The sequence below is a fragment of the Mesoplodon densirostris genome, chromosome 17 (genome assembly GCF_025265405.1).
Source record: "Mesoplodon densirostris isolate mMesDen1 chromosome 17, mMesDen1 primary haplotype, whole genome shotgun sequence".
Taxonomy (NCBI): Eukaryota; Metazoa; Chordata; class Mammalia; order Artiodactyla; family Ziphiidae; genus Mesoplodon; species Mesoplodon densirostris.
Window position 1 is genome coordinate 19,497,091 of NC_082677.1, and position 72,089 is coordinate 19,569,179.

Consider the following 72,089-nt stretch of genomic DNA (forward strand, 5'->3'; position numbering starts at 1 on the left):
GCCCTTTAAATAACTGGCCTTGGACTCAGACGGTTGGTGGTACTTGGTAGCTCAACTACTGTGTCTACTGTCAATTAAAAAGAGCTGGCTTGAAAATAAGTATAAGCTCTATGCGTATCTGATGGGATAGCTGTTCCTAACAGAAACCAGTAGGTCTCAATGCTGGGTTTTGGGACATTATCCAGATTTTATTTGATTGGTTAGATTGGGCAGTAGAAAGGTGGAGCAAGAGACATCTGAACTGCTAATGTCTGTTTCCCCTCTTCCTGTTTCTAACTGCACAAAATATCAATTAGTGATGAAAGGAGACTTGAGGTCAGTCCCCGCATGAGTGTCAATGAAACAATAAAGTCTTTAAGAAAGTCCTACCTTTAAGAACTTAAGAGATTTGGGTGGGGGGGAAGGGGGGATGCAAAAAGCTCCTTTCCATTCCCTAATTCAATAGGCTGCTTGTTTTAGATTCACTTTTTCTTTGCACAGTGCTGTTCTGTGGATCGGGTCACTGTGCATCAGAGGTAGGTGCCAGAGCCTGGCTACTGTCTGTCAGCAACGCCCACTTACTCTTAGGTTAAGATCTTGCCCACAGAAATTGCTTTGACACATTTTAAAGCTCGCTGTTCAGAGCCGAATGGGCACCCAGTCATTTGTCCAGTGGTCAACTCTTTGGTGGGGCACATGTCATCTCAGGGTTTTCCATGCACAATGTGTGCATGTGATTCACCTGCAGAACTCTTACAGATGCCCTGACTCCACTCCTTAGATGGGTTCTGGTGAAAGTATTTTTTTAAAAAGCTTCCCAGGTGATTCTGATACTCCTCTGGGTTGGTAATCTGGATAGCGAATGTTGCCCCCCATTCCACTTACCCAAGGATCAAGCCATCATCAGCCACCGGAGCCCCAGACACATACACCTCCTCTCCTGGGTGTGCCCCGAGGGGAATTCAGGATGGAGAAAAACAGGAAGCATTCTGTGCTCTGGATACTGGTCCTAGTTAGTTAAGATGCATTTCTGAGGAATAATTTCAATGAACCCAGATCCTTGCATCTTCCCATACCTAGAAAGGCACTAAAATCATTAACTTGAGATGTCTGCTCTTTGTGATTAGCAGTGATCCTTCTATGTTCGACTACATGTTTTTTTTTCCCCACCAAAAAACTCCTGTACAACCTGGCTCCTCCCTTACCTTTTTGGAGCAGTTCCTCAGAGCTGAGAGGCTGTCTCCCGGCAACAGTTCTCAGTAACCAGTGGCTGAGCATCTTCTCTTAGAGGGCAGAACCGCTCTGTTTTACTCACTGCTGTATCCCAAAGCTCAACTGCAGTGTTTGGCACAAAACAGACATGCAGTTCTTATTTTCTGAATGAACCCCATCTTAAAGAGATGAGGCACCTGAGGCTCAGAGAACTTAAGATCATACAGGTGGTGGCGCTGGTCGTCTCTCTATTACATTTAGCTAGGAAAACTACAGGTTGCTGAGCGATGGCAGAAGGTCGTATAATGAGGCTGCAGTGAACAGTTACAAAGGTCAAAGTTTGCTCTACGCCCGCCAAGCCCAGCTTCTCAGGAGCAATTCCTGCTTTGCCTGCCCGGGGCGAGCAGCCTCAGCAGAGTTAACCCGAGACTCCGCCCCATGGGCGGGGCCAGGGGCGGTCCGCGTGTCGGGAGCCCCTGCGTCGTCCGCAGCCTAGAGCTTCTGCGCCTGCGCCTGGCGCCCAGGAGCCTGGGTCGGACTCAGAAATGGCGGCCTCCATGTTCTACAGCCGGCTGTTGGCTGCCGCCACCCTTAGGAGCCACGGGCCCCGGACGGCGCTGCGGGCCGCTGCCCAGGTATTGCGGCCCAGCCTGCCCTCGCTTTGAGGGTCGGCAGGAGAAAGGGCGAGGTGGGGGACTGGCTCCTGTGGGCGAGGTGTGAGGGGATCCGGGGCCCGGCTCGGGGTCACTCCGCAGTCGGTGACATTGGGTAACAGGGGGTGCCCCGCCGGGCCGGCGGGCGGCTTGCCCGGGAGTGCTGCCCGCCAGGACTGCGAGCGGACTCTTGTTTGCGCTTTTCTGCTCCAGGCTTAAGTCTGCGAGGAGCTCCAGCATTCTGGCGAGGGCTGGTCACCTAGTCACTGAGGGGGGCGGCGGGGAGCCAGGGTGGGCTCCGTGTGGAGAGGTGGCGGCCGGACGCTTTCTCCTGCTGCTCCAGCGTCCGGCGCGGTGGGCCGAGGTTTCCGCGGCCCCTCTTTGGGGAGGGGGAAAATGCCCTTCAGATGTACTCTTGTGTCTCTTGGAAGCTGTCACACGTAGGAGTGGCTTCACAGAACCAGCCGTGCTTGCTGACTGGCCTTTTCTGGGACGAGGCCGGGAAGTGTCCCATCTCCCCCAAGTAGTGGTGTACTGTTCTGTTTAATAGCGGTAGTGACATGATGTTTACCAGCTTACCAACTGGGGAAATAAGATAGTCTTTTTTCATTTTTGCATGGAATATAGTATGATAGACGCAGGGTGTGTGTGTGTGTGTGTGTGTGTGTGTGTGTAAGGGAGCAAGGGCTTGTGTGCCCGTAGGGTGTGTGTGTGTGTGTGTGTGTGTGTGTGTGTAAGGGAGCAAGGGCTTGTGTGCCCGTGGCACAGAAAGCCAAACTGTCAGGGGTTGTTTGCAGCAAAGTAAGCGTTTATTTGCAGCGCGCCAAGCAAGGGAGTGTGAGACAAGTCACAAATCCACTACAACTTGGTCTTTTGAGTTAGGAGTTGTTTTTAAAGGGGAAGAACAAAGAAGCTGGGATTAATCATTGGCTTGTGTAATTTCTGTGACATTTCTTAATTCTAGTTACAGAGGGTCAGGTTGTCTCCTGTTTATGGTTCTCTGGCCAAATGGTCCATGGCTTGGGGGCCTATTAACTCATCTTGCCCTGGAGAAACAACCTGAGTTTGTACTTTAATGATGGTATCTGCAATAGCAATTTTAGTGCATTAATGATGTTATCAACACAGCAATTTTAGTCATCTGACTCTGGTTGATTGGTGTTCAGTTAACACAGGATTGAAGTTGGAGGGGACAAGAAAGGGAATAAGCTTTTGGGTAGAGAGATTAATCATAAGTTCAGTAAGGGAACTTGGTTGTAGGAGGGCTCAGTTGGAGCATTTATTGTAGGCCAGGAACTGTGCCAAGCATTTTACATGTAATCTCTCAGTAGGCTTTTCAGCGACACTGTAAGTCAGTTATTAATTTCCGCATCATTGATGGAGAAACCTTGGCTAAGAGAACGAGTAATTTGGTCTAGGTCACCAAGCAGGTGAGGTCATAGCTGAGGCTTAATTCCAGAAGTGTCTGGCTCTAAAACCTGTGTGCTTGAATCTGCTTTACGTTTTTTCCTAGAGCATAAGAATTAAACAATTCTTTCCAACATTGGCACTGATAAATTTGTGCAAGGGCATGATTAGCTTCCTAAGTCAATTCCAGAATTTTAGGTTGTGTTCTGAAGTAACCTCAGACATGCCATAAATGAATTGATTTAGACTTTTTTTTTCTTTTTAGAACTATTCATACTTTCAACCTAGTGAATTCTGTGAGTTTGCTTCCTAATAGGAGAAGTGATTCTTTTTTGGCCTTGAACTTCCCTCTTATGGGTCTTAAAGGGGGCTGTCTAGTTTTTAGAAAATGAGACTTTGGTGAACAAATATGTTTCCATTCTTAACATTGTCTTTATACTTTTGGAAATTCCTTTAAAAGTCTTTATCTCTCCATATAGAGATGCTTATTATATTGTCTTAAACACCTTCTCTTCCACCCTCACATTAAGTAATATAGCTTTAGAGTTTGGAATCACCTTAGTCTAACCCCTTGCTTTTTTTTTAAATTTAATTTTTGTTTTATATTGGAGTATAGTTAATTTACAGTGTTGTGTTAGTTTCAGGTGTACAGCTAAGTGATTCAGTTATACACATATCCATTCTTATTCAAACTGTCTTCCCATACAAGTTATTACGGAATATTGAGTAGAGTTCCGTGTACTATACAGTAGGTCCTTATTGATTATCTATTTTATATATAGTAGTGTGTATATGTCAATCCCAGTCTCCTAATTTATCACTCCACCTCCCCCCCACCAACGTTTCCCCTTTGGTAACCATAAGTTTGTTTTCTGTGTCTGTGAGTCTGTTTCTGTTTTGTAAATAAGTTAATTTGTATCAATTTTTTTTAATTCCGCATTTAAGTGATATGATATGGTATTTGTCTCTCTCTCTGACTGAGTTCACTTAGTATGATAATCTTTAGGTTCATCCATGTTGCTGCAAATGGCATTATTTCATTCTTTTTTATGGCTGAGTAGTATTTCATTGTATATGTGTACCACATCTTCTTAATCCATTCGTCTTTCGATGGACATTTAGGTTGCTTCCACGTCTTGGCTATTGTAAATTGTGCTGCAGTGAAAATTGGGTCTAACCTCTTGCTTTTGTACATGGGGACGTAGAGGTGTAGGGCCTAAGGAATCTTGTTCAAGGTCACCCACTGAGTTTAGCAAATTCTCTTAAACATTTTGTTTAGTTCTCTGACCCTTTTCTAGTTTCTCTGTCTTTCGTCCAGTGTATATTTGGTAAAAATAGTTCAAGTTAAATAATTTAAGGTATCTTCTTGTTTGTTGTGAATCATACTCCCCAGTAACTACATTTTCCCACTTTTGACTAAGTATTATTTAAACTAGGTATGTGATTGGATAGGTGGTGGGGTAGGAATTTGGCCAGGAATTTGTGGCCTTTTGGCAGTAGGAATCTTCTAAGTGATAATATCAGGAAAGAAAAATACTTAAATGTGGGAATCTTTGTGATTATGCAGTGATTTGTATTACCACCATAATTCACAGCTGATGATATTTCAAGTTACAACTTGTAGTGGTGCAAGGAAAGGATTATCAAAATATTTCAGATATTTAAAAAAAACTTTAAAGTGGTATAAAAAACTATCAGCAATACCTTATGAGTACTACTAATTATTTGTAAATAAAGATATTTGAAAATAGATGTAGATATTTGAAAGAAACCATAAAAATATACTTAGAGTTTTGCATCATGGATTTATCCCCAGCCTTTTTTGGAAAAATTTCAAACTGATAGGTATGTTCCAGCCAGTACATTGAACACCCATATTGCCTTCACCTACATTAAATTTATGCCACATTTGCTTTATCTTTAAAAAAATTATATGCTATGCAGTCATATAATTTGTATACATATGTATGTATGTATAAATTATATTCATTTATTTTTGCTGAACCATTTGAGAGTAAGTTGCAGGTATCATGGCACTTCTTCACCCTTAGATGTTTCAGTGTATGTCTCTTAAGAATAAGGACATTCTCCTAAATAACCACAATATAGTTATCATACTTAGGAAATTTAAAATTGCTGAAATACTTATGTCTAGCATATAAATCAGATTCATATTTCCCCAGTTGTCCCCAAAGTGTCCTCTATAAATGTTAGATTTTTTTTTTTTAAACTAGGATCAGGCCTCTATGGTATTTTTTTCTGGTCTGTCCAGCTAATTAGGTGCCACCTAGTGATTGTGATTGCTCTTATATGTGTTGCAGCTGTTTATTTATACATCTGTGAACTCTGTGGTTGGCCTCATTCTTTATGTGTCCCTGGTACAGTGTCTGGTATATAGTCATTCAAAAATGTTTCAGTGTATGACTATTTTCGCCAAGCTTATGCTAGGTACTCCCCCTTCCCCCCTTATTTTTATTATTTTGAGGTATAGCTTATGTACAGCAAAGTGCATAATTTATGTACAACTTCAGTGGATAGCTAGATTAATTTTTATGTATGTGTCCATCTGTGTAGCCACCATTCAGATCAAGATATACATACAGTGTTTTTAGCCCTCAGAAGGCACTCTCTTTACCAATACTTACTAATAGAAGGTAACCACTTATTCTGATTTCCATCACTGTATGTTAATTCTGACTGGGTCCGAACTATATAAAAAGAAATCATATAAGTATGTATTCTTGTGTCTGTCTTCTTTCCCTTAAAATTATATTTGTGAGATTAATCCATTGTTTTGTGAGCAGTAGGTTTTTTCTTTTTTGCTCTGTATTATTCTATTATATTAATATACTACAATTTACCCATTCTTCTATTGATGGGCAATTCATTTTTTTGTCTATTATGAATAAGCCTGCTATGAGCATTCTTATATATGCCTTTTGGTAGACTAAGCACTCATTTCTGTTGAGTGTATACCCAGGAATGGGATTTCACAAGGTAGATGTATACTGAAGTTTGAGAAGTTGTTGGTTTTTAATATTAAAGTGAAACTAAATCAGGGAATTGAGCTACCCAAGAGAGATGTTATCCAGGATTTTAGCTTACCAGATGAATCAGAAATAGCTTGCTATTCTGTGTGATTGATTTGTTAGACTAGTGGTTCTCGTGCTGTAGCGTGCTTAAGAATCAGCTGAATAACTTTTTACAAGTGCAGATTTCTTGTGGCCCAATCCAGAGGCTCTGATTTTGTAGATGAAAGGGGGACCCTGGAATCTGCATTTTTAGAGGCATTCCCAGGTAATTTTGATGCAGACTTTTCTCTTTAAGAATCAGACTGTTTTGTATAAGATTTCTTTCAATTCAGTTCTTACGATACTGTTTGGTATGTACGATGTTTCAGTATTCTGTATTCTGTGTGGAGATAATGGGAATGTATGGGTGGATAACACTTAAATGTGTGATTCCAGTGCAGTTTTCCAAGGCTTTCATAGCACTTAATTTGTTCTACATATTGCCATATAAAGTTGATAGGATTGAGGAGTTTGAAAAAAGGGAGGGAGGTGTTTCTGTGTGTTGTTAATGATAGGCTAAGACTAGGCTCTAACTTAGTGGAGCTTTGGGACCATAGATGCTAGAGATCTTTCTGATTGCATCCTTCCTTCAATAGTTCTCATTGTTGTGGCCTTGCCACTGGTGGCTGACAGCTCTCATACTCCTTTGTCTTTCAGCAGTGACTTATTCAGCTGGTAGAGGGACATCTTATTTCTGTTTCCTACTTATTTCTTTTTGAAAAAATAATTCTTACTCAGCTCTACTGAGGGATATTTTAGTGGAGAAAACTCCTCCAGCTGTATAAAATAGCACTTCTTATTTTTTTATTTTCTGTCTCCTTACTCTTATTACTACTGTTTGATGTATTTTGTTTATTGTCTGTGCCTCCCCCTACCCCCGACACACAAATACACAGTAGATTGTCAGCTTTAGGTGCAAGGGTTTTGTTGGGTTCACCTCACTATTTCCAGTGTCTAGGTGCTCAGTAAGTTTTTGAATGAATGAACGTTCTATGTAGATTGAAAAAGAGAAGTTTGTAGGGCATTTCTTTCTTGGAAATTTTCGCAGTCCAGTTGTGAAGGACATACACCTGAACTGGGTTTGTAAAGGAGACACCAGTTAAAGGAATCATTTAGAAGGAATGCATTAAAGATGATGTTGCAGATTGGTTCTCTGAGCTGTAATTTGCAGACTCTTAGATGGAGAGTGTCATGGAGGAAGTTTACTAGAAAGTGATCTCTGGATCAACACCTGCGGGAGAGTGAAGGAAGGAGGACTGAATAGAGGGAGTCATAGAACTGTGGTGCAGTGCATTGGGGACCTCTGCTCTTCCTATGGAAGGTCTGCAGCTAGGATGGTCCTGAATTGTCCCAAGTTGGGGTGAGGTGCCAGGTCTTTACATCCTTCCCTTAACCCTCATTGGCCAGTCATTGGCTGCAGGCTGACAGTGGGAAAGGAGGTATGACTTAAGGCAGGGAGGCTCCAGTGAGGGGACTCAGCTGAGACCTGTCAGCTGCCAACACTCCCAGCAGCTGGGCTATGAATGCCTTGGTCCCAAGGGAGGATCTGGGCAGCACACCACAATGTGCACTACAGATGAAGTAGGGGTTTTAGCTTTGAATGCACAAAAGCTTAATGGTACCAAATCATTCAGTTATATCTAGTGTCAGGCAATTTGTTAGGTTCTGGAGGAATGGTGGAGAGAAGAAAGATGGGAAGGATTTTTGATTTGGTGGAAATAGGAGATTGGTTTTAGATCTGCGAAATTTGGCATGAGGTAGAAATGCTCTGTAGATCATTAGAGATATGGTACTAAAGCTCAAATAAAAGATAAGGACTAGAGGTGATGAGGAAATAGTTAAAAGTGCAAGGGTAACATTTGATATTAGCTAGTAGATTAGCTCTTAGTTTTGTGTTGTAATTTACTCTGAATATTATATTATATTATATTATATGATATAATATATATAATAATATATATAATAATATAATATAATATAATATATATTATATGATGCCTTAATATAACAATTCTGTTATAGTTTTGAAGAACGGAGTACTCTAAATAAATTATTTTCAGAAGGTGTTTTTAACAAGAATTACTGCCAAATCACTCTCTGTATAAATGTGTCCCCAATTTCTCTAGGTTCTGGGAAGTTCTGGATTATTTAACAACCATGGACTCCAAATACAGCAGCAACAGCAAAGGAATCTCTCACTACATGAATACATGAGTATGGAATTGTTGCAAGAAGCTGGCGTCTCCATTCCCAAAGGACACGTGGCTAAGTCACCAGATGAGGCTTACGCAATTGCCAAAAAATTAGGTACTAAATTAACAAAAACTTATGCCATCTCGACATGGGATCTTTGATAAGATACGAACTTTACTTTTGGTTTAATAACAACTTTTGGCTTTTATTTTATATTTAAAAAATAAGTTTTATTAACATAAAAGAGAAGGTGGAACTTATGATTGTTGGCATCCTAAAATTATTATGAGATTATTCTGCGCTCCCGTAGTGCTGATAACGTAAGAATCAAAGCTTCGGGAAGCTGAAGTCCTGTTTTTATATGCTATAATTATGGGGAAGAAAATTCTGGCTGTGATGATTCTTCAGGGAAATGGTGACAGAAAATCTTACCTGTTTATGTGATTGTAAAGGGAGGTCCAGTATTTCTCCTGTCCTTTTTTTGGACGTGAAAAATAGAGAGCCAGAAGGGGGAAAAAAGAAGTTGAGCATTAGAATATAAGCTCTATAAGAGCAGGGTTTCTTTGTCTTATTTTGTTCACTGATAATATCCCAATCTCTTAGAAGAGGGCCTGACACTTAGGTAATCAATAAATATTAATATCGTTAAATGAATTAAATAGTTGCCTATGTTTATTAGTAGATTATTTTATTGATAACAAAAACCTTAATAGGTTTTGTTAATTTATATTAATCTTTTAATTATAAAATAAATTTTGAGTTTGGAAAGTGTGCTTCACTTTATCTTTTTAAGGATTTAATAAGAACATGATAATGAGTAATGTAATAGCTATACACTGCATTTTCTTAGTAGTAATATTTAAAATCCCAACAATTTTATGTAGATTACCATAATTAATCTCTTTTTTATGTACATTTGATTAATATGGCTTTAAATGTGCTTTGGTGGAGATTTTGCTTTTATTAGTTTTTCAAGAAAGATGTGGAACATTTTAAACTTTAAAATTGTAAAAGTCTTCATCTCTATTTGTACTTATTTGTTTCTAGAATGGGTTTTTCTTTCAAAAGTGAGAGCATGTAGAAGATAAGAAAGTTGTCATATATTATATGATATGTTTTTGAATGAGGTAGGCTTGATTTCCTTGACATGGAAGCATGATTTGTTTTTAAAACATCTTTATTGGAGTATAATTGCTTTACAATGTTGTGTTAGTTTCTGCTGTATAACAAAGTGAATCAGCTGTATATATACATATACCCCCATATCCCCTCCCTCTTGCGTCTCCCTCCCACCCTCCCTATCCCACCGCTCTAGGTGGTCACAAAGCACCGAGCTGTTCTCCCTGTGTGATGCAGCTGCTTCCCACTAGCTATCTGTTTTACATTTGGTAGTGTATATATGTCAAGGAAGCATGATTTTTTTTTTTTTTTTTTTTTTGCAGTACGTGGGCCTCTCACTGCTGTGGCCTCGCTGCCACGGAGCACAGGCTCCAGACGCTCAGGCTCAGTGGCCATGGCTCACGGGTCCAGCCGCTCCAAGGTGTGTGGGATCCTCCCGGACCGGGGCACAAACCCGTGTCCCCTGCACCGGCAGGCGGACTCCCAACCACTGTGCCAGCAGGGAAGCCCCGGAAGCATGATTTTTTTTTTTTTTTTTTTGCGGTATGCGGGCCTCTCACTGTTGTGGCCTCCCCCGTTGCGGAGCACAGGCTCCGGACGCGCAGGCTCAGCGGCCATGGCTCACGGGCCCAGCCGCTCCGCGGCATATGGGATCCTCCCAGACCGGGGCACGAACCCGTATCCCCTGCATCGGCAGGCGGACTCTCAACCACTTGCGCCACCAGGGAGGCCCTGGAAGCATGATTTTTAATTTACAGTTTTGTTTATTGTTAATCAGAGAAACAGGTTTTTTTTTTTTTTTTTTTTTCTTTTTTTCTTTAAGGACTGATGGTTTTATTTATTTAGTACAGAATCCCAGGAGTGAAACTGCTGGCTTGAAGGGCTTATACATACTTACTTACTTACTTAATTTATTTATTTAACATCTTTATTGGAGTATAATTGCTTTACAATGGTATGTTAGTTTCTGCTTTATAACAAAGTGAATCAGCTATACATATATCCCCATATCTCCTCCCTCTTGTGTCTCCCTCCATTCTCCCTATCCCACCCCTGTAGGTGGTCACAAAGCATCGAGCTGATCCCCCTGTGCTGTGCAGCTGCTTCCCACTAGCTATCTGTTTTACATTTGGTAGTGTATATATGTCCATGCCACTCTCTCACTTCGTCCCAGCTTACCCTTCCCCCTCCCTGTGTCCTCAAGTCCATTCTCTATGTCTGGGACTTTATTCCTGTCCTGCCCCTAGGTTCTTCAGAACCTTTTTTGTTTTTGTTTTTTTTTTTTAGATTCCATATATATGTGTTAGCATACGGGATTTGTTTTTCTCTTTCTGACTTAATTCACTCTGTATGACAGTCTCTAGGTCCATCCACCTCACTACAAATAACTCAATTTAGTTTCTTTTTATGGCTAAGTAGTATTCCATTGTATATATGTGCTACATCTTCTTTATCCATTCATCTGTCGATGGACACTTAGGTTGCTTCCATGTCCTGGCTATTTAAGTGGTGCTGCAGTGAACATTGTGGTACATGACTCTTTCTGAATTATGGTTTTCTCAGGGTTTATGCCCAGTAGTGGGATTGCTGGGTCGTATGGTAGTTCTGTTTTTACTTTTCTAAGGAACCTCCATACTGCTCTCCATAGTGGCTGTATCAATTTACATTCCCACCAACAGTGCAAGAGGGTTCCCTTTTCTCCACACCCTCGCCAGCATTTGTTGTTTGTAGATTTTTTGATGATGCCCATTCTGACTGGTGTGAGGTGTTACCTCATTGTAGTTTTGACTTGCATTTCTCTAATGATTAGTGATGTTGAGCTTCCTTTTATGTGTTTGTTGGCAATCTGTATATCTTCTTTGGAGAAATGTCTATTTAGGTCTTCTGCCCATTTTTGGATTGGATTGTTTGATTTTTTGTTATTGAGCTGCATGAGCTGCTTGTAAATTTTGGAGATTAATCCTTTGTCAGTTGCTTCATGTGCAAATATTTTCTCCCATTCTGAGGGTTGTCTTTTGGTCTTGTTTATGGTTTCCTTTGCTGTGCAAAAGCTTTTAAGTTTCATTAGGTCCCATGTGTTTATTTTTGTCTTTATTTCCATTTCTCTAGGAGGTGGGTCAAAAAGGATCTTGCTGTGATTTATGTCATAGAGTGTTCTGCCTATGTTTTCCTCTAAGAGTTTTGTAGTATCTGGCCTTCCATTTAGGTCTTTCATCCATTTTGAGTTTATTTTTGTCTGTGGTGTTAGGGAGTGTTCTAATTTCATTCTTTTACATGTAGCTGTCCAGTTTTCCCAGCCGCAGTTAATGAAGAGGCTGTCTTTTCTCCATTGTATATTCTTGCCTCCTTTATCAAAAATAAGGTGACTCTGTGTGTGTGGGTTTATCTCTGGGCTTTCTATCCTGTTCCATTGATCGATATTTCTGTTTTTGTGCCAGTACCATACTGCCTTGATTACTGTAGCTTTGTAGTATAGTCTGAAGTCCGGGAGCCTGATTCCTCCAGCTCTGTTTTTCTTTCTCAAGATTGCTTTGGATATTGGGGTCTTTTGTGTTTCCATACAAATTGTGAAATTTTTTGTTCTAGTTCTGTGGAAAATGCCATTGGTAGTTTGATAGGGACTGCATTGAATCTTTAGATTGCTTGGGTAGTATAGTCATTTTCACAATGTTGATTCTTCCAGTCCAAGAACATGGTATATCTCTCCATCTATTTATATCATCTTTAATTTCTTTCATCAGTGTCTTATCGTTTTCTGCATACAGGTCTTTTGTCTCCTTAGGTAGGTTTATTCCTTGGTATTTTATTCTTTTTGTTGCAGTGATAAATGGGAGTGTTTCCTTACTTTCTCTTTCAGATTTTTCGTCATTAGTGTATAGGAATGCAAGAGATTTCTGGGCATTAGTTTTTTATCCTGCTACTTTACCAAATTCATTGATTAGCTGTAATAGTCTTCTGGTAGCATTTTTAGGATTCTCTCTATATAGTATCATGTCATCTGCAAACAGTGACAACTTTACTTCTTCTTTTCCAATTTGGATTCCTTTTATTTCTTTTTCTTCTCTTAACTGCTGTGGCTAAAACTTCCAAAACTGTGTTGAACAATAGTGGTGTGAGTGGACAACCTTGTCTTGTTCCTGATCTTAGAGGAAATGGTTTCAGTTTTTCACCATTGAGAATGATATTGGCTGTGGGTTTGTTATATATGGCCTTTACCATGTTGAGGTAAGTTCCCTCTATGCCTACTTTCTGGAGGGTTTTTATCATAAATGGGTGTTGAATTTTGTCAAAAGCTTAGAAAAACAATCCTTTTTATTCAGATTACAAGTAAGCTTCTTTGTATTCAGCAAAAGCCTTATGTAAATTCATACTACTTTTGCTGAAATTTTTGTTAATTTATGGTGACTTGTAGTTTGAACTTGTCCATGGTAAAAGATGTACGTCATTTTAACCTTTAAAACGCTAAGTATGTTAGAGGCTCTTAAGGATCAAGGCTAAAGAAAACTCATGATTGTATTTCTGTAGTATTTCTTGCAAAGACACTTTATTAACTACCTTCTTGAGATTCAATCTTATATATATGACCTAAATGTTAATTTCTAAAGAAGACCCAGCTAAGTAAGAAGGAAAATTTGGAAATGTAATTGAGAAAGTATAAGGTTTTCTTATCCTACCCTTCTATCCTTAAGGATGAATTTCAGACCCTTGACTTTGTTCTTTTAATTTTGTTAGTTTAATCTCTTGAGTGATGCATATTTTGTTTACCAGTTCTTTCCTTCTTAATAATGCTGAAGGCATAAAGTGTTTTTCATACCACTGATTAAAGGGCCTGATGTAATGAAGTCAGTCAGTGAAAGCCAGTATTTCTTTCTCTATTTCCAAATTATTATAATTGGTTTTCTTAATTTTCCATATGTTTTCTCATTTAGTCAAATTTCACTATTTTGTCAGAAAAAATAATTTGTATACAAACTTTTTCATAAAACGAGTAGGATTTATTCAGATGCCAGTCTCTTGATTTCTTTACTCATTGTAAAAATCTTTAATGATTTTTAGCTGTAGAAAAAGGAATAGTTAATATGTATAGGATATACTGTAACTGTGAGTATTTCTGGCAAGTTCTCTGGAACCAGGACTTACAGGTAGTAAGCAGCAGGTAGGCAGTTCTGATTTTCAGCTCCTTGAAACAGAAGGCATCTTGTTTATCTAGAAAGTGTGTCTTTGTCAAAGAAGGCTGCAAATGATGATTGTAGTATGGGAGTGGGATTAGTGACTAATAAGGACCTTTAAATCTAGAGGAGCAGAAATACTACTTTTTAAAAGATGTATTTCCTAGCTACTTTGAGGATGTTGAGACAGTTTTTTTTTTGTGGTGAGTCATTAATATCAGAAGATATTGATTATGAGATATAATTGCACAGGGTGTGATATGAGGTGCCCTAGAAATACACCTGGTTCTTTCCATCTAGCTAGCAATTCCCAGTGCTGACTTTGGCTAATTTTTGCTTCTCAGTTAGTGAAAAATTCATAAAATGTTAATTCCCATTTATTTAAAAAGTCTTACCTCATCAAGCAATATACTAGGGCATAAATGCATTACAGGTGTGGCAAACTATTGCTTGTCTTTGTGGGTAGCAAGAGAAGCTGAGTTAACATGGGGACTGGGGCCCCTGAGCCCTATAGCTGGTACCTCCTCCCAAAATAGTTCTGACCTCTTTCCCCAGTATTCCCTACAAATTCTGTCGTTTTCTGTGTGTGTCATGATGTGATAAAAGTTGGAAAACACTGTCCTGGAGGCAAGTTCTACCTGTTGTGAATAACTGAAGTTAGGGGTGGAAAAATGGTTAGAAAGAAATCTAATTCCAATATTTTAAAAGACTGTATGAGTCCACAAATGAAGGTTGATGAGCTGGAAGATCATGGAGAAGTTTCTGGAATGGATTATCAAAGGGATGGTTGTTAAGCACAGAGAAATGAAGTAGTTATAATTTGGGGTCAGTTCTAAGAGCAGATTCCCACCTCCTTCTTGTAGTTACAAGAAAATATGATTTCAGTAAGGCATTTAGCAGAGTTCTTATGATTTCCCTATGGACTGTGGAAATATAGTTTGGATTCTAGTATAGTTAACGTAGAATTTTTCTCTGGGTGAATAAACATGCAGAGGGTGTCAATTAATGAATGTCAGCCCAGAGGGAGATTTCTCATGGCATACAGTAGGACTTTGCCTTTTTTTTCCTTTTTCCATTGTTTTATTAGATGACTGTAAATGAGGAATGCTTACAACATTTGTGAATGACTAAAGCTAGGAGGGATGGTGAATATATTTTAAAGACAATCTTGAGATCCATAAACTATCTTGTCTGGCTAGAGCAAAGGGCCAAATCTAGCAAGACTGATTTGCTCATTGTTGTATCTACAAGTCCAGCACAGTATCTGGTATGTAGATGTAACTGTTGACTGAATTAATGGAATTGAATAAAATCTTTGTTTCAGTCAGTTGTCCTCAGATTTATCTTCTAATTCTTCTCCCTGTCTTGATAGTTGATGAGATTGTATGTCATTACTTTTTTTTGTTTGTTTTTCTTTTTATTTTTTTTAAAAAAATTATTTATTTATTTAGGCTGTGTCAGGTCTTAGTTGTAGCACATGGACTTCTTAGTTATGGCATGTGAACTCTTAGTTGTGGCATGCATGCGGGATCTGGTTCTCTGGCCAGGGTGGACCACCAGGGAAGTCCCTGTGAAGGGCTTTTTTTTTTTTTTTTTTTTTTTTTTTTGCGGTACGCGGGCCTCTCACTGTTGTGGCCTCTCCTGCTGAGGAGCACAGGCTCTGGACGCGCAGGCTCAGCGGCCATGGCTCACGGGCCCAGACGCTCCGCAGCATGTGGGATCCTCCCGGACCGGGGCACGAACCTGTGTTCCCTGCATTGGCAGGCGGACTCTCAACCACTGCGCCACCAGGGAAGCCCAGGGCTTTTTTAGAAGGAATTTTTGAAGAATCATCTGTGCCCTAAAGGAGTTTATTTTCTTAAAAAAAGAAAATTGACACTTTAGGGAAGAGCCTTCTGTCTTATAAAATGTTTTTGAAAAAATAGAGCTTCATTACTCTTACGTAATAGCTCAGTATGTTAAGTTCCCAGCTTAATTAATAGGAATGTTTGAATTTAGCCCAGCAAAGCACCAGTTTAACTGTTGTCCATTTTTACATTACATTTACACTGTTTGGATTATAGGTATCCTTTTTGGAGATAAATGAATATTGCTGAAGTACTAGAAAACTGACTTGACAGGTAACCAGAAACAGGTAGAATGACTAGTGGCTGCTCCTTTTAGTTCGGGCATGAACTCTCTAATTTGCCATAGTCCCTGAGGCTACCTGTTGTCTTCTCAGTAAGAAAATTATTGTTACTTTTAAGGAAATTTCTAAACTTTCTCTAATCTTCATCTGATATTAGTTGTGGCACTTGGGAATGGTGGGGACTGTGGCAAATTAAAATGATGTCTTGTGTAAACAAGGCACTTGTGGTCAGTTCTAGTTGCAGGGCCCAGGATTTCCAGTTCTGTGTTTCTCAAGAGCAGTGGAAGATCTAGATTCATAAGAATTCTCTTGATTTCTAAATGTTCTTTTATTTATCATTCAGAAAATATTACGTGCTAGGAACCCTCCCAGGACCTTGCAAACATCAACAAACATAACAAAGATTCTGCCCTCCTGGAGTCTATATTTTAGGGGGGGAGCAAAACAAAAATGATAAACATGGGAAGATTATATGTTATGTTCAAAGGTGATTTCTATGAAAAAAAATGAGCGGGCTAAGGGGGATTGGTCATGGGTGGGCAGTTGGCAGTGTTAAGTAGGGTGATCAGGGTAAGTCTCATGGACAATTTAGACTTAAAGAAAAACTGGAAGGGAATGAGGACCTTTCCCAAACGGATACCTGGATGAAGAGTATTGAGGGAGAGAGGGAGCATCAGTGCCAAGTCCTAAAAGAAGGGAGGAACATGCCCAGGAACAGGAAGATTAGAGTTGCTGGTGTGGAGTGAACAATGGAGAGGGTGTGATGCAAAGGGCAAGGGTGCTGGGGGATTACACAGGGCCTTGAGGCCATTGTAGGGACTCTGGCTTTAACTCTGAGTGAAGTGGGCATTGAGTGCAAGGTTTTAAGTAGAGGAAGTTATATGCGTACTTTGGCTGCTGCTTTGAGAATATTCTTTTGGGGACAAGGGTAATCTAGATGAGATGTAATGGTGGCTGGGACCAGGGCCTAAAATGGAGGTGATGAAGAGTGGTCAAGATTCTAGATACATTTTGAAGGTGGAACCACTATGATTTCCTGACTGAATGGATGTGGAGTATGAGAAAGAGGATTTTTTTTAAAAAACACTGCCTGGACTGATTCATAGGGCTGTCTTCTGACTTAAGTGTACATCTCCAATGTGGACACATTTATATCATTAATTTTCTAAACATTTTGTAGTAATTGTTTAAGTGTTAACTTTTGGTCATTTCTTATTTGTTTGATCACAAACTATTTGTTACCTCCTTGATCAGATGGGAGAGCCCTCTTGTTCAGCTTGGTATATGCGCATTAGGGAGTGGCCTTTCCCCAGTAGTAGAATTCCCATCTTTAGCCTATTCAGATACACATTTATGGAGTGGTGGTTATATCCCAGGAACTGCTTTGTGCTAGGGATACAACGAATAAGACAATGTCCTTAACCCTGACCTTAAAGGTTAATTGTTTTTCATAATGTAATATTGGTGTTACACTGCTAGTATTGGGCAAAATACAATGAGAAGCGACATGAGGAGGCTTTGAAATTCTGCCTGTCTCGGGGGACAGAATGCCCCTCTAAGATGTATTGCTCTGGGTCATGAAGAGTAGTACCTAGGCTTAAACAGCTAGTTGGGTAATTTTCTTCAGCATGTTAGAAAGGGGAAGAAAAGAGAGAGACCAGTTTACCTGTTAAAGAAGAAAAATTCAGAGTATTTCTTAAAAAATGTTTTAAAGACTTAGAAGTGTAACATTCTAGAATCTTTTGATAAACATACCTTAACTCCTAATAGTCCTTCTCACAACAGTACAGCTCAAGAATGTGTATTAACAGGACTTTCTGTCAGTGGGACAGTGTGAATTGGTATCAATAGTGGCACTTTCCCTGAAAGTCATTGTACATTTCTACTCAAAGCAGCATTTATAATTCAAATTGTCATAGTGTAGTAAGTTTACATATCAATAGAGGGAAGAAATTGTTAGGAAGACATTTGACCCTCAATTTTGTACTTTTAGTACCTTGCAAAGTACTAGATATTTAAAGTATCAAGGAAAGGTAAAATTATTTTCAGTATGCTTTAAGAAATGGCTTAATATGAGTGGCTCATTTTTTTAAGTTTGTGGGTCTTTAGGTGGTGAATGTTTTAGTGTTCTAATCTAGAAAATCTGTACATGGAATGCCTCCTTTTTTGACTTTGTGGGTAAATGAGACTTTACTATGTTTAATAACACTGCTTAATATGTGTGTTTAATAACAAAATATTGTGTGTTGCTTGCTGCCCCATACTTTGTATCTAATAGAAGTGTTTTTCTTCTAGGTTCAAAAGATGTTGTGATAAAGGCACAAGTTTTAGCTGGTGGTAGAGGAAAAGGAACATTTGAAAGTGGCCTCAAAGGGGGAGTGAAGATAGTTTTCTCGTAAGTTACGTTTTACACATACAAACATCATTATTAAAGAAAACAATGTATATTTGTAAAAGATGCCCCTTATTATTGAATTGATTAAAAATACTGAGATTTAAGTATTAGATGAGGTAAGATTTTGGCTGTCATGTGCTTTTATTTTTCTCAGTTGGAGGAGAAAAGAGTTAGAGTTCTTTTTCTTATTTTAGTCCAGAAGAAGCAAAAGCTGTTTCCTCACAGATGATTGGGAAAAGGTTGTTTACCAAGCAAACAGGAGAAAAGGGCAGAATATGCAATCAAGTATTGGTTTGTGAGCGAAGATATCCCAGGAGAGAATACTACTTTGCTATTACAATGGAAAGGTCATTTCAAGTGAGTAATTGTAGACATGATACATTTAGGATGATCTTATTACATTCAATTTCAAAAGTTGATTATTATTTCTATTTGTATGGGAAGGGTTAAAAAGGTATGGTCCATAATCTATTTGTATATGTCATGGGAACAATATTTTTATGTCATTTTTAAAAACCAACATGATTAATGCCATCAAACTTAATACTATAATATTGTGGTAATAAAAACTGCAGGCAAAACCATGCTGAAATAAAATCCACAGAATTTCCAAATTGTTAATTTGCTAAGAGCAGCTTAAATCATTTCTGATTCACCTTTAGATTCCATAGACTGAGAAAATAACTTCTAGCATAGTAAGATATTCTAACCAAAGAGAAAGTCTCTAGAACCGCTAAGAGAATGTGTATCCCTGGCTTCATCTTTTTCTTTTTCAACCTCTTCGTATTTTTTATAGTTTGCAGTTTGTTTCACAAGAGGATTTGATACTTGGTAAGTTCAAGGATGGCATTCAGTAGCAAACAGTATGCTTCTAAGGAGCATAACCTTATTCTGCTCTGTTCTCTTTATGGAACTTAGAATGCTAGCAATGAACTTAAGGCATCACATGAAGAGAAAATTCCTTCATAGACCTAGGGCTTGGAAAGGGCATGGACAGTGATTTTATGGTGTAATTATCTGGCTTTTTGAGTGCATTGGTTAACTTTTATGAGCTGAATCTGTGTAGTAACTAGCTTGTCTTTTGAAGCAGGCTGGTACATATTTGGTAGCCCTAGTCAGGATTTAATGTAGAACATCACTAATTACATAATTAGTAATGTAACAAAAATTTTAAGGGGTCATGAAAATGTTTTCTTATATAAAACAGCTTTTTAAAAAATAGCTGTTTTCCATATTGTGATTTTTTTTACAGTTAATTAAGTTTTCTTTTAATGTTTGAGTGATATTATAAAATATCTTTTGTAACTTTGAATTTTTATAAGAAAGTATTTTTCAAGGTATAACACTAGATGGTAGTAAAAACCCACTAAGAATATAAGATTAAAGAACATTGTTTTGTTCCTAAGTGATGTCTTTACCTCTGTAGGTTTCTTTATGTGATAGAATTTAGTTTTGTAAGTTACTTTAGAAATCCCATGACAATAACCTTATATATTACAAATATTTGCAAAAATTATGTTTTTACAAATTCATTTATTTTCACTACATTTTCTTTTCCTTTTCATTGATGTTATATATCAACATCTATCATTTTGTTAGTTATTAATGTTTTTACTTTCTGTATAGCCAGGAACAAGGTATATTTGCCTGGACAGTTTAAGATATGAGTCCTGTAATATTGCACAGAGTCGCTCATCTTGATTAGAATAAATGTAGCAAACTGAATATGTGTTATTAAAGATATGTATATAACACAGTGAATATATTGTATTAAAGATATGTTAAAGCATTAGGAAAAATGATCAAATTTGAATTCATTTTAAGAACTTGAATTTTTGCAGAACTCTGAGTCTTATTAAGGAAAAATGTTTTTATTTCATTTGCACAAGTAATATATAGTTGTAATAATTCATGCTAAAAATTCAATAGTACTAGTTGAACCATCTGGCCAAAGACATTGTAATGTGCTTTGATGCTATCATACTAGTCCAATGTGGAGTTGGTTGGTGTTACTTTTTGGGGTAAAAAGAACTATTTTGGGAATCCCTCTGGACAGGTTCCTATTAAACAACAAAAAATAAGTCAGCTATTTAAAAAGAAAAGCCCATTTTTTTTTTTTTTTTTTTTTTTTTTTTTTTTTTTTTTGCTGTACGCGGGCCTCTCACTGCTGTGGCCTCTCCCGTTGCGGAGCACAGGCTCCGGACACACAGGCTCCGCGGCCATGGCTCGCGGGCCCAGCCGCTCCGCGGCATGTGGGATCTTCCGGGATCGGGGCACGAACCCGTGTCCCCTGCATCGGCAGGCGGACTCTCAACCACTGCGCCACCAGGGAAGCCCGAAAAGCCCATTTTGATTGAATTAAAGTCATATGCTTAGGACTTAACTGATTTTTTTTTTTTAAATATGCGGGCTTAAAAATTTATTTATTTATTTATTTATTTTTGGCTGCGTTGGGTCTTGGTTGCTGTGTGCAGGCTTCCTCTAGTTGCAGTGAGCATGGGCTACTTTTTGTTGCCATGTGTGGGCTTCTTATTGTGGTGGCTTCTCTTGTTGCAGAGCACGGGCTCTAGGTACGCAGGCTTCAGTAGTTATGTTACGCGGGCTCAGTAGTTGTGGCGCACGGGCTTAGTTGCTCTGCGGCATGTGGGATCTTCCCGGACCAGGGCTTGAACCCATGTCCCCTGAATTGGCAGGCGGATTCTTAACAACTCCACCACCAGGGAAGTCCAGGACTTAACTGATCTTTGAAAATTGCTTTTGTTGCTTATCTGTTTTCAGAAGATGAATCATAAACTCTATTGGTATTCTTTGTATGTATTTCATCAGGAAGCCTGGGCAGATATGTACCATGGGGTTGACATGCCAAAAAAAAATCAATTTAAATTCCTATTCTGTGTTTTGGTACTTTTTAAAAATCAGATTTCTTAACATTTGCCCAGTGCCTGTTGGGAACTTCTGGGCTGAGACAAATCTGATTTAACAAATCACATTTGCTGCTTTATTTTCCTAGTAAAACATTGCAGTCTGCTGTAAATGAATGGTACGTTTAACTGTGTCAGGTTTTTTTTTTTTTTTTTTTTTTTTTTTTTGCGGTATGCGGGCCTCTCACTGTTGTGGCCTCCCCCGTTGCGGAGCACAGGCTCCGGACGCGCAGGCTCTGGACGCGCAGGCTCAGCGGCCATGGCTCACGGGCCCAGCCGCTCCGCGGCATATGGGATCCTCCCAGACCGGGGCACGAACCCGTATCCCCTGCATCGGCAGGCGGACTCTCAACCACTTGCGCCACCAGGGAGGCCCAGTTTTTTACTTTGCTTGGATTAAATATAAAATGTGCTGCGAGAATTCCAAATTTTATTTTCCATACTTTTCTTAAAAAGAGATATTTATTTTAAGTGGCCTCTTTGTCATATGATTTTAAATTCAAATCCATTTTAAGGCAAAACCTTTTGCAAGACCAACAAGAAAAGAGGATTTAGGTTAAGAAGGTGAAAATAGCATTATTAATTTATTTGAAATTACAGTTCTTTGCTGGAACTTAAATTTTTCTGAAAGCTTATTACTAAAATTTAAAAGTTAAAACCAAATCATTTAAACAGAAGCACCAATTCATTCAGCAGTCATGATCATATGCAAAAATACAGTCATTGTTTTAACTGATCTCTATTTTATTTACCTATGTAAGCTTTCTTCTGACTAATCGGCTATAAATTTTGGGGTTTCTTTCTAGTTGGTCAGGGAATTAGTACAAAGAGAATTTGTTCACTTTCTTTTTTTTTTTTTTTTTTTTTTTTCTTTTTGCGGTATGCGGGCCTCTCACTGTTGTGGCCTCTCCCGTTGCGGAGCACAGGCTCTGGATGCGCAGGCCCAGCGGCCATGGCTCACGGGCCCAGCCGCTCCGCGGCATATGGGATCCTCCCAGATCGGGGCACGAACCCGTATCCCCTGCATCGGCAGGCGGACTCTCAACCACTGCGCCACCAGGGAGGCCCTTCACTTTCTTTTATATATTATTTCTTATGTATTTTTTTTTAGACTTTTCTCTAACTTATAGCGAACTCTTGGAGATCTAATCATTACTTTAGTGAGAAACTTTTTTCCCCCAGTAGTGCTGCCTTTTATGTGGCTTTTCACTTCTCTTATCAGTAGGTATGAAAAGAAAAGGACAGTAAAACTAGAATAAAATGTTCAAATACTTTAAAAGTTTGTTGATTCTACCTTTTCAGTTGAATAAAATTGTATTTGGGGGTTATCTGTAGATTAATTTACTTATATTATACTTCAATAGCATGACAGTAGATTCAATTATCTATATTTTACTTTAATAGCATGACAGTAGTTGATAGATTCTTCTTAAATCTGAGTTTTTTCCTCTCTCTTTAGATCTCTGTAAAAGCTTATAATTTTGAATTGCCTTTCTAGGGAGGAAATGAAGAATACCTTTTCATTTGAAATTTATAGAGAAAGTAAAAATTAGACTTTAATTTCAAACATTTCCCTTGACTTAAGCTTGCCATTGTTCTCTTCTTTAGTCTCAGAAACGCACAATGAATTCTTCTATTAAATTTTTTTTGTGTTTGTTGCAGTGAGTTCTGACACCAAGTAACCAGAATTGAGCCAGACTTCACAGGTTAAGGGCACAGTCCTCCACATGACTGCCCTCACTTCAGACATCAGCCTCAAGTTTAGGGGTCCCCAGGTCACCCTCACTTCTGATGAGCTGGCAACAAGTTTGGGAATTCCTAGTACCCCTCAGGTTCCATAATTTGCTAGAATGACTCACAGAACTTAGGAAAATACTACACTTGTGATTACAGTTTTACTATTGCCAAAGGATACAAATCAGAACCAGCAAAATGGACAGATGATGCATAGGGCAAGGTCTGGGAGAGTCCCAAGCATAAAGTTTCCATTTGCTTCAGGGATGTGTCACTCTCCTGACATATTGATATGTGACAATACACAGAATATTGGCAACCACAAAAGCTCACTGAGTTTCTAGTCGAGTGGTTTTTATTTTTTAAATTGTGGTCAAAACATAGAATATGAAATTTACTATCTTTAACAGCTTTTATGTGTACAGTACAATAATGTTAACTTTGTGCATATTGTACAACAGATCAAGGACATTTTCTTTTTTTTTTTTTTTTTTTTTTTTTTGCGGTATGCAGGCCTCTCACTGCTGTGGCCTCTCCCGTTGTGGAGCACAGGCTCCGGATGCGCAGGCCCAACGGCCATGGCTCACGGGCCCAGCCGCTCCGCGGCATCTTCCCGGACCGGGGCACGAACCCGTGTCCCCTGCGTCGGCAGGCGGACTCTCAACCACTGCGCCACCAGGGAAGCCCAAGGACATTTTCCATCTTGTGAAACTGAAACTGTATATCCATTGAAAAACACCTTCTCCTTTATCCCTTCCTCCAACTCCTGGCAACCACCATTCTTTCTATTTTTAAGATTTTGACTCTTTTAGATACCTCATATCAGTGGAATCATGCAGTATTTGTCTTTTTGCGATTGGTTTATTTTGCTTAACCTAATGTCCTCAAGGTTCATCTATGTTGTAGCATATGTCAAGATTTCCTTACTTTTAAAGGCTGAGTAATATTCCACTGTATTTATGCACATTATTTTCTTTATCTTTCATCTGTTGGCGGACATCCAGGTTTCTTCTGCCTCTTGGCTATTATCAATAATGTTGCAGTTAACATGGGCGTGGAAGTATCTATTTGAGGTTCTGTTTTCAGTTTTTTTGGATATATACCCAGAAGTGGGATTGCTGGATCATATATTGAAGTTTTTGAGGAACCTCCATACTGTTTTCTACAGTGAGTCCACTATTTTACATTTCTACCAACAGAGTACAAGAGTTCCATTTTCTCCACTTTCTCATAAACACTATTATTATTATTATTGACAGAAATTATCCTAATGGGTATGAGGTAATATTGTGGTTTTGATTTGCATTTCCCCAATGATTAATAATATATTGAGTACCCTTTCACATGCTTGTTGGCCATTTGTATGTTATTATGGACTGAATGTTTATGTCTTCCCCAAAATTCATATATTGAAGCCTTAACTGCCAATGTCATGGAACTGTGTAACTGCAAGAGTTTTGAGGTGCATGCTAGAAAAAGGTGAGATTGCCATGAAAAGACTTTTAAAGTTGATTCTGGTGAGGACTCAGAAAGAAAAGAGTAGAGATACAGAGAAAGCTTCCATCTTCTTAGAGATTATATAAATAATCATGAACAGAATGTTGGTAGAAGTACGGATGGTAAAGACCATTCTGGTGAGGTCTCAGAAATGAAGAACATGTCTTTGGATGGTGCAAAAAAGATGATCCTTGTTGTAAAGTGGCAAAGAATTTGACTGAATTGTATTCATGTTCCAGTGTTTTGTGGAAGGTAGAACTTGGGAGTGATGACATTAAATATTTTGCTGAGGAGATTTTTTTAAACAAATTTATTTATTAATTTAAAAAATTTTGGCTGCTTTCGGTCTTCGTTGCTGCGCATGGGCTTTCTCTGGTTGCGGGAGCGGGGGCTATTCTTCATTGCGGTGCACAGGCTTCTCATTGCGGTGGCTCCTCTTGTTGCAGAGCACCGGCTCTAGGTGCGCAGGCTTCAGTAGTTGTGGTGTGCAGGCTCAGTAGTTGTGGCTCGTGGGGTCTGGAGTACGGGCTTAGTTGCGCTGAGGCACATGGGATCTTCCCGGACCAGGGCTCAAACCCATATCCCCTACATTGGCAGGTGGATTCTTAACCACTGCGCCACAAGGGAAGTCCCAGCTGAGGAGATTTCTAAGCAAAGTATTGAAGGGGTGGCTTCATTTCTCCTTACTGCTTATAGTAAAATTTGAGAAGAGAGAAATGAATTGAAGAAGGAATTGTTAAGCAAAAAGGAATCAGAAGTTAAACGTTTGGAAAATTCTCAGCCTGCCTATATTGCAAAAAACTAGAAAGCTATTCGGAAGATAATTATGAAGGGTGTGGCTGAAGAACCATTTGATAAGGAGATTAATATGGGTGTGAACCATGAATTGTGAGAAATAAATGTCTGTTGTTTAAGCCACCCAGTCTGGTATTTTGTTATAGCATCCTAAGCTAAGATGTGTATTTCCTTTGGAGAAATGTCTATTCAAGTCTTTTGCCGATTTTTAAATTGGGTTGTTTGGTTTTCTGGTTGAGTTATAGTTCTTTGTGTATTCTGAATATTAATCTCTCACATACAGTTTGCATATATTTTCTCCCAGTCTCTAGGTTGCCTTTTTGTTGTTTCTTCTGCTGTGTAGAAGTTTTTAAGTTTGATATAGTCCCATTTGTGTATTTTGCTTTTGTTGCCTGTGATTTTCTCTTATTCAAGAAATTATTGCCAAATCCAATGTCATGAAGCTTTTTTTCCCCCTGTGTTTTCTAGGAATTTTACAGTTTCAGGTCTTACATTTAGGTCTTTCATCCATTTTGAGATAATTTTTGCATATGTATAAGGTAAGGGTCTAACTTCATTATTATGCATGTGGTATCTAGTTTCCCTAATACCATTTGTTGAAGAGCCTGTCCTTTCCCCATTGTGTAGCCTTGGTACCTTTGGAAGACCATTTGACCATATATATGAGGATTTATTTCTGGGTTCTCTATTCTGTTCCATTGAGGTCTGTCTTTATGTCAGAACCATACTGTTTTGATTACTATAGCTTTGTAATATGTTTTGAAATCAGGAAGTAAGAGGCCTCCAGCTTTGTTTTTCTTTCTCAAGATAGTTTGGTTATTCAGGGTCCTATGAGATTCCATGTGAATTTTAGGAATTTTTTTCCCTATTTTTGCAAAAAATGGACAGTGGAAAAAAGATTGTATTGGGGAAAAGATACCATTAGGATTTTAATAGGGATTGCATTGAATCTGTAGATTGCTTTGGGTAGTATTGGACATTCTAATAATATTAAGTCTTCCAATCCATGAACACAGGATGTTTACTTATCTGTGTCTTCTTCAATTTCATTCAGCATTGTTTTGTAGTTTTTAGTGTACAAGTCTTTTGTCTCCTTGGTTAAGTTTATTCCTAAGTATTTTATTCTTTTTGACTCTGTTATATCAATAAATGGGATCAATGTCTTAATTTCCTTTTTGGATTGTTCATTGTCAGTGTATAGAGATGCAAGACATATTTGTGTGTTGATTTTGTGCTATAACTTTGCTGAACTCATTTATTCTTAGCCAGTTTTTTGGGGGATTCTTGAGAGTTTTGTATATGCATGATGATATCTGTGAACAGAGGTAATTTTACTTCTTCCTTTCCTATTTGGGTGCTTTCTGTTTCTTTCTCTTGTCTGGTTGCTCTAGCGAGGACTTCCAATACTATATTGGATAAAATGGTGAGAATGGGCATCCTTGCCTTTTTCCTAATCTTAGAAGGCAAGCGTTTAGTTGTTCACCATTGAATATGATGTTCTTTGTAGGCTTTTCATCTGTGGCCTTTCTTATGTTGATGTAGTCCTTCTCTTCTTAGTTTGTTGAGTGTTTTTATGAAAGGGTGTTGAATTTTTTCAAATGCTTTTTCTGCAGCAATTGAGATGGTCATGTGGTTTTTGACCTTGATTCTACTAATGTGGTGTGGTACACTGATTGATTTTCCAATGTTGAACCATCCTTGCATTCCAGGAATAAACCCCCTTTGATCATGATATATAATCCTTTTAATGTGTCATTGAATTTGGTAGGCTAATATTTTGTTAAGAGTTTTTCCATCAATATTCATCAGGGATATTGGTCAGTAGTTTTCCTGTAGTATCTTTGTCTAATGTTGTAACAGGGTAATGCTAGCCTTATAGAATGAGTTTGGCAGTGTTCTCTCCTCTTCAGTTTTCTTTTTTTTTTTGGAATAGTTTGAGAAAGAATGGTGGAATTCTTCAGTGAAGCCATCTCGTCCTGGGTTTTCTTTGTCGGGAGGTTTTTGATTACTCATTCAATCTCCTTGTTATAGGTCTATTCAGATTTTTTATTTCTTCATGGCTCAGTCTTGGTAGATTGTATGTTTCTAGGAATTTATTTCTTCTAGGTTACCCAATTTGTTGGTGTTTGATTGTTCATAGTAGTCTTTTATGGTCCTTTTCACTTCTGTGGCATCAGTTGTAATGTCTTCTCTTTCACTACTGCTTTTTGTTATTTGAATCTTTTCTTTTTATCTTAGTCTAGCTAATGGTTAGTCAATTTTGTTGATCATTTTAACAAGCCAACTCTTAGTTTTGCTAATTTTTTTCTGTTTTTTTTTAAATTTTCTATTTCATATGTTTCTGCTTTAATCTTTATTATTTCCTTCCTTTTGCTAACATTGGGTTCAGTTTGTTCTTCTTTTTCTACTTCCTTGAGTTGTTAAAAAGAAAGCCATGAGTTGGGTACTTTCCTCCAACTTTGGTGAGCTGTGTTGGCTTCTGTCTGTAGTATTACAAGTTCTCTGGTGCTGTCACAAGTTGCTGAGCTTTCTTTTGTTCTCAGTGCCTCTCCCCCACAAGACATTCAGAGTTTGCAGGTTCCCTGTTAGCCCTCCAAGTCAGGTGAGACAGAAACCAATTCCTTGGACAGACCCCTGAAAAGCAGAAATGTTGGATGCACATTTGACTCTTCTCTTTCCCTCCCAAGGGGGAAGCCCCGCATTGGGCTATTTCTCAGATATTGAGCTGTGTTGGCTTGGGGGAGGGGCTCACTTAGATGAAATAAAATGACTTTTCGTACCCATTTCCTTGCAGTTGAACTTGCTTGGGGTACTGCAACTTCTTAACTGGTTTCTGGTTTTCTCTAATAGACATTTTGGTCATATATTGTTGTTAAGTTAGTGTTTCTGTGGGAGAGCAAAATCTGGGGCTTTCTTTTCCACCATCTTGCTGACCCTGATGTCCAGAGTATTTTTGGGTAGTGGCAGTGGGGGTGTGCAGGGGTTATGAAGTAGTAATGATTGACTGAATCATTGCCCACTGAGTTAAACTTAATCTCCAGGCCTCCTTCCCTCTTGGAAGTGTAGGCTGATATCATGTGGCTCAAAGCTCCAACCTTCTAATCACATCATTAGTCTTTCTGACCTGGTCAGTGCCCACCTGAGTCATCTCCTTTGTATTATCTAGGGGTCCGTTGTGAGTCACCTCATTAACATAAACTCTCAGATGTAGGGGAGGGTTTAGAAGTTGCCTCCCACGTACTGGGGACAAAGGCCAGCCAAATTCTCTATTACACATGTATACTGAAATCTAGTCAGGCAGTATAAAATTTAAAAGGTACAAAGATGTACAGGGAAATACAAATCTTCCACCCATCCTTGTTCCTCAAGCACCCAGTTTTTCTCCTGGAAGGCTGATACTTAAATCTTTTTTTTGCCTAAATAACAGTTAACTCTCTTTAAAAAATAATAAATTCCACACACACCCCCCGCCTCCCCCACCCTGGTCCCTTTGGCTATTGCCATATTTTGAGGATTTGAAGGACTGTATTGTTCTCCAAACAGTAATGAATATAATATTATTTCTTTACATTATACCTTGAAATGAATTTGTTACTGAAACACTTAGGTGCTGGGATAGAAAAGTGAAATTAGTCTTTTGAGGTTTGTTTTTTCTTTTTTCTGGATTAAGAATAATATATTCACTGTAGAAATTTTTTTTTGGAAAATAGTGACACATAAAATAACAAAAGTCTTATCATTTAATGTTTTATTTCTTATCTTTTTTCTGCTTGTGTGAATAGTGGGAGGGTGCATATTTAAACACACTTTATGTTAAAAAAAAAACACAGTTGAGAATAGAATCTAAGGTTTTGTATCATTTTTTCCCAGATTACACTGCTGAGATCATTTTCCTTTCTAGATGCATTAAATAATCTTTAGTAGCATGGTTTTACCATTTCCTTGTTTTTGCATGTTAAGATTATTTCTGGTTTTGTGCATAAATTAGTAAATCTATTAGATAATTTTACTTTGTTTTTGCTTGATTGATTTTAGAAGACTTAAAAGTTAACTTAATTGTTTGGTATTTATCATCTTACCTTCTTATATTGCTCATGATAATAGCCAGAGCTATTCTTTCAAGGTAGGTAGCTTTCTTTTTTACTGACTTCCAGTAGGGCTAGAGCTTACAAAATCAGGACCTTTTGTTTATTAGGCTTTCCTTATTAAATATCAGTAAACTGTTTTATGATTTTTTAATGTTCTTTAAACAATACTTTAATGTCCCTTCAGTTCTTGTGAAAAATGCTTAGGTTATATTTCACATATGTATGTGTTTATATTAAGTTGTTTGGTATACATTTGTATCTATTTTTAATCTTTTTCCCTCACAGGTGAGCCATTGTCTTCCTCTTCCTTTTCACTTCTTTTCCATTATTTCAGTTGAACACTTAGGGGGGCATTGTGCAGGAGATGCAAGGATAAATTCTCAAGGGAATTTAAAAATAGTGGGGAGTGATAGATGTATAAGTCTGATAGTGTACACAAATAGATATTAAGATTTTATTGACGGTTCCAAAATAAAATCTAGATATTTTGGCTGTTTCCCCTCCTGCTAGGGTCCTGTATTGATAGGAAGTTCTCAAGGTGGTGTCAACATTGAAGATGTTGCTGCTGAGACTCCTGAGGCCATAGTTAAAGAACCTATTGATATTGTAGAAGGCATCAAAAAGGAACAAGCTGTCCGGGTATGTTGTACTCCGAAACATTTCTAGCTTTTGATTGGATAATTACAACCCTTAAAGAGAATTAACTCTGTATAAGTGAAGTGATTGACAAAACTTCTTAAAAAATTTTTTGAGTGTTAATGCATGTTAATATGTAGTTTGAAATTGCAACTTTTTAGAAGTATCTAAAGTGTTTTTCTTCATATCCTCCATAAATATTTTACTGTGTATCTTTAAAAGATAAGGATTCTTTTAAAATAGCCACTACACTATTGCCATCCCTAGTAAAACTAACAATAACTTCTTAATATCATCACTTACCCAGTCATTCAAATTCCCTAATTGTCTCAATTTTTTTTTTCTTTTACAGTTTGAGTTGGGATCCATATAAGTTCTTTCACTGTGGTTGGTTAATAGGTCTCATAGGTCTTCTTCTAGTTTATAGGTTTCCTTTCCCTCACTTTCTTCATCCATTTTCTTTCATTTTGTTGAAGAACCTGGGTTAATTATACTTTATCATTTTTCATAGTCTAGATTTTACATCCATCCCCATGGTGGCATTTAACATGTCCTATCCCCCCCTTTATTTCCTGTAAGTTGTATGGAATGGTAGGGACACTGTCTCATAGATCCCTACGATAGATCAGAGATTTTATTTTGGGGGGGTTTTATGGACGCTTTTAAGAATCTGTTTAAAGCTGTGGACTTTCTCTCAGTGTATGCACATACTCAGTAAATTGTGCCTAAAGTTTCACTAGTTTTCTGTACCATCCTTCTTGTATGCCTCTTCCTCCCATTCGATTCCCACCCCACCCAAGAAAAGCCCCCCAAAACAAAAACTTAACCATGAAGTTTAGTATTATGGCCTGTGAGGGTTGCTTGTTAATGTTTGTAATACTGCTATTAAATTGTTTAGTTTATATATAAAAAATGAGTGACCCATCTTAAAAAGAAGTTTGAATATTAAAGTTTGAATGAAATTAACATCTCTTATTAGGAAACTGTCAAAAGAAGCTTATGGTATTGAAGTACAATAGAGCAGGAATTTTGACTGATACAAAGATTTCCCTGCTAAAGCGTGAAGCAAGTCATTTAGGCAAGTGAATCGTATAAATGTTTAAAGGGGACAGAGATTTGATTCATTAGGTAGTTATGTGAGAGTGATGACTGGAGACTTAAATTTAAATGAAAAAGAAAATACTTGATTTACAAGAATACTTGAAGGAATAATCTACTAAGATTGTACCTTTTTGAGTGATGGATGAACAGAAATAGTTCCCAGCCCAGTGCTTGACAAACTAATGTCATACTGGGCTGATCAGAATTCTTTTGCAATTCTCAGATGTTTACATTTAAAACAGTAGATTGTAACCTAGTGAAGATCTTCCTAAATGAAATGGTACTTTATTTCTCATTATTCTTTTTTTGAAATATTTAACCCAAAATTACATTTCTTAGTTTGATCATCCACTTTATTTTCATTTGATTATTTGCATTTGTCTTCTTGCAAGAATCACATTCACTTTCAAAGAATTTAATATTTTCTGTTATTGAAAGTCAGATATATTGTAGCCTTAGATAGCAATTGGAAGTGAGGAGAAAACTACTCCATAGGTTTCCTGAGCAGCTGCAACAGTTAGGATAAAAAAAGAGACATGTGGCTTCTACACCAGTGGTTCAGAATTGCTTATAGAACTTTAAAATATTTATGGATTTTTGGTCCACTGTAGAACTTGTGAACCACAACTTCTGGGTTGAGACCTTGGTGTATGTATTTTTTTGTGGTTCGTGGGCCTCTCACTGTTGTGGCCTCTCCCGTTGCGGAGCACAGGCTCCAGACGCACAGGCTCAGCGGCCATGGCTCACACGGGCCTAGCCGCTCCGCGGCATGTGGGATCTTCCTGGACCGGGGTACGAACCCGTGTCCCCTGCATCGGCAGGCGGACTCTCAACCACTGTGCCACCAGGGAAGTCCTGGTGTGTGTATTTTTTTAAAAGCTCTTCAGGGCTTCCTTGAAGAGCACAGTAGATAAGAATCTGCCTGCCAATGCAGGGGATACAGTTTTGATCCCTGGCCCGGGAAGATCCCACATGCCGCAGAGCAACTAAGCCCATGCGCCACAACTACCGAAGCCCGCGCGCCTAGAGCCCATGCTCCGCAACGAGAGAAGCCACCACAATGAGAAGCCCGCACACCGCAACGAAGAGTAGCCCCTGCTCGCCACAACTAGAGAAAGCCCATGTGCAGCAACGGAGACCCAATGCAGCCAAAAATAAATAAATAAATAAATAAAAATTGAAAGGGGAAAAAAAAAGCTCTTCAGGTATATTTAGGGAGGAATCTCTGCTCAAGACTGTAAACTCTTCTACTAGATTAGAAGCTTAAGTACCTGCATATCTTTTGAATCTAGCATATGTTAGGTGTCCAGTAGATTTTTGAATGAATGGGATAATACTTGTTTGACTGGACGTGTCTTCATTGCTTGGTAGACACTCTTCATAAATTACCTAAAAGGTAAAATAGGGTGAGTTAATATTTTGGCCATTGTTTTTGGACCATTTGGATTATCAGTCTACCTTTTATATGTAGTTTTAATAAAATGTAAGCCTCTTTTTTCAGTTTAGGTTGGCCATAAGGCTTAGTGGTAGTATGGAGGCTATGGAATAACACAGGGACAGGAATTGAGGCGAATGACAAGTCATTTGACCTCTCTGAATCTCTTTCTTTGTAAAATGGGCATACTACCTGCTTTGTGAGGATTTTGAATAAAAACTTTTGTTTAACCATTTAGTGATAGTAGATGGTATTTCAGTGATCGATGTTTGACCATAAATGAGTCATGCTTATTATTTAAACGATAAACTACAAGGTTTTTTATTTGTAATAATTTAATGTTGATTGGATGTATACAGTATTCCTATAATAAAGAGACAAATTGCTTTCAGCTTGCACAGAAGATGGGATTTCCAGCCAATATTGTGGATTCTGCAGCAGAAAACATGATCAAGCTTTACAGCCTTTTTCTGAAATATGATGCAACCATGGTAGAAATAAATCCAATGGTAGAAGATTCAGACGGAGCTGGTAAGGTACCTTATCTTCTTTTATCAAACATTGATTGTCTGTTTATCCACTTATCCTATTCTTCACCGAGGAAGTTGAACTCATAAGGAAGTGAACTCATTTCTATGTAGAAGCTTATTTTATAATGAAAAGAGTGAATGTGACCAAATATTAAACAGACCCTTTAAAACAAACACCTTAAATAAGTATATAAAGCTGCACTGTATGGCAGCTACCAGTCACATGAGGCAGTTAAAATTAATTGAAATGATACAAGATTAAACTATTTCTCAGTTGCACTAGTTACAGTTCCAGTGCTCTGTAGGCCCATGTATTGGACAGCTCTGTGTTGGACAGCACACATAAAGAACAGTTTCATCATTGCAAAAAGTTCTGTTGGGCAGTGATGGATTAGAGTATCCACTGCAGTAGTGAATAAATAGTTGTAGTTTTGGGGAATTAGCCATTTTAGTCTCCCCAGGTTTCAAACTTTAGAGACACCATGATTGTTATTGTACAAAGTGTGTATTCTGATACTAGAGTCCTTTAATATTAGGGAAGTAAGATTAGCTTGTCACTTTGACAGTTTTTCTTTTACGTATGTTTAAAAGGTAAATCAGGTTTTGAATTATCATGCCTTCCATGTATAGTTTTTCTAAAAATATAAGTTGCTTTATTGTAGCCTAAATTTTTCTTGATATTTTACATTAATTGCTTCTGTTGCTGTAATTTGTTTGATTTTGTTTCAAGTCTCTTTGGACATTTCTAATCTTAAACATTTGTAGCTCTCTTTCACTTTTATACTTCTAATTAGTTATATTCATTATTATAGAAGTCAGTTTTTAACTGGTCATTTATATGGTTGTATAAAGAAAAATGAGTAAATTTTCTTGTGATTGTAGAGGTAGTTTATAAAACTAAAAATAATTAAATTTTTTTAAAGAGTGAGGGCTGATGCACATTTTAAAAATGAAATGTCCAGTGAAGGAGAATTATCTGTATGAAACCGATATTTTTTTTTTAAGGGAGGCAGTTCTTACCTATTTATTCTTTTAGATTGGCATTACTTAACCCTTTGTAGGTCAAGGACAAATTTTAAGAAATGCAGTGAAAATTGCATGAAAACGAGCAACCCTCACCAAGGAGTCTGCACCAGTGTTCCCATGTGTGCATGTGCATATGCAATGTTTTTCATGCAGTTTAGGGGTTCTCAAACTCCTTGAAGCCTTTGGTCCTGCATTTGGTACTTGGATGTGAAATTACTAACTCCTATTGCTAGGCAACCTTTAGAATCCTTTTGTCAGGTTTCAAAACTGATCATACTGGAATTTTATTGGAATTGTATTCATCCTATAAATTGTTAGGGAAAAATTAACATCTTCCTAGTAATCAGTTTTTCCAACTAGAAATACCTTATTTTTCCATTTATGTAAGTCTTGATTTATATTTTTTTAAATAAGACTTATTTTCTTTGGATAGGTATTATATTTCTTTTTAGATTTATTTGTAGAAATATATTTTTTTGCTATTTTGAATGGGATCTTTTCTGCCATTGTATTTTCTTACTGTTTATTGCTGGTATACAGAGACTGTTGATTTTGTTCTTCATTTGAAGATTTTAATTCTATTGTTGCATTTGTTTTCCTTAGTCTTTGAAAAATATCTCTGCTCAGTTTCAGCTTGTCTCCCATGTTTAGGTTTATTTTCAGTTTCTTCTTTCATAGTACATAGTTTTGAATTTTGACCGTACAGAAGAGACATTCTAAGTATACTTTGGTTTCCTATAGTAAAGCTTATTTTTTTAAACTCTATTTAATGAAAACATAGCAAATACTATATGCTAGGCACTATTGTAAGAACTTTTCAGATATGGACCCCTATAGTTCATTAAATGTTTATAGCAGTTTTGTGAGGTAGATACTATTACTATCCTTATTTTATAGGTTAGGAAACTGAGTTACCAAAAGGTTAAGTGACTTGCCCAGGGACACATAGCTAGTGGTATAACTGGGCGGTGAATCTAAACAGTCAACTGCAGAATTTGTACTCTTACATATGACACAGTTGTATGACAGGGATATTTTGGGTAGAGAGTAGTATATCAACATTATTGGAGTAGGAAGAGATTAGCGATAAGGTATATCTTTTAGGTTAAGAAGCTGTAGCAGTAATCTAAGCAGGAGGTAACAAAGGCAGTGGGAATGGAAAGGAGAAGGCTTTATTTTACAGATGAGTTCAAGCTCAGGCTCTGTTAGCAGATCGACATTTCTCACAGTACTTTCTTTATATATTTTGAATGGAGGCTTTAGACCAATGCAGACTATGTAGTTATAAACATATGCAGATTGATATGTTTTATTTATAAGGTTCATATTGAGTTTCAAAAGTAATATTTTTAAAAATAGAAAATATAGATATTTGTCTCCTTTTGGTACTAAGTTACCATATGACAAGATAGAATATACATTTGGGGAAATTATCATAGTATTCCTTAAAATAGTAGTTTAAAGATATTTTGAATGACTAAATTTGGAATTATTTCCTTTGTGCACAGTTTTTTTGGAACATATATGCTGCATAGAATGAAGTATACCTCTTAATTTGTACTGGTTTAATTGTTTGAATAATTGTAAGAAGAAAGCTTATAGACTCTAGACTTATTTTCCTAGTAATGCTCTGAAAACATAAGGTAATATAAAAAAATACATATATATATATATATATATATATATATATATATATATATATATTTGAATACAGTTGCTTAAATAGCTTAGCATACCATTGCCATCATTGGGGTTTCTGAGAGAGATCTTCCAGTGATTACTGATCTTCACTGACAGAGTTCTAATTAAAATGGATCCGACAACTAAATTACACAATTAGACAGACTTAATAAATCTATTCAAATATGAGGCTTTAACAGGGCAGTCCTTTCAGGGATAGACTATGCCTTGGGAATAGCAGTTGGAAATGGTTGTTTGCTGTGGGAAGCTTACTCCCAAGAGGAAGAAGGATTGAGCAGAATTATGCATGCCTAGTTTTATAATATCTAGATTAACTAGACAGATAATTTGCGTCCTTTCCTCTGGGAAGAATTAAGTAAACAGACAGTGAGAGACAGATCTTATACTAAGTGAATCCTCTGAATGTGAAAGGAAGCATCAGGAGTGGGGAAGACTTGATCCCGCCCCCTCCCCCCCAAACATTCCTTAGTATTTTCTTTACCCACTGAGCTCAACCATCAAGCCTGTGATCTGTCAGGGTGGATGTGGAGCTCTTGAGGGAGGAGAGGTTAGTTGTCTGTTTGGGTAATCTTGTTCTGACTTTGAGGCTGCCTTTCCAATCCCAGCCGTTGTTCCTTTGGCTATTATGGGAGCATCTATAGGTAGTTTAGATTTTTACCCCCAGAAGTTTCTAAAATGGGTCAAAATAGTACACCAGTATCAGCTTTAAGAAAGTGTTATGCTCAATTCTGAAAATTTATTCTTTTCTGTTTCTGACACCATGTTATGTTCAGTCAGGTTGTCTGTTGGAATTTCAAAAGTTCATCAGTGAGATTAGATTATGGCATTAAAATACTCTGAAATACTCTAATAGTAAATTACATAAAGACACAGCTGGATTTAAAGTCCAAATGTGATAAAAGTCCAGAGGACCTAGAGAACTGAAGTCCCAAGTCACATTCTCTTATCTGAGTTAGAAGTTCAAAGAAATTAATGTTCTTTCTAATTTCGTAAATATTTTGATTGAATGAGAGGTTATGAATTCTAGATAGTTTTAAAATTCTTTTAGCCATGGCAGTTTGGACTGTCTGTCATAGGAATGGGTGGAGTTTCTTTGTGATCTCAGAAGTTATATTATTTGAATTTCAGATCTCTTATGTGCCTGAATTCTAAAAGTGTACAAAAGGTTAATAATACATATAAGTTTATCACAGCTTTGATCCTCAATTACCAAATTTGGAGAAAATGCCCCCCAAAACTCAAGCCATTCCCACTGCCAGGGACAGTGATCTCAGGCACAATAATGTTCTCAGAACCATGTACTTCGTTTTATCAAGGGTCATTGTAGAAACTCAGTGAAAGCTGAATGAAAGAGAATGGACTGATATTAGTCTCCCCAGGATGCCAATTGTCTTGATTATCTTACCTATGGACCTGAACTCAGTTGGGAGAAATATCCAAGTAAGGAATTAATTTTGGCCTGGTGCATTTGTGACTTCTAGGGGGGAAAAAAACCCAAAATGTACATTTCTTCAAAGTTTTTCCTCTTTTGAACACTATGAATTGAGTATGGGCTCTGTTTACTGATATTACACATACGCTTGCTGTTAGCAGAGTTGTCAGTGGCTGACAACTGTTGTTGCAGAGCTCAGGTCTAGGAAATATGCTTCCTAGGTATTTCACCCCAAGTATGTTTTTTTTTTTTTTTTTTTCCCGGTATGTGGGCCTCTCACTGTTGTGGCCTCTCCCGTTGCGGAGCACAGGCTCCGGATGTGCAGGCCCAGCGGGCATGGCTCACGGGCCCAGCCGCTCCGCGGCATATGGGATCCTCCCAGACCGGGGCACGAACCCGTATCCCCTGCATCGGCAGGCGGGCTCTCAACCACTGCGCCACCAGGGAGGCCCCCAAGTATGTTTTTATTGGAGAATCACCATCACCTGAGTGAACCAGTCTTTATCTTCTTGAGTTTATATACTTTAGAGGCCTACTAAGGATTAATGCCTTTACTATGTGTTCCTCATTGTTTGTTGAATGGCATGTTAATTTTATTAATTTAATAGATATATGGTTGACTCTTGAAAAACATGAATTTGAACCATGAGGGTCCACTTATAAGCAGATTTTTTTTTCAATAAGTATGTACTACAGTACTACATAATCCGTGGTTGGTTGAATCTTTGGATGCAAAACTGCAGGTATGGAGGGCCAACTGTAAAGTTACATGCAGATTTTTTTGCTAACATATCTTGAGCACTTTTTGCATTTACTAAAGCATTCTTCTAAAACACTTATTTTAATATTTGGAAAATCTGTCATATATAGATATGCCACAATTTATAACTATAAATTTATAAATGATTATCAAAATACAAGGGATCTGAAGGATCACAATCCAAGAAACATACATATTATCATTCACCAGTGATTTCAGTGATTTCAATTTGTACTTTTTAGTTCCAAATTTTCAATGTGGTTCCTTTCATAGTTTTTTTTTCTGCTGAGATTATTTACGTGGTGCTTTATTATGACCATATTTTCCCTTAAATCATTAAACATGTTTAAAATAGCTATTTCACAGTCCTCTGATACTTTAAAATTTGAGTCATCTTGAGTTTGGTTTCTTTTGACTGCTTTGTCTCTTTACTGTTGGTTACATTTTCCTGTTTCTTCACAGGTCTAGTAATTTCTAGTTGTATACTAGACATTTTGGGAGACTGAATTCTGTCATCTTCCTCTGAAAGAATGTTGGTTTTTATTGTTAATAGTTAATTTGGCTGACTCTAAACTTTGTCTCTTGTTTTGTGCAACAGCTGAAACTGCTCAGTTCTTTTAGCCTCTATCTGTTCAGGAATAAGGAGAAAGTTGTAGTTACATTGGAGCAAGGAAGGGATAGAATACATATTGTAAGATGAAGTCAGAGAATTAACCTTCATAAGGGCCATTTTGGTAGAGTGTTGGAGGTAAAAGCCTGATTAGAGTGGATTTAAGAGAGAATGGCAGGAGAAAAACTTGGTACAGGGAGTTTTTTAGGCAGGGCTTGGCAGATGTAGTCTCAGTTACTGCTATTTCTCTACTTGTTCTTCTTCTTCCTTTACCCTTTCTTTCTTCTTTCTTCTTCATAACCTGTTAAAAATATAAAACCCTTTGTAGGCTCACAGGCCATAAAAAAACCAGCACAGGCTGAATCTGGCCTGTAGGCCATAGTTTGCTGACCCCAGGTTTAAAGAGACAACTCTTTCCATGAGTTATGCTGTATAGAAAGAGGAGAGTAACAGGCTGGGGGGAGGTAGGGAGTAAAGAGTTTTTTCTTTCTTTTTATTGAGGTGGGGGAAAGAACAGCATTTTTACAAGTCAGTTTGATTTAGCCAATAGAAAAGTGGGGTGGGGTGGAATTTATAGTGCAGGAAAGACAATTAGTGGAACAATCCCCTTGAGTTGAGACCCTGGGCCCAAGCAAAGGAGTTAGCTAGGAGCATGGACAGTTAATTCTTGGTAATTAAAAAGAAAATTAAATGCTTTTGAGGGTTTTTTTTTCCCCTTCTTTATCTGTTGCTTAGGATAGGTGTAGAACCAGTAACTTTGATGGGGCAGTTTTAATTCTCACATATTCTTTTTCAAGAAACAGTTTGAATTAATTGTGTACATAGATTGAAATACTTTAAGTAAGTAACAAAATGTGTTTTTCTTCTGAAGTTAAAAACATTTGATTACTGTATAGTTTATTGTGTCTATCTTGAAATTAACATCACTTTCTTTTTTTCCTTCAAAGTGCTATGTATGGATGCAAAGATCAATTTTGATTCTAATTCAGCTTACCGCCAGAAGAAAATCTTTGACCTACAGGACTGGACCCAGGAAGATGAAAGGGACAAAGATGCAGCTAAGGCAGATCTCAACTACATTGGCCTAGATGGAAATATAGGCTGTCTAGGTACCACCTGTTTTTATGTTAAGAGTTGGATTGGCTAAGCTTAATTTATTTTCTTTGTTTGTTGCTTATACAAATCATTTTCCCTTCTTGATAGTAAATGGTGCTGGTTTGGCAATGGCCACAATGGATATAATAAAGCTTCATGGAGGGACTCCAGCCAACTTTCTTGATGTTGGTGGTGGTGCCACAGTCCATCAAGTAACAGAAGCATTTAAACTTATCACTTCAGATAAAAAGGTAGGGGCAGAACTTATGTTTTAGAATTTGAATGGAGAGAAGTAACTTGATTAATTAGTAAATGTGGTCGTCATAGTAGTTGAGTGTTAAAATTCAAAAGTCCTCAATAGTTTGGAAAAATTTGCTGAAATCAATAAAATAGAAGTTAGCAAGAAAGAAAGATAAACTTTCCCATTGTGATTTAGAAAACAAGGTGAAGAAATACTGGATGATATTAGATAATACTATAAATGGTAGTGATTTGGCATGAGAACCCATTACTATAGAAAAAATTTTGGAGCTGTTAGTTGATCAAAAAAGCCAGAAATCTGGAAAGTCTGTAAAGCTAAAAAGAAAATAAAAATCATCTTTAATTCTATTCAGACATAGCTTTTGTTACTATTGATTTGATTTATTTTTTTTAAGCCTTGTTAATGCTTATATATTTCACACATACACTCATACACATTGCAAATGTATCATTCTAGAAACAGCTTTATTAAGATATAATTCACGGGGCTTCCCTGGTGGCGCAGTGGTTAAGAATCTGCCTGCCAATGCAGGGGACATGGGTTTGAGCCCTTATCCGTGAAGATCCCACATGCTGCGGAGCAACTAAGCCCGTGTGCCACAACTACTGAGCCTGCATGCCACAACTACTGAAGCCTGTGCACCTAGAGCCCATGCTCCGCAACAAGAGAAGCTACCACAAGGAGAAGCCTGTGCACCACAGGAAGAGTAGCCCCCACTCACTGCAACTAGAGAAAGCCCACAGGCAGCAACGAAGACCCAGTGCAGCCAAAAATAAATGAATAAAATAAATAAAAATAAAAATAAACCAAAAAAAAACCTGGCTTCCAAAAATTAAAAAATGATATAATTCACATGCCATATATTTCACCCATTCATATATATATCTTTCCATACACACATTTTGAGTCTTTTCTTGCTAACATCTCTTGAGCACTTTTTGTGTTAAAGTATTATTCTAAAACACTCATTGTAATGTTTGCATAATCTGTCATATATAGATATGCCATAATTTTAATTACGAATTTATAAATGATTATCAGAATACAAGAGATGTGAAGCATTCTGATCCAAGAAACAGACATATTATCATTCATCAGATATTTTTTTAAGTAATATATCTACTGTGTGACCAATGTGGGTTTTTTTAAGGCTTATGGAAATAAGATAGTGGCCTTCATGTAACTAGTCTTACTGAATTTAGACTGAGAATTTGTCATTGGTAGGGATCAAGATTCCTTGAACTGTGTTGAGAATTGAAAGAGTTGGGCAAGGGGAAGGAAATGTGCAGAGGCATGGGGTCCAGAGAGGGCCACTGTGTTCATGGATTGGTAAGATGCTTATGCATAAAGATACAGCATTATTGGGATGAATGATAAGAAGTAATGTTGGCAAATTGAGACCCAAGTTGTGAAGATCCCTGTATCTATAGCTAAGGAGTTTTGAATTTAATACTTCTACCCCAGCACATTTACAAATACATATATCAGCTCCTTACCTTTTTGTTTTTTAATTTTTAAAAAAGAAGGTAATTCTGCTAGTAAAGGGTGAAATGGAGAATAGGGAGACACTGGCAGGAGAGATCAATTTGGTTATTATACCTGCTTGTTGGGAAGGATGAAGAGGTCCATAACGAAGGCAGTGTCAGTAAGAATAGAGCAATGAAAGCTACACTGCTGAGATAGAATCCTTAAGTTCATTTTTTTCCTTTTTGGGCGTGGCATGGTGAGGGATTGGTTAGCACTTCTGGCTGCAGAGAATCATTGGTTGGTGATATCTTCTGTGCTGTCAGAGGCAAAGTAAAGAAATTTGGTATTTTTGAATGAATGTGTTAAGTTTGCCCTGTGGTGATTATACCTGGTAGATAGTTGTAAAGATATTCTTCCTATAATGGTCAGATGTGTATTTGAGAGTCCTCAGTATATTGAGAAAAGTTGAAGTGTTAGGCATTGGTGATATGACTCATGCAGGTGATTTGAGGAAGCCAAGAATGGAACCTGGCTCCTCCCACCCAGTGCTGAAGGATTGAAGAAGGAAGGAAGACCCAATAAAAGAGGGAGAGAACAAACTGACAGAGATAGTTGCAGATCAGGAGAGAGTGGTGACATCAAAGGCCAGGGTGAAGAGTTCTGAGAAGTAAGGGAATGGGCAGTGGTGTTAGATGCTGAAAGAGAGGAGAGCGGGGCAGAGTCCAGGCTGCAGTGGGTTGAGTTGTGATTGGGAATTGAGGGTGTTGAGTCATATAGGAGAGTTACTCTTTCGGCGGTGGGGTCTGAGGAGGCACGGAAGGACGTAGTGCTCGCAGTTGAGTGGAGGTCGGCTTGAGAAGAGCTGTGTGGTGTATGCGTGTTTGTGTAGAAGACCAAGGAGATGGGCTATTTCTAGCTGGAGAAGAGATTTGAAGATAAAGAGGAGAGTGAATATAGCTAAAGGAGTGAAGACCTGGAGGAGACACAGTACAGTAATTGGTGATGAGGTTAGTTTTGGAGAAGAGGTTACTCCTTATGGTATTACTGGAAAAGGAAGATCATATGCTAGAAGTTAGAGAGTTTGAAGTGGGATAGGAGGCTCATGGAGAAAGTTGAAAGGTATGGGTCAGATTCCTAAGGTATGAGTCAAACTATTGCTGATGAATCATTATTATACTGCTCTTCAGGTTATGCTTGTGTTTCACAGGTTTGGTGTTTGGTTTTGTTTTTTCCCACTCTTTTGCTTTTCTTGAAGTTGGAATGGATAAACTAATAGGCTGGAATCATGCCTTATTTGAATGGGGATGGCAGGTAGACTGGGTGTGAGAGAGGAGTGGCTATGAGGAAGCTGAGTGTGCCCACGACAGTGTCATCGATTTGCTCAGCTGTGGCTTCTAGGCTGTATCGTGAAGCACGCCAGATGCGGGAGAGCCGATAGACTGGTTGATTAGGAAGGGGTTGAGGCACTAGAGGCTTTAACAGATTGGACGTGATAGACTTAGAGATGAAAGGCGTTAAGTGGAAGGAGAGGAGGTCGAGCAAGAGCGGGATTCACACATTTGATGTTGTAGAGACGTTCATTCTGGTCAGGTCAAGGATCTGTCCTTGGTAGTGATCAGTTGATATGGACTGGAGGTAAAAGTGACATGGTAGAGCTCCAGTCACTTTAAGGCTCAAGTGCTAGATGATGCCTGTGGTGCATACTGTAGCTATCCCACATGGGGCGGGAGGGGGTGAGATGGGAGGGTGCCAGAGTCCACTGTGAATTCTATTCCATTATGAATTCTAGACCTTTATTTCTTGAAGTATAGAAATAATAGTGGTAAAGATAAGGAACGCTTAGTATAACTCAGTGTGTCTCAAGTTTTTTCCTGTCATGGCCTTCACAGAAAGTAACATTTCAGTGGGGCATGGGAGGTATATGGGGAAGGTTTCTTGTTGTCAGAGGCCACTGGCTCAAGGTGCCAGCCGTCCCAGAACCTTCCTAATTGCTCTAAGGCAGAGGTCCCCAACCTTTTTGGCACCAGGAACCGGTTTTGTGGAAGACAGTTCTTTCACGGACGGGGTGGGGGTGGGGGATGGTTCAGGCGGTAACGCGAGCGATGCGGAGTGGTGGGAGCGGTGGGGAGCAGCAGATGAAGCTTCGCTCCCGCACCCGCCGCTCACCTCCTGCTGTGCGGCCCGGTTCCTAAGAGGCCACGGACCGGTAGCGGTCCAGGGCTTGGCGACCCCTGCTCTAAGGGGTGAGGGGAACGATATCTTGGTGTGTCTATAACCCATTTGTATCTCACTGGTTGAGAAGTTCTGGTGTAGCTGAATAAACTAAGCCTCTTTTTAAAACACAAATAAGGTTTTTTTCTAAAGGAGAAGAATAGCGATTCAGACTATCAGTGTGATGATGAAAGAATGCCAACCCAAATAGGCCCTGAGGTTTGGATGTGATGTGTAGCCAGGAGTGGCCATACAGATGTTGAGTAATTTTGAGGGCCTGGTTTGTGTGAAAAGTTGGTAGAGTTGATGGGGAAAAATGAAGAGATGATAGTTAATGAGGACTAAATTGGAGATCTTGCATATGATGTTGTCTTACAACATGGTCTGGGTTAGTAATGTTGGTAATGACTATGCTTAATAGGAAACAAGTAAATGGAATTGGGAGGTCTTGTTAATATGTGACAGGAGAGAAGATACTGTGAGCCAGGTGTTGAAATTACCCAAGGAGGGGAAATAAGTTTTGCTGGGTGGTGGACTGCACAGGTTTCAGTGATGAGAGCTGCATGCAGAGTATGGCTGTTTGGTCTGAAAATGTTTTCCATGGAGTTAACTTTTATCATAAGGCACAGATACTAGTGTTTTCTTGGGAAGGAAGGGAAAACAGTCACTCCTTTAAAATTTTAATCTAAAACATTTTATTGGCAGGTACTGTCTATTCTGGTCAACATCTTCGGAGGAATCATGCGGTGTGATGTTATTGCACAGGGTATAGTCATGGCAGTAAAGGATTTGGAAATTAAAATACCTATTGTGGTACGGTTACAAGGTAAGTGTAAAAGGATCTTGCAGTTGTTCTGTGAACTCTAATTGCTTAAAAGTTCATAATTCCAAGGGGTTTGGTTCATTTAGGGGGTTTTTTTTGGTTTTTTTTTGTGTGTGTGTGGTACGTGGGCCTCTCACTGTTGTGGCCTTTTCCGTTGCGGAGCACAGGCTCCGGACGCGCAGGCTCAGCGGCCATGGCTCACGGGCCCAGCCGCTCCGCGGCATGTGGGATCTTCCCGGACCGGGGCACGAACCCGCATCCCCTGCATCGGCAGGCGGACTCTCAACCACTGCGCCACCAGGGAAGCCCGGTTCATTTAGTTTTAAATATAGTTTTAAATAGCTGTATTTTTTTTTTAACATCTTTATCGGAGTATAACGGCTTTACGATAGTGTGTTAGTTTCTGCTCTATCATGAAGTGAATCAGCTATACGAATACATATATCCTCATATCCCCTCCTTCTTGCATCTCCCTCCCACCCTCCCTATCCCACCCCTCTAGGTGGTCACAAAGCACCGAGCTGATCTCCCTGTGCTATGCGGCTGCTTCCCACTAGCTATCTATTATACATTTGATAGTGTATATATGTCCATGCCACTCTCTTACTTTGTCCCAATAGCTGTATTTTTAAAATGAGAGTATAGTAGGGAATTTTTAAAACGTGGGTTTAAAAAAAATTCTAATATTGGAGCAAAATTGTTCATAGTTTTGCTTGGTATAAGTTGATACATTATTTATTTGTTGTGCATATCTTGAATTCTGACTTGTCTGAATTACCATTAATGTGATAAGGCAAAGTATTTCACAAGGTAACTCCAGGTTTTTATAGTATTTTCTTTGGTTTAGAAGCATTTGTATTAAATGACCGAAGTGAGTTGAAATTTCATATTTGTAAACGTATATTGTGACAAACATTTTAAATGATTTTATGTAGATATTTAAAATGTCTATATTTGCATAAATCATTTCCAGGTACACGAGTTGATGATGCTAAGGCACTGATAGCGGACAGTGGACTTAAAATTCTTGCTTGTGATGACTTGGATGAAGCTGCTAAAATGGTAAACAGGTTATGTTGATCTGAGGATAAATTTGCAGTGTATGAAAGATTTATAAACATTTGGATTCTAAAATGAACCAGCTAATATTGCTAATAATTAGTGTTTCAGCTAAACACTAGGAGTATTGAACCCCATATACCTATCACCCATCTTAAACAATTACCAGTTCATGATCAATCTTGTCTCATCTTATTCTTACCTACTTCCTTCCTTGCCCATGATTATTTTGAAGCAAATCCCAGACATTATATTATTTCATACTTATCATGTATCTGTAAAAGATAAAAGTATTGATGATATAAAGGGATTATTATTACTTGTTTCAGATGGGATAGTGGTATTATGTTTATGTTTTATAAAAAAAGAATCGAGTCAGTATTGAAATTTCCTTGATTCTCTTATTTTTTGCCTAGGTTCTTTGTTAGAATTAGGATCAAAATAAGTCTGTGCTTGCAGTTGGTTAATATATCACTAAATTTCTTTTTATAGAATCTCCCTTGCCTCTTTTTTTACTCTTAACTTTATTGGTTGAAAAAACTAGGCTGATGGTCTTGTAGTGTTTCCTGTAGTCTGGATTTTAATGATTGTATTCATGGGGTGTCATTTAACATGTTTCTCTGCTCCTGTATTTCCTGTAAACTGGTCGTTCAATCTATAGGTTTGATCATATATGTATTTGATTTTGAGGAGCGGGGAGCAAGAATATTTTATGGTTGATTTTGTGTAATTCCATAAGGAGGTATATAAATGTCAGATAATTTCTCTTTTTGTAATACTAGCAGTCATTGACATTCATAACTAGATCCAATATTTTGTTTATGCAAAGTGGTGATTTTCTAACTCTGTGATTATTTATTATATGGCATACTTACAAAAAGCGAAACTTTCTTGTATCAACTATTTGTTGGCATGAAGTACATTTTTCATAGAAAAAGCAGGATACTTAACTCTTTGGTTTTATTGATCAGTTTTCAAAATAATGGGTTTGTTCCATTATGGCCTACTAAAGTGACCCAGGCTTTTTTGTTTCTTAGTTTTTGTTTTTAGGTGTGTGTGTTGTGTGTTGCATGCACACATGTATGCACATGCTATTTTGAACTCATGGATTTAAATATATTTGATGTGGTTCAGTCCATTTTAGTTATTTTTATTGATGCTTAGATTATTTCATGTTTGGTCAGTGGGAACCTCTTCAAGTTGACTCCTGAGTCCTTCCTACATGCCCTGTGATATGCTTCCTGATATGATGAGATTTTTCAAGCTCATCTTTATATTTCTTGCTGCAGACGTGGAATCAGCCACATGGTGTTTAGACAGCACAATTTAAGCTTTAAGGGTGCTTACAACTATTAGGTTGTTCATTGTTTCTAGATATTTTTAAGTGGCAAATCTAGGAAAATATGTATTTTTTAAAGAGATAAATACATGAGTACATACTTCCAATATTTCCAATGCAAATCCAAGGTACAGTTTTTTTTTCTTATCTGATATCTGTTTCTCTTTTTTCCCATTCTGTACTAACATAAATATTCCTTTGCTTTGTCCCTCAATACAGACATGACAGTTTTAGAATAATAATACCAACAATATGACTACTGAAAGTAGTTCAAGACTTGTATGTGCAGTTCTTTTTGTCCTTTGAAGTATTTCCCATAATTTGCTGGATTTTAAAATTCACATGAAACAGTTCTCTGTTTTATCTCACCTTTGATGCATGGTTAGCTTCATTTATTTATTTTAAAGGAATTGCTTAAAATTTTTTTTTGTTATAATATTTCCAAAGTCAAACTGTAAAACAAGGTATACTTAGAGAATCTAACCTTTATACCTATTCCTGTTTGTTCCTTCCCCATAGGTAACCAGTTTTTTGGTTTTCTTAGGATTTTTTTGTTCATGTTTTCACTTTTTTAAAAACACAAGCAAATAATGTATGTGTATACATATAGATGTACGTATACATATATCTCTCCACTTTCCCACATTATATGATGGTAACGTATTTTACCTCATTTCTTTTACTTAACACTATATCTTGGCACACTCCCTAGTAGATACAGAGATGTTTTGAAATGAAAACTTCTGATTCTTTCCCACCTATGTTTATAGACGTTTCACAGAATACTCTTTGGGGCTATATGGTTTAATCAGTAACTAGGCTTTTGAGATTTGCTTTGTTAATGTGATATCTTTTCATAAGAATAATAAAGGTCTTATTTCCTTCTTTAGGACACACTTTGGGAAAAAACTTAGCTAGTAAATAAAATTCAACTGCAGTTTAGAGACAGGGGAATTTACACTCAGTCCTGAGTTTAAATTAAGATTTTGAGCAAGGGAATGTTAGGGAGAAAGTGTTTCAGAAAGCCTGTTTTGACTTTGAGATGTGGAGTCAGTTGTTGAAGGGAAGAGTGAGGGACAGTAGGAGTCTGGCTAGTATAATAATTAGATGTGAGGTGAAGGTAATGGATAGGTTAGAACTTTTCTCTGAAAATATGCTTGTTTGCAATGAGAGGCTGCATTAAGAAAAGCTTTGTGGACATGGAGAGAAAGGAGAAGAATCAGTAGGACCTTGATCAAATAGACCATGAAAGATAAAAGTGAACAGTTGCTTTTCGTTGTGTCTGTAGTGCTTTTCTACTGAGTAGGAGGTTATGGAAGTCATGACTATTAATCATATAATATTAGCAACTGCTACCATTTATAATTTATTGTGCATGCAATGCTAAGCCTTTTTTTTTCCCCTTCGGGTATTATCTTACTTAATACAAGTTTGGTGAAATAATCTCCATTTTTATAGATGAAGAAACGGAGGCTAGATAAATTAACTTATTCAGGATCATGTATCATAAGCATCAGAGTGGGATCTGAACTCAAGGTGTCTAACTTTAAAATCTTCTCTTAACTACTCTCCTGGGGAGGAGAGAAGCTAAATCTGTTGTTTGGTTTTAGATATGTTTAATTTGTATATGTTGTATGGTACCAGCTGGATATTCCCAGACAGATTATAGAGAGAACATTGGAATTCAGCTTGATAATTGTTAACTTACTGACAGAAAGTAAAATACTAACTCTTAAACCCAAGCTCCTATCCCAACATTGTAAGTTAAGATTATTTACACTTCTTAAAAGATTTATTTATTTATTTATTTATTTATTTATGGCCGCACTGCAAGGCTTGTGGGATCTTAGTTCCCTGACTAGAGATTAAACTGGGGCCCAGCAGTGAAAGCGCTGAGTCCTAACCACTGGACCACTAAGGAATTGCTTTTATTTAGATGTGCCTTGCGTTCTGTAGTATCCAGCTAAGACAGTCACTGTTTCTATCTTTAAAGATAAAGGCAGAAGATCTAAATAGACATTTCTCCAAAGAAGACATACAGATGGCAAACAGGCACATGAAAAAATGCTCAACATCACTAATTATTAGAGAAACGCAAATAAAAACTACAGTGAGGTATCACCTCACACTGGTCAGAATGGCCAGTCTGTATTTTAGTCTACAAATAACAAATGCTGGAGAGGGTGTGGAGAGGAGGGAACCCTCCTACACTGTTGATGGGAATGTAAATTGGTACAGCCACTATGGAGAACAGTATGGAGGTTCCTCAAAAAACTAAAAACAGGGCTTCCCTGGTGGTGCAGTGGTTGAGAGTCCGCCTGCCAATGCAGGGGACGCAGGTTCGTGCCCCGGTCTGGGAGGATCCCACATGCCACGGAGCGGCTAGGCCCGTGAGCCATGGCTGCTGAGCCTGCATGTCTGGAGTCTGTGCTCCACAGCGGGAGAGGCCACAACAGTGAGAGGCCTGTGTACCGCAAAAAAAAAACCCTAAAAACAGAACTACCATATGATCCAGCAATCCCACTCCTGGGCATATATCCGGAGAAAACCATAATTGGAAAAGATACATGCACCCCTATGGTCATAGCAGCACTATTTACAATAGCCAAGACATGGAAGCAGCCTAAATCAACAGATGAATGGATAAAGAAGATGTAGTATATATATATGTAATTGAATACTACTCAGCCATAAAAAAGAATGATATAATGCCATTTTCAACAATATGGATGGACCTAGAGATCATCATTCTAAGTGAAGTAAGTCAGAAAGAGAAAGACAAATACCGTATGATATCACTTATATGTGGAATCTAAAATATGACACAAATGAACTTATTTACAAAACAGAAACAGACTCACAGACATAGAAAACAAACTTAGGGTTACCAAAGGGGAAAGGGAGATGGGGAGGGATAAATTAGGAGTTTGGGATTAACAGATACAAACTAGTATATATAAAAAAATGACCAACAAGGACCTACTGTATAGCACAGGGAATTATATTCAATATCTATAAGGGAAAAGAATCTATATATAAAACTGAATATATATATATATAAATATAATACAGAATCACTTTGCTGTACACCTGAAACTAACACAACATTGTAAATCAACTATAATTTTAAAAAAAGGAAAAAAATATAAATAAAATTTAGGCAATGACGAAGAGATATATACATATATCAGATATGTATCTATTTAATACCTTCTGATATTATATATATGAATAAAATCCAGTGTGGGTTATGGTGTTGGTTGTGAACAGTGTTAGATTTGACTATCCTTCAAGAGCGGCAAATGCTTATAAGACTGTGAAGTGATTTATAACAATGTCAGAATAGCCCAGATATTTTAAATGAAAAAGACTGAACATGCAATTAATTTTACATTGACCAATCGTTCTGATTCTATGTTTTTATGAAAATAGAGACAAAGCTTGTTTTTTTCCTTTCAGGTTGTAAAGCTCTCTGAGATAGTGACCTTAGCCAAGCAAGCCCAGGTGGATGTGAAATTTCAGTTGCCAATCTGATTTGAGAACCCAGTGGTTGGCTGAAGATGTTAAATGTGTTATAATTGTTAAAAATACTGAGTTCTGTATTATTATTGTTCCTTTTCTCTTTAGTGTGTGAAGATTGTAATTACCGTCTAGGCACAAAAACTTTTAAAAGCATTTGGTCTGCATTTAATTCTGTTTAGAATGGGCTGTTTGTATAAAGAATGTGTAATGCAGTTATCTAGTTTGTTTTGTTGCAGCTTTCTTTCTCAGTTTCACAGAATGTCACTTGCAATATGCCAGTTTATTATTGTTGGGTACAGCATTCTTCCTTGATAAGAGTCTTATGAATGAAATAAATATGAAGACAAAGCTTTATTCTTTAGTGTTAGAAATGTATTATATCTAATAACTAGTTTCATTAGTAGAGCAGTGTATTAAAACAATGTTTATATAAGAAGTGTCTATCTTCAACAACAAATACCTAACTAAATATATCAGTCACTATTTATAAACAGACCTTTCAAACACTCCCCAGAATATTCTTTTAAGTATTTCAGTAAAGTAACTTGTGAATTAATTGAGCATTGTTTTAATCATTACAGAACACTGATATGTGCAAGTCCTCATGATCTTGTGGTATTGAGAAAAAGCTGTAGGTTTGTATCATGTAAGGATATATTTATTAAGGACTTGGCAGACAAAATTAACAATGTCAATTTAAGTTAATAAAAAATCTCCCAATGTGATTTGCATTAGTGTTTTTTTTTTTCTTTTTTAAGTAAACACAGTGAAGGTGATGTGTTTATCATTGCACTAAACACCTCTCAGGAACTGATTTGTAGATCATGTACTGGGCCATGATATTACATATTATAAAGAGATCTACAGATATTTCAGTTGAATTCTACTGTTTACGTGTGTGCCATCTGGTACCTTCTCCAAAAAGCCCACATTGTCCTTTGTGTCCCAATTTGTGTATGTGTGTGTGTGTGTGTGTGTGTGTGTGTATGTATATATATATGTACATGTCCATCTTTTCTTCATTGCATAGAACAGTTGATATTTAACTATTAACAATGTTCAGACCGTGTGATAATAACAGTGTAAGTACCATGGAAGGAAATACCAGCCAAGCAGTAGACTATGTAGGTAAACATACTGGTGAGTTTGAGAACTTATACCTATTTCTTAAAACGTGATCTCTCTCTCTCTCTCTCTCTCTCACACACACACACACACACACACACACACAATGAGAGGCAGCATAGCATAAATTGATTATGAGTGCAGAATTTGAAAGTGAATCTGGTTTGAATCTTGGCTCCACTACTTACTAGCTATATAAGTTGGGCAAGTTTCTAAATTTCACTGTACCTCAGTTTCCTCAAGCTCCTTTCTCATCTTCACTAGAATTATTTAGAGGGGAGAGGGAGACAGAGGCAAAGAGATAGAGGGAGGGAAATTATATAGAAAACACATGAAATATATATATATTGAAACCAACTATATGTATATCATATGATTATATATTGGTCTGTCTTCCCTGCCTATACATTAAAAGACTAAATCAGAGCCCTTAAACCATTTAAAATTGTGATAAAGTTATAATTAAAAGTCCAAATCTTTAGCTTTTAATTTTAAAAAAAATCATTCCAAAGAATGCCAGCCAGTGGTTAGCTCAGAAGATACTGGCATTTGTATTGGTTGGGTCTAATCAGGAATTAAAGACAATGCTTGGTATTTCAGAGAGGATGTAATGCCAGTGTTCTAGTTATCTATTCTTGGATAGTACATTATCCCCAAATTTAGTGATTTTCAAACAACAAAATTTTAATATTTCTGTGTGTCAGAAAATTGGAAGCAGTTCAGCTGGGTGGTAGTTCTGGTGATGCAGTTACTTGCAAGTTTGAGTAGTTCTCCCAAGATGGCCCCCACACATGGCTGTTGACCTCAGTTCCTCCCTTTGTCCGCCTATCCTCGGGGCTGATTGAGTGTCCTTGTGATAGGGCAGCTGGCTCCCTCCAGAGCAAGTGATCCAAGGGAACAAGAAGGAAGCTACAATTCCTTCTGTGTTCTAGTCTCAGATACTTGTGTTCTCCTCTCGTTGTCATTTCTGCCACACTCTATTAGAAATGAATCACTAAGTCCAGGCCCCAAGAAGAGGGGAAATCAGCTCCATTATTTTTTTTAATATCTTTATTGGAATATAATTGCTTTACAATGGTGTGTTAGTTTCTGCTTTATAACAGGGTGAATCACCTATACATATACATATATCCCCATATGTCTTCCCTCATACGTCTCCCTCCCTCCCACCCTCCCTATCCCACCCCTCCAGGTGGTCACAAAGCACTGAGCTGACCTCCCTGTGCTATGCGGATGCTTCCGCTAGCTATCGGTTTTACATTTGGTAGTGTATATATGTCCATGCCACTCTCTCATTTTGTCCCAGCTTACCCTTCCCCCTCCCCGTGTCCTCAGCTTCATTCTCTAGTAGGTCTGTGTCTTTCTTCTCGTCCTGTCCCTAGGTTCTTCATGACCATTTTTCTTTTTTTTTTAGATTCCATATATATGTGTTAGCATACGGTATTTGTTTTTCTCTTTCTGACTTACTTCACTCTGTATGACAGACTCTGGGTCCATCCACCTCACTACAAATTACTCAATTACATTCCTTTTTATGTCTGAGTAATATTCCATTGTATATATGTGCCACATCTTCTTTATCCATTCATCTGTCAATGGACACTTAGGTTGCTTCCATGTCCTAGCTATTATAAATAGAGCTTCAATGAACATTGTGGTACATGACTCTGAATTATGGTTTTCTCAGGGTATATGCCCAGTAGTGGGATTCCTGGGTTGTATGGTAGTTCTATTTTTAGTTTTTTAAGGAACCTCCATACTGTTCTCCATAGTGGCTGTATCAATTTACATTCCCACCAACAGTGCAAGAGGATTCCCTTTTCTTTACACCCTCTCCAGCATTTATTATTTGTAGATTTTTTTGATGATGGCCATTCTGACTAGTGTGAGGTGATATTGTAGATCTGATTTGCATTTCTCTAATGATAGTGATGTTAAGCATCCTTTCATGTGTGGGCAATCTGTATATCTTCTTTGGAGAAATGTCTATTTAGGTCTGCCCATTTTTGGATTGGGTTGTTGTTTTGATATTCAGCTTCATGAGCTGCTTGTAAATTTTGGAGATTAATCCTTTGTCAGTTGCTTCATTTGCAAATATTTTCTCCCATTCTGAGGGTTGTCTTTTCGTCTTGTTTATGGTTTCCTTTGCTGTGCAAAAGCTTTTAAGTTTCATTAGGTCCCATGTGTTTAGTTTTGTCTTTATTTCCATTTCTCTAGGAGGTGGGTCAAAAAGGATCTTGCTGTGATTTATGTCATGGAGTGTTCTGTTACGTTTTCCTCTAAGCATTTTATAGTGTCTGGCCTTACATTTAGGTCTTTAATCCATTTTGAGTTTATTTTTGTGTATGGTATTAGGGAGTGTTCTAATTTCATTCTTTTAAATGTAGCTGTCCAGTTTTCCCAGCAACATTTATCGAAGAGGCTGTCTTTTCTCCATTGTATATTCTTGCCTCCTTTATCAAAAATAAGGTGACCATATGTGCGTGGGTATATCTCTGGGCTTTCCATCCTGTTGCATTGATCTCTGTTTCTGTTTTTGTGCCAGTACCATACTGTCTTGATTACTGTAGCTTTGTAGTATAGTCTGAAGTCAGGGAGCCTGATTACTCCAGCTCCATTATTCTTTCTCAAGATTGCTTTGGCTATTCGGGGTCTTCTGTGTTTCCATACTAATTGTGAAATTTTCCATTTTAGTTCTGTGAAAAATTGGTAATTTGATAGAGATTGCATTGAATCTGTAGATTGCTTGGGTAGTATAGTTATTTTCACAATGTTGATTCTTCTAATCCAAGAACATGGTGTATCTCTCCATCTAGTTGTATCACCTTTAATTTCATCAGTGTCTTATAGTTTTCTGCATACAGGTCTTTTGTCTCCCTAGGTAGGTTTATTCCTAGGTATTTTATTCTTTTTGTTGCAATGGTAAATGGGAGGGTTTCCTTAATTTCACTTTCACATTTTCGTCATTAGTGTATAGGAATGCAAGAGATTTCTGTGCACTAATGTTGTATTCTGCTACTATACCAAATTCATTGATTAGCTCTAGTAGTTTTCTGATAGCATCTTTAGGATTCTCTATGTATAGTATCATGTCATCTGCAAACAGTGACAGCTTTACTTCTTATCTTCCGATTTGGATTCCTTTTATTTCTTTTTCTTCTCTGATTGCTATGGCTAAAACTTCCAAAACAATGTTGAATAATAGGGGTAAGAGTGGGAAACCTTGTCTTTTTCCTGATCTTAGAGAAAGTGGTTTCAGTTTTTCACCATTGAGGACGATGTTGGCTGTGGGTTTGTCGTATATGGCCTTAATTATGTTGAGATAAGTTCCCTCTATGCCTACTTTCTAGAGGGTTTTTATCAAAAATGGGTGTTGAATTTTGTCAAAAGCTTTTTCTGCATCTATTGAGATGATCATATGGTTTTTATTCTTCAGTTTGTTAGTATGGTGTATCACACTGATTGATTTGCGTATATTGAAGAATCCTTGCATCCCTGGGATAAACCCCACTTGATCAGGGTGTATGATCCTTTTAATGTGCTGTTGGATTCTGTTTGCTAGTTTTTTGTTGAGGATTTTTGCATCTATGTTCATCAGTAATATTGGCCTGTAGTTTTCTTTCTTTGTGACATCTTTGTCTGGCTTTGGTATCAGGGTGATGGTGGCCTCATAGAATGAGTTTGGGAGTGTTCCTCCCTCTGCTATATTTTTGAAGAGTTTGAGAAGGATAGGTGTTAGCTCTTCTCTAAATGTTTGATAGAATTCACCTGTGAAGCCATCTGGTCCTTGGCTTTTGTTTGTTGGAAGATTTTTAATCACAGTTTCAATTTCAGTGCTTGTGATTGGTCTCTATATTTTCAGTTTCTTCCTGGTTCAGTTTTGGAAGGTTGTACTTTTCTAAGAATGTGTCCATTTCTTCCAGGTTGTCCATTTTATTGCCATATATTTGCTTGTAGTAATCTCTCATGATCCTTTGTATTTCTGTAGTGTCAGTTGTTACTTCTTTTTCATTTCTAATTCTGTTGATTTGAGTCTTCTCCCTTTTTTCTTGATGAGTCTGGCTAATGGTTTATCAATTTTGTTTATCTTCTCAAAGAACCAGCTTTTAGTTTTATTGATCTTTGCTGTTGTTTCCTTCATTTCTTTTTCATTTATTTCTGATCTGATCTTTATGATTTCTTTCCTTCTGCTAACTTTGGGGTTTTTTTGTTCTTCTTTCTCTAATTGCTTTAGGTGTAAGGTTAGATTGTTTATTTGAGATGTTTCTTGTTTCTTAAGGTAGGATTGTATTGCTGTAAACTTCCCTCTTAGAACTGCTTTTGCTGCATCCCATAGGTTTTGGGTCATCGTGTTTTCATTGTTATTTGTTTCTAGGTATTTCTTGATTTCCTCTTTGATTTCTTCAGTGATCTCTTGGTTATTAAGTAGTGTATTGTTTAGCTTCCATGTGTTTGTGTTTTTTTACAGACTTTTTCCTGTATTTGATGTCTAGTCTCATACCGCTGTGGTCGGAAGAGATACTTGATATGATTTCAGTTTTCTTAAATTTACCAAAGCTTGACTTGTGACCCAAGAGATGATCTATCCTGGAGAATGTTCCATGAGCACTTGAGAAGAAAGTGTATTCTGCTGTTTTTGGATGGAATGTCCTATAAATATCAATTAAGTCCATCTTGTTTAATGTATCATTTAAAGCTTGTGTTTCCTTATTTGTTTTCATTTTGGATGATCTGTCCATTGGTGAAAGTGGGTTGTTAAAGTCCCCTACTATGATTGTGTACTGTTGGTTTCCTGTTTTCTGGCTGTTAGCATTTGCCTTATGTATTGAGGTGCTCCTATGTTGGGTGCATAAATATTTACAACTGTTATATCTTCTTGGATTGATCTCTTGATCATTATGTAGTGTCCTTCTTTGTCTCTTGTAATAGTCTTTGTTTTAAAGTCTGTTTTGTCTAATATGAGAATTGCTATTCCAGCTTTCTTTTGATTTCCATTTGCATGGAATATCTTTTTCCATCCCCTCACTTTCAGTCTTTATGTGTCCCTGTCTCAAGTGGGTCTCTTGTAGACATCGTATGTACAGGTCATATTTTTGTATCCATTCAGCCAGTCTGTGTCTTTTGGTTGGAGTATTTAATACATTTATATTTAAGGTAATTATCGATATGGATGTTCCTGTTACCATTTTCTTAATTGTTTTGGGTTTGTTATTGTAGGTGTTTCCCTTCTCTTGTGTTTCCTGCTAGAGAAGTTCCTTTAGCATTTGTTGTAAAGCTGGTTTCATGGTGCTGATTCTCTTAGCTTTTGCTTGTCTGTAAAGGTTTTAATTTCTCCATCGAATCTGAATGAGATCCTTGCTGGGTAGAGTAATCTTGGTTGCAGGTTTTTCTCCTTCATCTCTTTAAATATGTCCTGCCACTCCCTCTGGCTTGCAGAGTTTCTGCTGAAAGATCAGCTGTTAACCTTATGGGGATTTCCTTGTATGTTATTTGTTGTTTTTTCCTTGCTGCTTATAATGTTTTTTCTCTGTATTTAATTTTTGATAGTTTGATTAATATGTGTCTTGGCGTGTTTCTCCTTTGATTTATCCTGTATGGGACTCTGCACTTCCTGGAGTTGATTGATTATTTCCTTTCCCATATTAGGGAAGTTTTCAAGTATAATTTCTTCAAATATTTTCTCAGTCCCTTTCTTTGTCTCTTCTTCTTCTGGGACCCCTATAATTCGAATGTTGGTGCGTTTAATGTTGTCCCAGAGGTCTCTGAGACTGTCCTCAATTCTTTTCATTGTTCTTCTTTATTCTGCTCTGTGGTAGATATTTCCACTATTTTATCTTCCAGGTCACTTCTCTGTTCTTCTGCCTCAGTTATTCTGCTATTGATTCCTCCTAGAGAATTTTTAATTTCATTTATTGTGTTGTTCATCATTGTTTGTTTTCTCTTTAGTTCTTTCAAGTCCTTGTTAAACGTTTCTTGTATTTTCTCCGTTCTATTTCCAAGATTTTGGATCATCTTTACTATCGTTATTCTAAATTCTTTTTCAGGTAGACTGCCTATTTCCTCTTCATTTGTTTGGTCTGGTGGGTGTTTACCTTGCTCCTTCATCTGTTGTGTGTTTCTCTGTCTTCTCATTTTGCTTAACTTACTGTGTTTGGGGTCTGCTTTGTGTAGGCTGCAGGTTCATAGTTCCTGTTGTTTTTGGTGTCTGCCCCCAATGGCTAAGATTGGTTCAGTGGGTTGTGTAGGCTTCCTGGTGGAGGGGACTAGTCCCTTTGTTCTGGTGGATGAAGCTGGATCTTGTCTTTCTGGTGGGCAGGACCACGTCTGGTGTGTTTTGGGGTGTCTGTGACCTTACTATGATTTTAGGCAGCCTCTCTGCTAATGGGTGGGGTTGTGTTCCTGTCTTGCTAGTTGTTTGGCATAGGGTGTCCAGCACTGTAGCTTTCTGGTTGTTGAGTGGAGCTGGGTGTTGGCATTGAGATGGAGATCTCTGGGCGAGTTTCGCTGTTTGATATTACGTGGAGCTGCCAGCTCTCTGGTGGACCAATGTCCTGAACTTGGCTCTCCCACCTCAGAGGCACAGGCCTGATGCCTGGCTGGAGCACCAAGACCCTGTCATCCACATGGCTCAGAATAAAAAGGAGAAAAAATAAATAATAATTATTAAGAATAAAAAAATTTTTTAAGTAATAAAAGAAAGAGAGCAACCACACCTAAAAACAAATCCACCAATGATAGCAAGTGCTAAAAAGTATACTGAAAGAAAGAAAAAAAAATAGAACCCTAGGAAAATGGTAAAAGCAAAGCTATACAGACAAATCAGACACAGAAGCATACACATACACACAAAAAGAGAAATAGGGAAATATATATATATATATATATATATATATATATATATATATATATATATATATAGTTGCTCCCAAAATCCACCTCCTCAATTTGGGATGATTTGTTGTCTATTCGGGTATTCCATAGATGCAGGGTACATCCAGTTGATTGTGGAGATTTAATCTGCTGCTCTTGAGGCTGCTGGGAGAGATTTCCCTTTCTCTTCTTTGTTTGCACAGCTCCCGGGGTTCAGCTTTGGATTTGGCCCTGCCTCTGCGTGTAGGTTGCCTGAGGGCGTCTGTTCTTCGCTCAGACAGGACGGGGTTAAAGGAACAGCTGATTCGGGGGCTTTGGCTCACTCAGGCCGAGGGGAGGGAGGGGTACGGAGTGCAGGGCGAGCCTGCGGCGGCAGAGGCCGGCATGACGTTGTACCAGCCTGAGGGGCGCCGTGTGTTCTCCCGGGGAAGTTGTCCCTGGATCATGGGACCCTGGCAGTGGCAGGCTGCACAGGCTCCCAGGAGAGGAGGTGTGGAGAGTGACCTGTGCTCGTACACAGGCTACTTGGTGGCTGTAGCAGCAGCCTTAGCGTCTCATACCCGTCTCTGGGGTCCACGCTGATAGCTGTGGCTCCCGCCCTTGTCTGGAGCTCCTTTAAGCAGCGCTCTTAATCCCCTCTCCTTGCGCACTAGGAAACAAAGAGGCAAGAAAAAGTCTCTTGTCTCTTCGGCAGCTCCAGGCTTTTTCCTGGACTCCCTCCTGGCTAGCTGTGGCGCACTAGCCCCCTTCAGGCTGTGTTCACGCCTCCAACCCCAGTCCTCTCCCTGGGATCCGACCTCTGAAGCCCGAGCCTCAGCTCCCAGCCCCGCCCGCCCCGGCGGGTGAGCAGACAAGTCTCTCGGGCTGGTGAGTGCCGGGTGGTAGCGATCCTCTGTGTGGGAATCTCTCAGCTTTGCCCTCCACTTCCCTGTTGCTGCGCTCTCCTCCACGGCTCTGAAGCTTCCCCCGCCCCCGACCAGCCCCCGTCTCCGCCCGCAAAGGGGCTTCCTAGTGTGTGGAAACTTTTCCTCCTTCACAGCTCCCTCCCACTGGTGCAGGTCCCATCCCTATTCTTTTGTCTTTGTTTTTTCTTTTGCCCTACCCAGGTACCTGGGGAGTTTCTTGCCTTTTGGGAGGTCTGAGGTCTTCTGCCAGCGTTCAGTAGGTGTTCTGTAGGGGTTGTTCCACATGTAGATGTATTTCTGATGTATTTATGGGGAGGAAGGTGATCTCCATGTCTTACTCTTCCGCCATCTTGAAGCTCCTCCCACCTCCATTCTTGAAGGGGGAAGTATCAGGGCGTTTATTGACATATTTTAGAACCATCACAACTCCTGCTGGGTGCTGAAAGCAAACAGTGCATGCTGAGTTCACTCAGAGATTAGTAACTGCTAGGACTGAGGTAGTAATGAGAATCTAGGAGCTTGGAAGAGTTCTGATGCTCAGACCACTGAGAGGGAGAGGGCCGTGGCTGCTGATGTTCAAACCCTGCTTTAACTGGTGGACCCGGAGCGATTGATAGTATCAATTACTGCTGAGAAGTCAGGTAACAGGACACAAACTATCTAGTGGAACTGAAACAGGCTACAACTAATCTTGGTAAGAATGATTATAATGTAATGGTGGGGGAGGAAGTCCGTTCTGTGGAGAAGGGAGCGTTGAAACAAGTGGCTGGTGGCTACTTATACACCCTGCTACCTCATCCCCCAAGCACGCATAGAGACACCTCAGCCATATCGTGGGTTTGGTTCTAGAAGACTGCAATAAAGCAAATATCCAATCAAGTGAGTCACACAAAGTTTTTGGTTTCCCAATGCGTATAAAAGTTATGTTTATACTATACTGTTGTCTATTAAGTGTGCAATGGCATTGTATCTAAAAAAACAGCATACATACCTTCATTAAAATGTCTTTATTGCTAAAAAAACGCAAACCATCTTCTGAGCCTTCAGTGAGTCATATTAGTGACATCAAAGGTCACTGATCACAACAGATCACCGTAACAAAATAAAAATGAAGTTTGAAATATTGCAAGAATTCCAAAACGTGACACAGAGACACTAATTTAGCAAATGCTGTTGGAAAAATGGCACCGATAGACAGGGATGCCACAAACCTTCAACTTGTAAAAAACAGCATCTGTGAAGCACAATAAAGTCAAGTGTGGTAAAACGCAGTGTGCCTGTATACCCATGAATATTCTTTATACAGTCTTGATGCTTCCTTCTCTACAGCTGTACCTGCTTCATGTGGAGAAACCTACTTCAACGTTTAAATTCTCTAAGTTACAATTGAGTAGATACATATAAACATCTCCAGTTTCTACATAGAATATAACCAATTTTGACTATTACATCAACTGTATAGCTACAGAACCTAGGACAGTAAGCCCAATAGATACTGGTGCTTCGTAGCAGATGGGATTAAAAAACCGACACATGTTAAGGGAGAAAACAAGCATAAACCAAAAAAGAGAAACGACACTCACAACCCCAGCAGGACATTGAAGCTATTTACACTTTAGTGAGTTGTTTCTGCCTGGCAAAGAATTCTATTTAGAGAAATTAAAAGATCATGGGCGTAAATGTTAGCAGGCCGTGGGTCAGGTGTGCAAGGCTGTAATTAGAATCATGCCCTTTGGTCATGTTGAAACGTGAGAAAAGGTTGAGAAAAACCTGTGGAAAAATCAATTTTCAGATTTACGTAATTTATCGTGTGGTGATAACCTGAAATGAGATATAGAGGCTTGCAATCTAAAATGAAAGATAAGAGGTTGGTAAATCAATTTTTGTTTAAAGTTTGATTTAAAATGAAGCGGTGAACTTGAAGGGATAAAATAATAATGATGTGAAAGTTGGTGTCTAAGTGACAGCCTGGTGAGGAGAAAACTGAGCAATGAAGGCCTGTGCATGATGATGCAGAAGAGACTGGAGATAGAGCTGACTGTCCTTGAGCGCCAGGATTTGACCTACTGTCTGAATGTTCTTGGATCGAGGCTTTGGCAGTCTTTGTTCTCCTTTTCAAAAAGCCGGCTTTGTCAGCATCTTTTTCTGCTCTGAAGAAATTGAAGGGCTTTGTTGTTCATAACTTTGCCTCATAAGGAGGTAAGATCGTGGACACCTTTTTGTTTCTTCACACATAACCAGCTTCTTTCCATTTTTCATTTCTTTCAATTGTGTGTGTACTTTGCTGTTTTCCTGTGTATTGCCTCCCCTTCAGCTTTCATCAGGGGGAGCCACCGCTACTTGTCTTCTTTCACTTGACAATCCCACTGATGGTGCAGTCAGCAGCGAACTCTACTCAGTAAGCAGCCATCCTGGAAAAATAAGACTGGAAGGGCCTACCTTTCCAGGGTCAGGTTGGTTAGCTTCCTGTGGGAGTTTGATGTGTCCTCCACGGTCACTTCCACTGTTTGTCATTCCTTCATCATTGTTCATTCCTTTCACTTAGCCTTTAGGTTCCCCACCTGAAGAACAAGTATGTGAGGACTCCTGGACTTCACCTTGCCCTGTCTGTGGTTGGCAGAATAACGCCCCCTTCACAGATGTCCACATCCTGTGGTTCCAATCCCTGCAACCTGTGCCTATGTTACATTACATGGCAAAGGACCTTGCAGGTGTGATTAAGGCTGTGGCCCTTAAAATAGGAAGATTATCCTGGATTATCCCTGAAGGCCAATGTTTAGTCTGTTTGGGCTTCTATAACAAAATACCGTAGACTGGGTGGTTTATAAACAACAGAAATGTTTCTCACAGCTCTGGAGGCTGGGAAGTCTAAGATCAAGGTACTGGTAGATTCATTGTCTGGCGAGAGCCTGCTTCCTGGTTCATAGATGACGCCTTCTCACTGTGTCCTCACGTGGTAGAAAGGGTGAGGGAGCTCTTGGGGGTCCCTTTTATAAGGGCACTAATTCCGTTCATGGGGGCTCCACCCTCATAATCTGAGCACCTCCCAAAGGCCCCACTTCCTAATACTACCACACTGGGCATTAAGTTTCAACATGAATTTTGGGGGACACAGATAGTCTGTAGCAAGGCCCAATCTAAATCCCACGAGCCCTTAAAAGCAGAATACAGTCGCCAACTGGAAGCAAGAGCAATGCGGCTGAAGGGGAAGTTGAGAGATTCCAAGCATGAGAATTCAGTGCATCATTGCTGCTTCTGAGAAGGAGTATCCATGTGCAAGGACCAGAGAGGGACCTTTAGCTGAAGATGGCCCTCAGCTGACAGCCAGCAAGGGAAGGGTGACCTCAGTCCCACAGCTGAAAGGAATCGGATTTTGCTAACAGTTGGAATGCATTCAGTAGTGGATTCTTCCCAGAGCCTCCTGATGAAAGTGTAGCTGGCTGACACCTTGATTTTGGTTTTGTGAGACTGAGCAGAGAAACCAGACAAGCCCACTGGGACTTCTGACCCACAGAAGTGGGAGGTAATAAATTTGTGTTGTTTTAAGATGCTAAACTTGGTGGTAATTTGTTACAACAGTAATGGGAAACTTAATATGCTAACATATCCATACTGCTGGAAATTAGTTTCACCCCTGAAACTGAGGTGAAGGGACTTTTTTTAAAAGTTAGCAATTTAAACATTTTTAATCTGTCATGGACTGATTCTTTTATAACACACAATAAAAACTATTCCTAAAGAAATAAAATTTTAAAAAGCATACAAATTATAAGCCCCAATTCTTTTATTTATTTTTGATTCAACAGCATAAAATTGCTTTTTCAAATTGCTATAAGAGTTTCTAATTACTCTTAAATATCTTCTTATGTCTTTGAGATTTGCGAACTATCTGTGGATCAGCATCAGTTCACACATATCACATTTTGAGTAGGACCAAAGAAGACTCTATCACACCAATTTGTGAGGATGTAAACACACGAATTGGAAGTAGGATATAAACAAACATCTAGGGTTGAGAGGCTCAACATTGAATAGTTTCTAGTGAACATTATGGTACTCGCAGCTTTGTAAATCTCTGAAGCAATTACCATTCATCAAAAAAGCCACATGACTTCTGTGTGCTCTAGCGTCTAGTTGACTCTAATATCGAAATCGATCCATTTAGTGAATTAGAGGGGGATGCAGTGAAAGGGCCAGGGGTGGCCTGAGTTTCAAGTCTGGTTTGTATGATGCTAACTGAATACTAACATTATCAATGTCTTTGGTAGGAGTTATCTGACCACCAGTTGAGATCTTGCATGTTCAGGCAACATGTTCCAGGGTAATGGGATGGACATTTCATAAGAAGGAAACTGGAGACAGACCTTGAATAGTGCGTGATTATTCCTCTGATGAGTTCCAAATACAGAAAGCATCTTTTTATTCTGTTTTTGATATATGTGTTTGATGAAACTAGCATCGTCTTACAAAAAGAGACCTTTGTTTTAGTGAAAATGATACACACTCATTGTAAAAACAAAAACCCCCAACAATACAGAAAGTGTAAGACAAGTAAAAATCAATTGCAATGCCAGATCCCAGAGATAACTTGTTAACAGTTTGGTAAACATACTTCTGGTCTTCTCTACATATGAACATATGTGCACAGACATACGAATATACTTTTACACAAATGGGATCAAATTATATATAATGTTTTACAATTTGCTTTTCTTCAGTTAACACTTAGGTAACTTTCCATGGTGTCCGATATAGGTCTGCATCTTTTTCAATGGCTACACACACAAGAGAATGCATGTACTATCATCTTACACAACCCAGTCTTGCATTATGGACATTTAGTTTCTACATTTTTAGCATTATAAATAACAGAGGTGAATGCCCTGGTGCCTATGTTTATCACGTGGTTAATTTCTCCTTCAGATAAAAACCTGTGGGTGGAATAGCTGTGTAGAATCATAACTGTATGTAATATTTTCATGGCAGTTGCTGAGCTACTTTGCAGAAAATCTGTACTGGTTACTCTCCCATTCGCGGTGCATAATGGTTTTTCCAAACCTTTGACAACAGCGTGTCACTAATTCCAAATAGGCAAAAACCATGTTCTTCCTGTTGAATGTTGACTAGGCTTTCATCTGTTTACTAGTCCTTTGTGGAGGAGTGTATGTGTATGACTTCCATTCCATGCTCTTTGACTATTTTTCCAATGACTGTTTATTCTTTGATATTTAAGAACTTTTTTGCGTATTTGAGATTAACCATTTGTTATAAATACATATGTTTTATCATTGTAGTTTTTTTATCGTGGTGAGAACACAACAGGAAATCTACCCTCTCAACAAATTTTTAAGTGCACATAACAGTATTGTGAGCTGTAGGCACAGTGCTGTTTAGCAGATCTCCAGAACTTGTTCATCTTGTACAACTGAAGCTTTATACCCATTGAATAGCAGCTCCTCATTTCCCCCTTCCCCAGCCCCTGGAAAACCACCATTCTACTCTGTTTCTGTGAGTTTGACTATTTTAGATACCTCATATAAGTGGAATCATATAGTATTTTTCTCATATGTAATTTTTTAATATAATTAAATGTACAGTCTTTGTGGTTTCTGGTTTTTGTGACATATTTTGAAAGGCTTAATTTATTTTGGCATAAGGTCTGAACTTGAGTTATGAATGCATATATTTATTCCCCCTAAATGGCTGGCCAACTTCACAAACACAATTTGTTTACTCTTTCATCCATTTCCCACCAATTTTAGAATACCATCTTTATTAAATACCAACTTCCTGTGTGTTCTTGGATGTACATGAAACTAGCATTTACAGACACACTCTTTATTTAACTTTTACTTGCGGTTGGAGAATGTTGAAACCATGGCACAAGTTATCACAGGCGAAGGAGTTTCCCTTTCAGTCATTTAGCTATCAAAGTTATCACTGTTTATTTGTGAAAAATTTAACTTTCCTCTTTCTGATGATTCAGATTCTACTAGAGCAAAAATAAGCTATAATATTTGACACCAGATGTATAAGCCTGTGCGGGCAGATAAGGAAGAAATGGAAATACTGGTTTGAGTGATGATTTACTTTATGTCTGGTGCACCAAGACTCTTGTGAAGGGGGAAGGCATAGATCTGAATCTTCCTATCTAATCCTTTTCTTACTGTTGGAGGTCCTCAAGAGGACCAGATAAGGAACCGTATCTGACACCTTAGGTAAACCCAGCATTCCTGACATTTGGTGTCTGGTATGATTCCTTTCTGTGGTGCTTCCCCCAGTGGTTTAGATTCTGCCCTTTGATACCTGTTCTGTACTTGACTGTGGACTGAGACCAGCTGCTTGGCTGAGCATTAATGCCACAACAGGCAAAGGTTACTTTTTGTGGTACAGCACTTGGCCTAGTGCCCATCTTACAGAGGTATCATTGTTGATAAGACCGTGTAGTGAGTGGGATTATAAAAAAACGACACATCCCGGTTTACGTTGTCACTGCAATGCCAAATAACTTCTAGTAGTGCACTCAGCTTGCTTACTTGAGCAGGGCTTGGCAAGACAGTTATTTAGGGGACTTGTGAGTAAAATGCTATTTGAAATAAGTCCATCGTTTTGAAATTTCCTCAGTGAGAAAAAGGCCAAATGAATTTCAGGCTGGTTCTAAAGTGGGGAAGTTTCATTTAGGGACTTCCCTGGTGGTCCAGTGGGTAAGACTCTGAGCTCCCAATGCAGGGGGACCAGGTTCGATCCCTGGTCGGGGAACTAGGTCCTGCCTGCCGCAACTAAGACCCGGCGCAGCCAAAGTAAATAAATAAATATATATTTAAAAAATCAAAACCAAAGAAACCATTGTTTCTCACTTCAATGTAATCAGATATCCAGTATCTTATTGAGAAATGTGCTATCCAGTGTCAAGAATCCTATGAGGTTAATGGCAGTTAAACATGGGCCAGGAAATCATCATACATTTGGCTTGCTTAAACAATAAATGGTAGACAGACTGTAGGGCAAGGCCTCTTTATAGATTAAGCAGTATTTGCATCAGTTGATCAGCTACACTGTACTCACATAGTTTCTGAAATAAGTGTGGCAGGGACACAAACTTCTTTGATGCCCACTTTTGGCTTTTACTTTAGTTTCCTTTGCAGCTGTAAAACTGTGTAATAAGATCTCTTCTGCAGTCTTGGCTGACCTAGTCCAGTGGTTCTGGATTTTAGTGTACATAAAAAAATCTTTCAGATGCCTGTTAAGCATGCAGCTTCCTAGTTCTCATACCTAGAGATTCTAATTCAGTTGACCTGGCAACGTGTATGTTTATTAAACCCCTTAGGTAATTCTAATGCAGGTGGTCCTTTGCAAAACATTGGATTGGGGTAGAGGGTAGGAGAAAATGAGTTGATACTGATTTACGCCCCTACTAAGTACCAGACTCGGTCATGCCAGGATACCCCATTTCAGTGGTTCCCTCCCAAACCTCAAGTACTGTGTCTACCTTCTAGAAATGATTTTTTGTGTGTGTTAGAACCCCTACCTAGGGAATTATTTCTTTGGTTTTAAGCTTCTTATTGTCCTTTAGCCCCAGGAGGAGATACCATTTTATGCCTTAGCACAATGCCATTCTCTGAAGCTATTTGTTACTGATTTGCAACCAGGCAAGGATCTTCCGCCAAGATGTACACCAATTACATCGCTAAGCACGCTATTTAGTTCAGCTGATATGTATTTTTGTCTTGGTAGCAAGATATTTCAATGAAGGAAGCTTCAGTGCTTCAGTGCTTTCATTTATGTTCTGGTGTAACTTCTTACCTTGTTGCATAGACTGGTAACAGATTCAGGGACCAGCTTACAGACATTCAAGCCTTCTGAGGGCAAAAATAGAACAGCTTTGAGTGGAGGGATGGAGAAGAGTCTGAGTGGGAGAGTTCCAGAGAGACAGCGCTAGAGCCAGGCTCACGAGTCCTGGCTTTTATTGTAGTTGCCAAATTCATGCCCATAATTTTTTTTTTTTTTTTTTTTTGCGGTACGCGGGCCTCTCACTGTTGTGGCCTCTCCCGTTGCGGAGCACAGGCTCCGGACGCGCAGGCTCAGCGGCCATGGCTCACGGGCCCAGCCGCTCCGCTGCATGTGGGATCCTCCCGGACCGGGGCACGAACCCGTGTCCCCTGCATCGGCAGGCGGACTCTCAACCACTGCGCCACCAGGGAAGCCCATGCCCATAATTGGACTTGATTTATTTTCTCTGCCCAGCCTGTCCTCCAGCAGAAGTGGCAATGAGAAGAGAAACCCAATTAATTTCCCAGAGAAGAGGACTCATTTAGTTAATCTGTAGCCCCCGGACTGACTGTGAAGTCGGTTTGCAGATGGAAGTTGTAGACTAGTAAACCACTTCCCTCAAAGAACTTGAAACAGTCTTGGCTGGGACTCTTATGAGAACTTCTGAACATCAATTAAGAAGAAATATCCTTGATAGTACTATCGCGTCTTTGCACGGTCAGGTCACTGTGACCTGAACCCGGCCTTTTGACTTAAATGCCATGTTTTTTCAAACGATATTTCCACACTCTTCCTCTATACCTTGTTGGTTTAAAAGTGAAAGTGATGTTAGAATATTCTGTCATTTGATGGTAGAATATTCTGTCATTTGACGCTAGTTGCTGGAAGATCTCAATTCAGAAAGATTCCCTTTCTGAATAGGAGGAGAACTCACACAGGGGCTGTTCCTGCTGGGGCTCCCCTATTCCTCACGAGCTTCATGCGGTTTCAGTTCTTCCTCTTCCCCTCTTCCCTGTTGGCTGTCCACCTTTCCTCTCTATTCTTTAGTTTTCTTTTTGCTCTTTCCTTCTGCTAATGCACAGGCTTTCATCTCCCAGACTGGAAAGGTTGATGACCTCAGAGCTAGAGCATTTTCTGTCATCGGCAGGAGTAGGGGTCAGACTCAATCAACCCTGAATCTGCAATCTCTGGGGTGCAAAGATAAACATACTCCTTAAGCCACCAAATCGACATGTATTTGGAGTAGATTTTATGCCCTAAATTAGGAGACAGTGAGAAAAACTCGCCCAAAGGAAAATAGGCTGCTTGGTAAACTATAGCAATTTGGAGTGAGCATTAGTTAAGAACACAGATAGCAAATGTATAAGGGGTTGGTGCTTTTATAATCACATTCCAAGAAAGCTGTTAACGCTGCGTAGAGGTAGGAAGAACACCAGACCCTGTGTGAAGAAATGAGACATGAACTCCTCAGAGGTGGCAAATGAACATCTCACTCCTGAATTTGTAAGGGTAAGACATCTCTTCTTGTGTCTGGCTAAAAGTAACTCAAGTAGCTCGCTGCTGCTGCATCTTTAATCAGCAAAGAACACGAGTTTGGGCAGTAAATAACTTACAGGGAATATGATTTGTGCTTAAAATTGACTTTAAGGTTCCTATAAGCTATCACCTTAGGTCAACACAGCTCAGTCTATTACTTTTACCATTTCTAGACAAGACGGTGCTATAATTAAGCACCCAATAATTAGCTGCTTTTTCTCACATGAAAATCCCAGTCACCCTGAGAGACGGCACTAGAGGTTGATTTTCCACAAGTCAAACCAGCCAGTTCATTATCAGATAAAATCCCTTCCTTATTTTCTACTGTGACACCGACGATTCACCAAAGGGAATTTCTGAGAAGGATTGTTTCTTTTCCTGGGAGGTAGAGCTACTTCCTTCCACCCACCAAATCTCATATTTCCTGCTTATTTATACTCTTCGTTCCGCAAAAACGGTTCGGTGGCTTACAACAAAAAACGTGGAATTCAGCTGAGTTGAACAAACATTTGTCAATTGCTAGACTCATTAGTAAGTACTGGGGATACAAATGTGACTAACGTCTCTGTCATTTTAGGGGCTTTAAGGGGAAAATTTACTACATTTGCTAGAATGTAGTTTCCACTGTGATAAGGGTGTGCTCAGGGTGATGAAGGGAAGAGATGGTGCGGGGGGTGGGCAGTACTTCACCACCCTGGGGAGATCAGGGAAGGTTTGCGCAGCCAGGTCTTCAAGGAGGAGTGGGAGTCAGCCAGGTGGGGACAGGTAGGGCAAGGGCATTCCTGGTGAAGGAGTGGCCTGAGCACGTGCTCAGAGGTGAGGCAGGCAGGTCTAGTGCCAGCACCACACGTACGGTGACATTAGTTAGCTTGGGAATAGAAAATCACAGTCCAGGCAGGGAGGGTGCAGCACCTATGTGAAGCATGAAGGTAATTGTGTTTCTCAACTGGTCTCTGAGCTTCCTGGCAGCCTGCAAGGCCCAGGGTTCAAAGGATCTTATTAATGGCTCTTTTTTTTTTAATTGAAGTGTAGTTGATTTAAAATATTATATTAGTTTCAGGTGTACAACATAGTGATTCAATATTTTTATAGATTTTACTCCACTTAAAGTTACTACAAAATAATGGCTATATTCCCTGTGTTGTACAATATATCCTTGTTGCTTATCTATTTTATACACGGTAGTTTGTTCCTCTAATTACTATACCCCTGTCTTGCCCCTCCTCCCTTCCCTCTCCCCACTGGTAACCACTAGGACTCACAGATATAGAAAACAAACTAGTGGATACGAATGGTTCTTTTTTTGTTTTAAATTAATTATTTATTTTTGGCTGCGTTGGGTCTTTGTTGCTGTGCGCGGGCTTTCTCTAGTTGCGGTGAGTGGGGGCTACTCTTCATTGCGGTGCGCGGGCTTCTCATTGAGGTGGCTTCTCTTGTTGCGGAGCACGGGCTCTAGGCGCGCAGGCTTCAGTAGTTGCAGCACGTGGGCTCAGTAGTTGTGGCACACGGGCTTAGTTGCTCCGCGGCATGTGGGATCTTCCCGGACCAGGGCTCGAAGCCGTGTCCCCTGCATTGGCAGGCGGATTCTTAACCACTGAGCCACTAGGGAAGTCCCATGAATGGTTCCTGAATGCCAGCACAATTGAAAGTCCCTTCTACTTCACACTTATGAAGACTAATTTAAATTTGTTTTGTAGCCACTTGATGTGGGATCTGAGATCATTGTCATTGCCCTTGAGTCTCACCTTGCCTTTTAGCACAGGCTCCGGACGCGCAGGCTCAGCGGCCATGGCTCACGGGCCCAGCCGCTCCGCGGCATGTGGGATCTTCCCGGACCGGGGCACGAACCCGTGTCCCCTGCCTCGGCAGGCGGACTCTCAACCACTGTGCCACCAGGGAAGCCCTCACCTTGCCTTTTAAAGGTGCTTCAGATTTACTTGGTCTCATGTGGCATAGATGCAAAATGACCTATGAAAAGCACTAGAGGCCCAACAAACTGTTCAAGCTGACAATAGAAAGGAATCATGTCACAGACGGAAGCTGTTTTTGAATCCGAATCAATATTCGAATGTCCTTCCTTCCACAATGAGAATCGTGTATTTCAACAATATCGACATATTCACTCTTTTTCTCAGTCTAATACTGCATCCAAGATAGTTTCAGAATTGTTTTGCCCATCCCACGGCCATAAGCCAAGCTACTAAAAAGAGTTAGGCTTTGTTTGCACTCCTTTGCCTTACTCCCGATCCTACCTGCCCCAGGTGGGGGGAATATAGTCAAACACTTTGCTGTACTGTGTTCATAAGTTACCTGGATTGGTTCTTTTCATTTTTTTCTTTCAGTGTGATTAAACTATTCATCCATACGATTAGGTTCATTTGTTTCAGTTTGCTTTCAATTTTAGGGTTTTTTCCTTCCCATTCTTACTGATTCCACTCTATCTTTTGGGACAAGTAAGAGATCAGTTGATGCTTTCAAAAGTGAAAGCTACACAAAAAGACAAACACAGAAGCACCATTGTTTCCCATTTCTCTCTCTCCCCCTCCCCTCTGTAGGTAACCAGTTTCATTGTTTACTGGTTTATTAGTTCTGGGTTTTATTTTTTAAATAATAATAAGAAAATCTGTGCATTTTTTTCTTATTTAAAAAAATTTACACAAATGATGGCATGCTATATATGCTGTTTTTGCAACTTGCTTAAAATTTTCTTTTTAACTTAATACCTCCTGGAAACTGCTTTACTTCAGTTCATAGGCATCTTCCTCTTTCTTCTTTATGTGGTACTCACTTGGGTGCACATACCATAACGTATGCAACCAATTCCCTTGCTCTGGACATTAGGAAGTTTCCAGTATTTTGCAGGTACAAGTAATGCTGTAATGAATAACCATGTGCCTGTATATGTTGGTGTTATTGGACGTGTATCTTTAGGATACATTCCCACAAATGGGATTACTGGTTTGATGTAGTTTTTAAATTTTTATTTATATATATATATATTTTTAAAGATTTTTTTTTTTGATGTGGGCCATTTTAAAAGTCTTTATCAAATTTGTTACAATTGCTTCTGTTTTACGTTTTTTGGTTTCTTGGCCACGAGGCGTATGGGACCTTAGCTCCCTGACCAGGGATTGAACCCACACCCCCGGCATTGGAAGGCGAGGTCTTAACCACTAGACCGCCAGGGAAGTCCCAATGTAGTTTTTTAGATATTGCCAAATTCCCCTCCATGGGGACTATTCCACTTTGCTTTCCCCTCAACAATGTATGGAAGTGCCTGTTTTCCCCACAATCTTGTCCAGAGAGGGCATTGCAACTTCTTGATTTTTTTTTTTTTTTGCCAATCTTATAAGTGATAAATGCTATCTCAGTAAAGTTTTAAAGTTTTGCATTTCACTTACTATGAGTGAAGTTAAACATCTTTTCATTTATTGAAAGTCCATTTTAAAATCCTTTTATGAATTGTCTGTTCATGTCTTTTGCCCATTTTACTTATAATTTTCCCTCAATTAA

General features: G+C 38.7%; 1 protein-coding gene across 1 annotated transcript; it reads left to right on the top strand.

Annotated features, from left to right (window-relative positions):
• The first annotated feature begins 1,711 nt into the window (after positions 1-1,711).
• SUCLA2 (succinate-CoA ligase ADP-forming subunit beta) lies at positions 1,712-51,095 on the top strand. The gene is made up of 11 exons (XM_060079710.1): positions 1,712-1,826; positions 8,449-8,629; positions 18,227-18,326; positions 18,521-18,683; positions 29,872-30,000; positions 32,926-33,064; positions 39,540-39,701; positions 39,796-39,938; positions 44,333-44,453; positions 45,424-45,512; positions 50,308-51,095. The coding sequence occupies exons 1-11, from the start codon at positions 1,737-1,739 to the stop codon at positions 50,380-50,382; spliced, it is 1,392 nt and encodes a 463-aa protein (XP_059935693.1). The 5' UTR covers positions 1,712-1,736; the 3' UTR covers positions 50,383-51,095.
• Positions 51,096-72,089: the final 20,994 nt, after the last annotated feature.

Coding starts and splice junctions, on each gene's coding strand:
- SUCLA2 (XM_060079710.1), top strand. CDS start 1,737: ATGGCGGCCTCCATGTTCTACAGCCGGCTGTTGGCTGCCGCCACCCTT. Junction 1,827..8,448: donor CGCTGCGGGCCGCTGCCCAG/GTATTGCGGCCC, acceptor CAATTTCTCTAG/GTTCTGGGAAGTTCTGGATT. Junction 33,065..39,539: donor AGAAGATTCAGACGGAGCTG/GTAAGGTACCTT, acceptor TTTCCTTCAAAG/TGCTATGTATGGATGCAAAG.